At 37.1% G+C, this 62042-nt stretch overlaps 1 long non-coding RNA gene and 2 other non-coding genes across 14 annotated transcripts; all 3 read left to right on the top strand.

The window, feature by feature from the left end:
- The first annotated feature begins 10867 nt into the window (after positions 1–10867).
- Positions 10868–41575, top strand: LOC112759101 (uncharacterized). 12 transcript variants are annotated; one of them, XR_003179944.3, is made up of 13 exons: positions 10884–11365; positions 11467–11502; positions 11608–11991; positions 12084–12196; positions 12285–12363; positions 12467–12497; positions 12589–12662; positions 13497–13574; positions 13702–13753; positions 14275–14314; positions 19758–19957; positions 35574–38297; positions 40914–41575. It is a non-coding gene; the product is annotated as an uncharacterized lncRNA (long non-coding RNA). The 12 variants fall into 12 exon arrangements; XR_003179945.3 differs by lacking the exon at positions 19758–19957 and having other exon boundaries at positions 10868–11365; XR_011874206.1 differs by lacking the exon at positions 14275–14314 and having other exon boundaries at positions 12096–12196.
- Positions 41576–50556: 8981 nt separating this feature from the next.
- Positions 50557–50664, top strand: LOC112760015 (small nucleolar RNA R71). The gene has a single exon (XR_003180474.1). It is a non-coding gene; the product is annotated as a small nucleolar RNA R71 (small nucleolar RNA).
- A 6992-nt stretch (positions 50665–57656) lies between these two features.
- On the top strand, positions 57657–57760 carry LOC112761362 (small nucleolar RNA R71). Its single transcript, XR_003181760.1, has one exon. It is a non-coding gene; the product is annotated as a small nucleolar RNA R71 (small nucleolar RNA).
- The last annotated feature ends 4282 nt before the right edge of the window (positions 57761–62042 follow it).

The following is a 62042-nucleotide window of genomic DNA, read 5'->3' as shown; positions in this document are numbered from 1 at the left end:
TAGGATTCGAAGGTCAAACTAATTAGTCCCTTGACTTTCCTTTACTTTAGTAAAGGTTAACTAAGTGGAGTTTAGATTCAACTTTCATTATTGTTGAGAGAGATAATTAAGTTGGACTTCCAATTTCTCTTACCTTGCTAAAAGTTTGCTTTACAGTTTTATTTATTTTAATTGCCATTTACTTTACTTGTCATTTAAATCACTAGCTTCTCACCCTCTAAACCCTGATTACAACCTTTATAGCCAATAATAAGAACATACTTCCTTGTAGTTCCTTGAGAAGACGACCCGAGGTTTGAATACTCGGTTAACAATTTTTAAGGGGTTTGTTACTTGTGACAACCAAAACGTTTGCACGAAGGGATTTTGTTGGTTTAGAGACTATATCTACAACACAACTGTTTTTATGAAATTCTTTACTGGCAAAAATCTCGACGTCAAAATGGTGCCGTTGCCGGGGAACTGCTAACGTGTGCCTTATTTTTGGTTATTGTAAATATTTTTCTTTTACTTGTTTATTTATTTCTATTTTTCCTTTTTATTTTTCATTTGCTACCATGAATTCTCACCCCTCTCGCTTTGAGTTTGGTTCTAACTTTGTTGAAGGAAATAGAAGTTACAGCAGGAATATGTATCATGGTCAGACCAATCAAGGATGGATGGAGCCAAGAGGATCTAATCAACCCTTTAGGCAGCAACACCCTCCGAGATATCCTAGACAAAGACCATTCTACCGTGCATACCCAGCTGAAAGATATGGTGGACAACCTTGTAACTACCAACAAGCCCCACCCCGTGCATATAAACCATCCTTTCAACATAACCTCGAACCACCACACTCACAAGCTTCTCTTCACCATTCGCCACCATATGATCCTTCCTTACCCCAGTACCAATCCAATCACTCCCAATCACCACCACTTTTCTATGTATCATGTCCAAGTTCGGCAACCCGAGAAGCAGAGGTTCGCCTAAAGGAAACAGTAAATAAACTTCAAACAACCATTCGACAACTGGAGCAAGCAATAATTCAATGGGTTTCTAGGTGCTCAAATACACAAGGATCAGCCACAGCCCCATGTGAACAGTCTAACGAAGAGCGTAGCATGAAGGAGATACCAGAAACTCCAGTGGACAAGACAGAGAATGAATTCGTACTAGAACAAGTAGAAGAAGCTGTCATTGTTCAAGAAGAGGAGTTGGTTGAAGATCTAGGAGATGCTGAACCTCCATGGGAATCCAGAACTGAGGAGAACTCGGTCAAGGACGCTACACTTGATGCTAAGGAGGATATTGTACAATCTCCAAGGCAAGTTGTTTATGAAGAATCAGACGGAATAACCCAGGACACAAATTCCTTTGATGATAATAGTCACAAGTCAAATTCTCTTAGTAATGAACTGGCATCCGTAAATGAATTCTCTGAGGTCGAAGAATCTTCCCCAAGTGAATATGAAGACGATGCGGAGGTAGATTTCTCTCAACCTCTAATCTATAACTCAAGTGATGAGGAAGACATAGAAGACTTTGACCAGGACACAGGTATAATTGTAGAACCTTGCAAGGAAGTGGAGGGATTCACAGAAGAGCACAAGGGAGTAGAACTTACAGAACCACCGGAAACACCTACCCCAAGGCCATTACCACCTAATACAAGCTTCAAGTGGGTACAATCCTTAACCTATAACTTTACTTATTCACTTGAATATGGTTTGCTTGAAACAGATGGCCAGCTTAGAGCTCTTTGCGGCTTTAAGAGTAAGAGAGAAATGGCTCGTACTCAGAGTTGGTGCACAAGGTTCAATAAGGTTCCACGCTTCACTTCGAAGTACACGGATTGGTATCTTGCTCAATTGCATGGATCACGGAGAACGTTTGGTCACCATGGTGAGATTCTACTTTTTAAACTGCCCGGATGGAAACATGTAGATCAAGACGGAGGCGGATTTAAAAACAAAGCTTGGGATCATGGATTCTGTTCTGACATTCGTCATCCCGGGAGCCTGAAAATCTGCTTGAAGCTGATCAGAAGCTTCACATGCCTAGTTTGGGACCCCGGAGGCTATTGGCATTCCAAGCATTGGTGGAGATTTCTGGATGAATTTAAACACAAGCCACCATAGCAGGAAGCTCTTCCAATGACCAACTTAAGGACTTTAACTAAAAGTGCTAGGTGGGAGACAACCCACCATGGTATGATCGTTCCTTTTGCAATTTTAATTTTATTTAGTTTTGTTTGTTTTTGAATTTTATTTCATTTTATTGAACCTGGAATCATGCATAGCATTCACATTAAGCATTGCATTCTGCATTCATTAAAAAAAAACCGCCACGCGACGCGACCGCATCAGCGACACGTTCGCATCGCAAGGAGAGGGGAGAAAATAAAAAAAACGAACAGAGAGTCACGCTGGAGCGTGGATGGAGGCGTGCCCATGGCACAAATTGTCCCACGCGACCGCGTCGCTGACGCGTCTGCGTCGAGTGGGAATACTGGCCTCCCACGCGACCGTGTGCCCCACGCGACCGCGTGCCCCACGCGACCGCGTGCCCCACGCGGCCGCGTGATCAGGATTTCGACGTACTAATGGTGCACAGCCGAAAGTTGTGCTAGAGTGGTGCTGGACTGGCGCTGGACGCACAGTCCATCTCACGCGACCGCGTGCTCCACGCGGCCGCGTCACATCCTACTAAGTGCCCACTCACACGATCGCGTGCCCCACGCGATTGCGTCACCCAATATTTGGCAATTAATAATTTTTGAACAGAGAGTTGTGCGAGAGCGAGGCTGTCCTCGCGCCAGTAGCATAAAATGGGTCACGCGATCGCGTGACCGACACGACCACGTCAATCATTTTAAGCGCAAGCCGCGCGACCGCGTGCCTCACGCGACCGCGTCGCTTGCGCCGCACAGCTTATCCTAATTTACCAAATATCTTATCTTTTCTTCTCCAATCCTAATTTTTCCTCCCTCCTTTCTTACTTACTTCTTCTTCCGTTCTTTCCCTTCTCATTCTTCTTATCTTTCATTTTATTTTACTTAATTTATTTGAATATTTCATTCATTGTATTTTAATTTTGTGCATATTTTTCTTTTCTTTTCTAAATTTATTATTTTACCATTGGTGTTCAAATGTTCTTATTCAACTGTTATATCTTTTATGGTATTATCTTGGTGCTTGTGACTTATTTTATTCTGGTTAGGTAATATTATTTAAATCAATACCAACCTTTTATACCTGTATTACTTTTTGCATTGACATGAATTTATATTATCTCTCTTTCTCCACTCTCTTCCCCATTGTTGCAATTTTGCACCACTGGTATGCCATAGGTTCTATTGTTTTCTCACTTACATGTTGAAGCTTCCATGAGACCCTTATCATTTGGCATTAACCCACCCATACTTCTTTTATTTTCTTATCTCTATTTCTGGGTTACTCTTCTTCCCTTTTTCTTTCAGGATGGCCACCCGGAAGGGAACCGGAAGACGTTTACATGGGGAGACAAACAAGTCAATCAGCACAATCCTTGAAGAAAAGCATCAGTTGGAACAGCCCGTCCACCTGCACATCTCAGCGTGCACCAAGGACGGTGCAATCTTTAAGTGTGGGGAGGTCGATACCGACTTCCATGGGTTAGTCACTTCATATTTTTGCACCAATGTTTAATTTTCTTTATTAAATTAGTTGCTGCATTTGAATATTTGTTTGATTTTATGCATCTAGTTACTACTTGGTTAAAGTAATAAAATTCTTCTAAAGACCCTATTTTTGAAAAATTTCACTAATTTAAATTGAAAAATTTTTTGTTAAATTTGTTTGAAGTTGTATTTGGAACATGGTTTTTGAGCCAAAGAACACACAACCTGTGAGATTTTGAGCTTATTTACATGGTTACATTATTTAACCATAAATATTTTATTCTTGTATGTTTACTTCTCTATAATTGTGATCTTTACTTTGTTTCAGTCTATATGTCCAATATTTAGTGTATTTACATGCTTGCATATGATTGAGGCCATTATTTGATTTTAGCTCACTTATCCCAAATAAGCCTACCCTTTAAATCACCCTTGTCAGCCACTTTGAGCCTTGAAATCTCCATTTGTTCTATATCTTACCACATCACTAGCCTTAAGCGGAAAACAAATTAATTATCCCAATTGAATCTTTGGTTAGCTTAAGATAGTGTGTTAATTAAGTGTGGGGAAACTGTGGGAACATGGGTTAATAAAGGAAAAGTATAATGTTTCTAATTTATTTGAATATCAGGAATTTGGGAACCTACTCATGAAAAACCAAAATAGAAAAATAATAGAAAATCCATGTGCATTGATAAGTTATGTTTGTTTCTCTAAAAAAGAGAGAGAGAGAGAGAAAAAAGAGAAAAATAAAAAAAATACTTAATAAATAAGTAAATAAGGGGACAAAATTACCCCAATATTAAGTTTAATAAAAGATCAATGCACATGTGATAAAAAAATTAAAGAAAATTTGGTACATGAGTATGGAAATTATACAAAAGTGGGAAATATGGGTAGCTAGGCATGAATTTAAAAGTATATAGAGTATATGTATATTAGGTGAGAGCTTAGGTTAATTAAAGATTCAATTTATAAAGCTCACTTAGCCATATATATATATATCTTTATCCTTACCTTAGCCCCATTACAACCTTGAAAAAGACCTCATGATGTTTGCATTGGTATATTAAATATTGTTGATTGGTTAGATGAAGAACAAGGTTTAGAAAGCATGACTAGAGAAGAGTAGAGTGATTGACTCTAGACACCTTAGAGTAAGAGTGATATACACTATCAGTGAGGGTTCAATGCTTGATTCTATGTTCCCTGCTTTCATTAGCTATCTTCTTACAAGTTTACTTGTCTTTTATTGTATAATTTGAATTAGTGAAATTTGATTTATGTTTGTCTTGAAAAGCTTATTTACTTTTAACCAAGTAGGTAGAAACATTTTGCATTTAGTTGCATTCATATACATAGGATTGCATTTCATACTTTCTACCATTCCTCTTCATCTTTATAGCTTCTCTTGAGCTTAGCATGAGGACATGCTAGTGTTTAAGTGTGGGGAGGTTGATAAATCACTATTTTATGGTTTATCTTGTGCTCAATTGAGTGGATTTCATCAACTCTTTACACACTTATTCATAATATTTGCATGGTTTTATATTTCCTTCCTGATTTTGTGCTATGATTGAAAACATGCTTCTTTGATCTTATATTTACTTATTATTAATCCTCTCCTATTACCATTAGATGCCTTGATATGTGTGTTAAGTGTTTTCAGAGATTACAGGGCAGGAATGGTTCAGAGGATGGAAAGGAAGCGTGCAAAAGTGGAAGGAATACAATAAGTTGGAGAGATTGCTAAGCTGTCTAGCCTGACCTCTTCGCACTCAAATGGCTATAACTTTAGCTACAGAGGTCCAAATGACGCGGTTTCAGTTGCATTGGAAAGCTAACGTCCGGGGCTTCGATTATATATATAATACACTATAGTTGCCCTAACGCTAGGTGATGCGAACGCGTGATCCACGCGAATGCGTTGCATTTGCGAACTTCAATCCGCGCGGCCGTGTGGATGACGCCTCCGCGTCACTTGTCCGCGACCTGAACGTACCAGAATACGCAGGGGGCGATTTCTGGGCTGTTTTTGACCCAGTTTGCGGCCCATAAAATACAGATTAGAGGCTATAAAGTGGGGGAATGCATCCATTCAAAGGGAGCTCGCCAATTTTCACTCTCCATGATTTAGATTTAGTTTGAGAGAGGTTCTCTCCTCTCTCTCTTAGGATTTAGGGCTTCTCTTAGTTTTTAAGAGTAACTCTCGATCCAGGTTTAATATTTACTTTAATTTATGTTTCTATGCTACTTTAATGCTTTTATTCGTATCTACAGATGTTGCCCAATTGGCTTATGAATTATTCCATGTTACAGATTATTATTTGAATTAATGATTATTTGAGGTATTTCAGTTTATTATTGTTCTCTTTAATTTAAGTTAGGGAAAGTATGAGGAGCCAATGGAATATTTATACAATGTGTACAATGGAGGTTTAGGAAGTATTAGAGATATAATCATTAGTGTTACCTTTTCCCATCAGCTGAAGCTTTTGGGATGAGTGGTATCATGACATAGTATTAGAGCGCTAGATCTGAAAGGTCAAGAGTTCAATTCTTGGTGAACCCCAAAATTTGTTTAAGCTTTTGGGAAGATGTTTATTATCGCTAGTACTCGGATGGTTATTCTAGATAGTATGGGGATGTTCATTTTGTAACTCAATAACCCATTGTACACATTGTACAAATAGTCCATTGTCTCCCTTGCGGGATCCTTTAAGTTATTATTGCTTCCCATCTAAGGACATTTTTATTCCAACAATTTTACTTTTTCCCTTTTTGGTCTTGGTTAAGAAATCAGTAACTCAACATTATTAAACTCAGCATAATTGATAATCATTATCTTGCTAATTGAACTGAACTTCAATAATTCCAACTTTTTCTTAGGAAATAAATAGGATTCGAAGGTCAAACTAATTAGTCCCTTGACTTTCCTTTACTTTAGTAAAGGTTAACTAAGTGGAGTTTAGATTCAATTTTCATTATTGTTGAGAGAGATAATTAAGTTGGACTTCCAATTTCTCTTACCTTGCCAAAAGTTTGCTTTACAGTTTTATTTATTATAATTGCCATTTACTTTACTTGTCATTTAAATCACTAGCTTCTCACCCTCTAAACCCCTATTACAACCTTTATAGCCAATAATAAGAACATACTTCCTTGCAGTTCCTTGAGAAGACGACCCGAGGTTTGAATACTCGGTTAATAATTTTTAAGGGGTTTGTTACTTGTGACAACCAAAACGTTTGCACGAAGGGATTTTTGTTGGTTTAGAGACTATATCTACAACGCAACTGTTTTTATGAAATTCTTTACTGGCAAAAATCTCGACGTCAACAACATTGCAAAAGTGTTGTCTCAAACACACCTTTGAAGTGTTTGTTTTTCAACCAAAGGCAACACTTAGCGTTGCTTTTGAAACAAAAAAGTGTTGCCTTGATCTAAGGCAACGGCTGCATATGCAACGCTGCCCAAAAACGTTGCCTTAGGTCAAAAGTGTTACTATAGATCAAAAGCAACCTTTTGTTAACCTTTAGGCAACACTTTTTAAATGTTGTCTCAACCTGAAAATGTTGTAATGCAAAAAATACTATGAAAGAGGAGTATTGATAGACTTTATAAATATAGAATATATTAGTATATACATACATAAATACATTTTAATATAGAATATTTTAAAAATAGCAAGTACAATCTTTTACTTTAAAATAAATAAATATAAAATATATAAATACATATAAAAATATTTTTTATTTATTATGACTAATTATTATACAGTATTATTTTTAATTACATTACTTAAAAATAATTAAATTATTTTATATCATTTAAAAATAATTAGATTATTCATTAAAAAATATTTATTAATAGTTAATTTTATTAAAAATATATTATTATATAATGTAATTTTTTATTCAAATATTTGTAAACATACTTTTTATTTAAAATAGTATATATAATATGATTTTAAAAAATAATTATTATATAATAATATATTTTTTAATGTTAGTGGATAGTTTTAAAGCAAAAAAGAGAAAAAATAGAAAGGCCATTTTCTGCACGATTTATGCCAAATTACTTTACCACACCACAATTTTATATACTTCTGAAATCATTAGCTCCTTCAACAATTGGCACCTTCAAAATTAGAGTCTGGTCTACTCTCTTTGCTCCATGTTTTTGTAATAATTGACACCACAACCACTACAATGTTGTTAGAAAATGACTATATCCTTTGATATTAATATATTTTTTAAAATATTATATATAATATATAAAAATGTTGATTTTTTAATTTTTTACACTTTGAAACAAATATTTTTTAATTTTTATTTATATTCTTAAAAATAAAAATAAAAAATAAACATTATTTTTTTAAATATAAGTAAAAGTTTATTTTTAAATATTACATATATAATGTACTTATGGCTAAGAACTTTTATATATGTATATACACTAATTTATGATTTTCATAAGTTTGTGTATAATAATTTTATGTATCTGTTAAATCTCAAATGAGTCATAATAAATAATATTTATAACAAATTAAAAAAAAAAGGTGAACACATTTTTAATTATATAAACATGTTAATTATAATTATATAATTATCATGTCATTCTATAGATTTTGTTTATTGTGTAGAAATAAATTTGTATCTTTATTTAAAAAAATAAAAATTATGTTTATTTTCTATTTCTATTTTTTAAGAGTTTAAATAAAGAAATTCAAAAACGTTTGCTTAAAAGTGTGAAAAAAAAAACATTTTATATATTATATATAATATTTTAAATAAAATACATATTTACAAATATTTGGATAAAAAAATTGTATTATACAATAATATGTTTTTAACAAAATTAACCATTATATTACCGTGTTTTTTAATTTTTTATGAATAAACTAATTATTTTTTAGTAATATAAAATAAATTATTTTATATTATGTAATTAAAAATAGTATTGTATAATAATTAATCTTAATAAATAAAAAATATTTTTGTATATATTTATATTTTTTATATTTATTTATTTTAAAGTAAAAGATTGTACTTGTCATTTTTAAAATATTCTGTATTAAAATATATTTATGTATGTATATATTAATATATTTTATATTTGGAAAGTTTATCAATACTCCTCTGTTATAATATCCTTTGATTTTCATTTAATAAAATCTAATGGTTCATAAAAAGTAGTGTATCTAATACGTATAAAATGGTTGGGCTGATTTTAAACATACCTTGTTTGCAAAAAATTGCATTAAAATTTTATCTCTAAAATCTTTTTTAGAATATATATTTACTTTCTAGATATCTTTGTCGCATTTTTAAATGCTTTACAGATTTGTTTGTCGTATATATCTTTTAGAGTTAGTTTTGTCAGTGATATAAACTTTCGAGTACAATTTTAATAGTTTATCCTAAATTTTTATTTCGACTACAATTTATAGCCAAATCTTATTATAAATGCATAAATCACAACTATTAAGTGGCTTTTTTATATAATTTTTTAAATAAAAATATTTGTGAGACAATAAAAATTAATCAAAAGTCGCCTAAAGTGATCTTAGTTTAAATCTATCTATTATATATTACTAATTTTACAACTAAAATTTGTCACGTGTCATTCTGTTATTGTAATTGAAATAAATTTTTTTTCAATAAAATTAAAAAATTCTCTCATCTTCTCTTTCTTTTTCTCTATCTATGTCATTTTTTCACCCACTCTATCTCTCTTATATATCATTATCAATGACTAATTATAAATTTAACAATTAAAATATACAACATAATATTCTTTAATTGTAAGTAAAATTAAATTAAAATTGAAACTAAAATATTAAAATTGAAATATAGTTATATTATATTACTAATTTAATAACCAAAATGTGTCACATGATACTCTCGTTAAAATTGAGATGAGATATTTCTCTCCAAAATTAATAAACTTCCTTCTTATCTATCTCTTATCCCTTCTCTATTTCTCTCTATAACTTCCCACTCTATATATAACTTATAATTTATATTTTATATTACTAATTTAACAAATCAAAATATGTCACATACAAGATATTTTATATTACAATTAAATAAATTTTTTTCTCTAAAATTAACAAACACACACTCTCTCTCCTTTTTTTCTCTCTCTTTTCTCTCTCATTCTCTATTTCTCTCTAACAAAAATTTATTATTTTCCTTAAACATATTACCAAACATAAAAAAATTACAGTAAATCAAAAGCTAATACACACAGTTTATAACATATAATTTCAAAAATTACTCTAACGATTATACTAATGAAATCATACTTATATTATTACAATTAAAAAACTTAGTCTAAAAATTATACTAATTATTCATACATATTATTAAATTTAATAAAAACATTTTATAAAAAATATTAATTATAATTTTTAATATTTTACTCCTATTAATCAATTGAACCTACGAAAATTCACATTTTTCAACCAAAATTATACTTTAAATATCAAACTTGCACCAAACACAATTATTAATTTTTTCTAAACATATAACTAAATATAACAAAAACTTTACGGTAAATTTAAAACTAATAATCACATATATTTCATTATATATATTACTAAATTCAACTATAGATTTTATTATAAATATAAAACTAACCTTAAACAAAATTATTTATTTTTTCTAAATATATTATTAAATATGTTAAAAATAATTACAGTAATATATAAATTTGTTGGGCCAATAATACCTTACTCTGATGACCTTCTAAGCTAACGATTTTTCATCTATATGATATCCACAACATCCTTCATTAGTTTTCTGCAACACATACATTATTTGTTGAGGTTTTAAACATTTAAGCAAAGGCTGCGATCCCTAAATCACTCATTTATAATGGTATATTAAATTTCTTTTAATGGAAACTTCTTAGCCTCCTTTGGATCTTCAGGTAAGAGTCCATGTTCTAAATACATGTAAATGAGATCCATCCAAGTATCAACAATGCTAAAATGGAAAATCGTTACCTTGGACATATTTACACTACAAAAAAAAAGGTTTAAAATGGCATTTATATACGATGATTTTAAAAAATTGCCATAATATTCAGGTATTATGACATTTTATGGTGCTGCCATAATTAATGTATATAAAATGGTTCTTTGGTGATTTTGGCGGTTTTAAACCGCCATTATTCGAAACCCATCATTTAAAAAAAAGCCCAAATAAAATCCACCGCAACCAAGGAAAACCCTAACCCGAAAACCCATTACTGCTGAAATTAATGCACGCTGCCATCAAACCCAAAAACAAAGATCTGTGCTCTGCTCTAGCGACGGCTCCAGCGACGATCTTCTCAGTGGCATTATCCTCCGACGAGATTGTGTGCTCTCTCCAGCGACGATATCTTCTGGCAGGTTTTTTTCCGGCGATGCGTTCTCCTCCGGCTACAATTTCTGTGTGAGAGCAAGGTTGATCTTCTTTCTCTCTCTCAATTTTCTACTATTGTCGAAAATACCTGAAAGCTTGAAATGGAAAATCAAGTTGCAAAAACTTCACAAAACTATGATATCTATTGCGTAAGTGTTTCCTCAAACTATCTTCTTCGGCGGCGATCTTCTCCATCAACGCTTCTCTTCCATTGATGAGATCTGTTGTGCAAGTATTTCCTGCAGCATCGAGTTGTGTTCTGCGACTTCTCCATCTCCATCTCCATCGAGCTTCATTGATCATCTAGGTTAGTATACAAATTTGCATTATCTTCTTCTGTTTACTCATGATTTGTAAATATGCCATGTTCTATGCTAACAATGACTACATTTTTTTCTTTAATTCTAGGTTTTCGATTTTCTTCCTTGTCAGAAGAAATTGAAGGTTAGGCATTCGCTAAATTTTCTTCTAATTTTGTTTGTATGTATGTTAGTTGATTATGGATTATGATGATAATAATTTTCTTCATTAAAAAATAAATTTGCACAGTTTTTGTTATAATATCAAGTACGTGAAGCAGCTATAAGAGCAAGTGAAGGTTCTAGAAACTGAAAGCAAAAGGAAAAGCGTGGAGTCTGTTGTGTATGTTGAGAAATCTGAGGTGTGCGGAGAGGAAGATGTGTCAAACACTTGGTCAAATTCAAGGGATGAAAACTTGTACGAAGTCTCAAAAGCACTGAGTAGGTTGGTGTTGCCTGAAGTGGAGGCAAGTGTGATTGAGAAGAACGTCCTCATTCGGATCCACTGCGAGAAACACATAGGAGTGTTGATGCACATTCTCAAGCTCATTGACAAACTCCATCTCTCTGTTCTTAGCACCACTTCCTTGCCTTTTGGACCCTCCATCGTATCGATATAACCATCACTGCCGAGGTACATTAACTAAATTAAACTCATCACGTTTACATTATTGAATAATTTATTATGGTTATTACATTATTGAATAATTAAACTCATCAATGCAGCTTCTGTTTCAGAATTTGTGAAAGCTGAGTTGTTACAATGAATTAGATCATTTCTTTTATCAACTGCTATATGATCATGAAAGCATTATATCAGTGTGTGCATTCTCTGAATGGTAAGAGGCATGAACTCCATAACTATCTATCCTGTCAACTGTTGTTTCATGTAATATTATCTAAGAAGTTTGGATAAGCTTTTCATAGGTTACATCATGCTTGAAAAAGAGAAAAGAGAAAATAAGGGGTGGGTTTTCCGAGTTCTGTCCAGGCATGTAAACTTCAGGTTGAGTATTCTTCGAATATGCAATTTACGCCCTTTCTAGTTGTAGCTTTGTAATCAATGGCCTTTCTAAGACTTCCTTTTTTTTCTCTCTGATTGTATGAAGGCGGGGAGCTTCTTGACAGAATTTTGTCAAGGTTAGTTTTCTATTAGTTATGTTTGTTGCAACTTTCAAGCTGATATAATCTCTCTTTCAATTTTATTGAATCATGTAAATTCCAAAATTAGGGGAGGAAAGTATCTGGAGGAGGATGCCAAAGCTATAGTTTTGCAGATTCTAAGCGTAGCTGCTTTTTGTCATGGTACTCATTTTTCCCTCTCTTCTCTCCTTTTATTTTTTTTTTTGCTTTTTGCTTTTTTTTTTTTAATTTCTAGCTATAGAAGTTGAAATTCAAGTAGCTGAAAACTATTTTTCTTTTTTCTTTGAAATTTTGAATTTTTTGATGATGAATTGACAGTAATGGTGATGGTGATTAAGGTAATGCAGTTATTAGAACGTGGAAATTGAACTGTTCACTCTATTTTCAAAGTCTTCATGAATTGGCCTTTTTATTCTTTAACCATCTGTTAACTGTGAACGTGTACCTCATGTTTCTCTCTCTACATTTGATTGATTAGATTCTTGATATCTGAAATTATGAAACATTACCACACAGGTTGTTGTAACCATTTGGTATCGTGCTCCTGAGTTGCTTCTTGGAGCAAAACATTATACTAGTGTTGTTGGTATCCTTTTATTTTACTTCCTTTTTATGCATAAGTTAATCATGTGTAGGTGTATGTTTTTATATTCTATGCTTTTGCAATATTTTATATTCAAGTGACTATACATTTGTACTCATGTATCTATTGTTGACTTCAGGCTTATACTTTCTTTACAGCTTAATTCTTATGGTATTTCTCGTTAATATTAATTTCGTTACATTCTTGGTACTTTTTGCTATCTCTATTTTGACTTGAGGTTGTTGCTTTTTATTAAATCTCAGATGCTAAAGTATGGGTCTAGGGTCTACAAGAATGGTTGACATGTCATAAATAAGTTATTTGAAAATTTTTCATTTGGGATGCTGTGGAATATACATAATCCAAGGATATGCTCATGAAATTAATGGGTTTGTCTTCATTTTTGCTCACAGTGATAACAACAGTCTCTATAATGTGGTTCACATATCTCTAAAAAGTTCTGCATTTGACCTTTTGTCAAAGATGCTTGAGTGAGTTTTCCTTTAAAGCTTTTAAGAAATTGTTTACTATGTCTACATTAATATATTCTGAACTTATTTTTCCTTATTTTCCCTCTGCTCTTGCTTAACAATAATATGCTTATGTTTTTATGTACAGATATATATGATCCTCGAAAGCGTATTACAGTAGCACAAGCTTTGGAACATGAGTAAGACTTCTTTTATTCTCTTTTATTCTTGTACAATTTCTACATACTTTATAAGATTTAACATTCTGTTGGTCATTGGTGGTTGTTCTGTAGAAATTTTCATATAAGATTCCACATTCTTTTATAGTTTCCTGCATCTTTTTCCCCTCATGCTTTGACCTACTTATGCAGCTATGCAAGTATAATTAAATGATGTAGTTGCCATATTCTTCTTGAATTCAATATATTTTTATTAGAACTTGTAATAATGATTGAAGATGAGCAAGTAGATTGTCGTAGTTATCCACAAAACTAGTTCAGAAGCTTCCCCTAAACTAATATAGTGCTGGAGTTTGATATTGATACATATTTTCTATATCAATTTGTGACTCCAATGGGGTAGAGAAAAAATAATATACTAGTTGCTTTGTTGCGTTTGATGCAAATGTTGTTTATTTATATTAGGGAACATTGCATTGCTACTTTGGTGGAAATAAACCTTGTTATAAGTCACTGTTCAATTGGTTTTGATATTTTGCAAGATTACATGCGTGATTTGTTCTCCATGTCCACAATATACAGGTGACAATTATAGTGATTCTCAATTCTTTTTCTTCGTTTTAGTTGCAAAGAAATCTCTTATTCCATTATTATATTAGATAGGCAACTTGCTACTAAATGCACTATTTATTAATGCTGTTTACATTTGCATAATGTTCCTGTTGTGATGTGCATTAAATGCTTTTAAAAATTTGTCAAAGACTAATAACCAAAATTTAAGTGTCATCAACTCTGTATATGAAACCAGAGGTACTTCACATATCATATAGTGTGGAAGCAGATATATGAAACCAGAGGTATTCTAGAGCGAGCAACAAAGAATGTAATCTTTTTCTGTTCAGCATGTTGTTGGAACAATTTGTCGAATGATTCTTGAGAGTGACTAGATTGTTCCCCTTGCTGCTCCAGAATTCTTGCTTGGAATTCTCTCTGCTAGTCCATCATCCTCAACTGCCAGTTTTCTTGTTGCTCCATCATTTTTAGCTGCCAGTTCTCTTGTTGCTCCTGAGCTCTTAAATATTGCTCTTGCTGCCTCAAGTATTGCCCTTGCTGTTGCTCTTGTGCTCGCATATATTGCTGAGACATTTCTTCAATGGCTCTTTGCATCTGGCTTAAGTCCATTGCACCAGAAGCTTGTTCCTCCTCCATCTGTGGCCTCCTTCTTCTTCGTTGAGTTCTTCTCTCCTCCTTGGTGTCAGTGACACCTTCCATCCTTTGCTTAGTGATTCCTCTGTCTCCCTTTACCCAATATGTATCTGCATCCTCAAAGAGTACCCCTGCTCTGTTGCATAGCCTCAATATAGTACTTGGGTGACCAAGTCTGCTTGATTTGCTGCTGTCCTCAGCCATCTCTTGGATGCTGTCTGCTATGATTTGTGGGATATTAATTTCTCCTCCTTTGAGTATGCAGTATGTTAGAATGGCTCTCTTTATTGTGACCTTTGATGTATTTCTAGTAGGGAGTATGGATCTTCTCACTATCTCATACCAACCTTTGGCCTCAGGTATGAGATTAATTCTCTTCAAGTAGCTTGGATCCCCATCTGAATTCCTTTCCCAGTCTTTGCCTTCCAAGCATAAACCATTTAGTAGCTCATCAGGATCATTCTCACTCTTCATTCTTTCATCAAAGCTAGGTTCTCCAAAGGGTATCACTCTTATCTGCAAGACCCTCATGATGGATGATGGGCTGAAATCCACATCAACCCCCCTAACATAGCTCTTGTAGGGAGGGCTGGTTTTGCTTGGTCTTACAGTATTTGCATAAAACTCCCGTACCATGGTTGCACTTATGTCCGTGAGAGGTTCACACAAGAGTTCCCATATTCTTTGTTCGATTATCCTTCTCATGATGGGGTATTCTCCTTCTTTCAATCTGAAGCCAATCTCTGGAATGACTTCTTTTGATTCCATCAACCTATGATATCGTGACTCATGAAATTGAGACTTAAATCTTCTGTCATCATAAGTTGGTGGTTCAGTTTTAACTGGTTGCTTCCCTTTTCTTCTTCTGGAACTTGATGAAGCCATCAATTAGGGAAGGAGGAGGCCGAGTGGAGAATTGAAGAATGGTGAGGGAGAGAGGATTTGTGTGACTCTTAGGATGAGTGTTTGGCTTACTGGTAAAGTAAGAAGAAAAGATTAAGGAGACAAGATTGGTTTGGAGCTCACAGAACATGGTTATTAGGACTTTATCTTATGGAAAATGAAAGCTAAATTTTTCAATGCATGAGTGTGAAAGTTGGGTTATGAGGCATAGTCCAAGTGACTCTATTTATAGCAACTTTAATGAAGATTGGATGGCCAGGTTGTCTTTTGAAAGAGTTAGAATGGACGGTGTGCATGTAAGAGATGATGAGGACAAGGACCACATCTTCATTGGGCATGTGGTTTGGTCTCCTAGGTGCTAAACCTTGCAGATTTTTGCTCCCCAAAAAGCAATTCTCAAGCACATGTGACTCACTTTTCCCCCTTGTGACACCCGTGCTTGCATGGTGCTGTCCTTTCTTCATTTTTTCTTCATACCTATCCATTTCAATCAAAGCAACAGTAAGCTCAAAATTTGAATTTAGCACGGTGGTGGTTATCAAGTGCAAAGTATATATAAAAAAATTAAAATTTGCTATATGTTCCTTATTTATGAATAACCAACTATGCCCCTTAGGAATTGAATAAAATATTGGTGAACACCAAACTTGTTTTCTGCTAAGTAATTCAGATAGAACCCAATGAATGTCTTGTCATAATTAGTATACTCATTACAAGGAACATTTTATTTTCTACCTTAATAAAATCAATTCATAAGAATGATGCAGATATGGTTTATCTTTTCATGAACTTAACTCTCTGACTTTCCTGAAATTCATAGCATATATAGACACTAAAATTAATGTTTGACTATATACTTTAATAGAATGAATGAGTATATATCCTAAAATGGTTATATGATCAGCATGCTTGAAAAGCCATTTTAGAGTGCCTTTAGGCACACCAAACTTAGGAGTTAAACATATGCTTCAAAACAATATGTGCAGTTGTCAAATTTACCCATGAGAGTTATAATTTATGCTAGAAAGACCATTAATTATTGAAATTAAAACAAAAGCAAGAACATTAAATCATGGGCTGCCTCCCATGGAGCGCTCTTTTATTGTCACTAGCTTGACATTGGTTCCTTGTTAGGGTGGTTGATGATTATGGTGGCTCAGCTTGTCCCCTCTCACTGTGAGCCTTCTTCCTGTGATTTGATGAACCATCTATATATACTCAAGCGAGAGTATCTTATTGACAGTATAATAATCAGTAGATTGTGGGTCTGTCTCCAACTGTTGGTAGATCAGTTTCACTTTGTCTCCTTTTGAGAACCCTTCAGTTGGAATTCTTTTGTTTCTCCACCCTTTTGGAATTCTTTTCTTGCTCTTCTTTCCTTTCTTTGGTGGCCCTTCTGTCTTCACAGAAGGCTTTATATCAGGGTTTTTCTTCCTAGTGATCAACTTATCAATCTCTTCCTGCCTTCTTTTCTCAGTCTTTACATCTTCATTCCCCTTTTGTTCTTCTCCATTGTTTGTCTTTTGCTTTGAAGGTGAGCTGATGAGAGTCTCTTTGGGTTTTTCCTTCCGATGCAAGTCTTCTTCTTCAACTCTCATGTAGCTTTTCTCTTCACCAGTATACTGCATTTCCTTAAAGACATTTTTAGTGATCTTCTCATCATGTGCACTCAGAGTCATTTCTCCCTTTTCTACATCAATGATGGCTCTTGTTGTTGCTAGGAAAGGTCTTCCCAGTATGATGGAATTGCCTCCCTCTTCATCCAGGTCCAATATCACAAAATCTGCTGGAAATATGAACTTATCCACTTTGACCAAGAGGTTCTCAACCACTCCATTAGGGATCACCATTGATCTGTCAGCAAGTTTTAAGGTCATCCTTATAGGTTTCACTTCTTCTATGGATAACTTCCTCATCATAGATAAAGGCATCAGATTGATACTTGATCCTAAATCACCCAATGCCTTATCAATGACTATATTGCCAATGGTGCTAGGCAGAAAGAAGCTCCTAGGATCCTTGAGTTTTAGTGGGAGACCTTTTTGAATCATTGAACTGCTCTCTTGTGTTAAGATCACTATCTCCTTCTCGTTCCAGCTTCTTTTTTTGTTGATGAGCTCCTTGAGGAATTTTGCATACAAAGGCATCTGCTCTAATGCTTCAGCAAGTGAGATATTGATTTGCTTTATTATCCCACTTGAATATGGTTTGCTTGAGACTGATGGGCAACTTAGAGCTCTTTGTGGCTTTAAGAGCAAAAGGGAGATGGTTAGCGGTTGGAAACATCACTCTAAGCTCATGAGGGTAGCATGCTCAAAGTTGAATACCAATGGTTGGTGTAGAACCAAACTGCATGGGTCTAGGAGAATGTTTGGATGCTTAATTGAGAATTCACAAGCCTTGTTACCCAGATTTAACTATGATAGTCAACAAGACGATGGGTGCAAGAACAAGGTTTGGGACCCCAGAATTCATTTCAGCAATCAAAACTCTTGGGGCCTTGTCATTTATTTAAGCTTACTTGAAGGCCTTGTGCGCCTAATTTGGGATCCCAGAGGCTATTGGAAATGCAAGCATTGGTGGGGATTCAAGGAAAAGTTCAAGCATAAGCCACCATAGCAAAGATTCCACCAAATGTCCAACTTAAGGACTTAAAGAAAAGTGCTAGGTGAGAGGCACCCCACTATGGTAAACTCTTTCCATTCTCTTGTAGATATAATAAATGAATGAATTGAGTTGCCATTATAGATAGTTTTTCTTATTTTCTATACTCTTATACATTTTTCTTTTATTGATAGTTGTTTGTTAAATTCATGTTTTGATTAGAGTAGTTGTTGTTAAGTTGTATTTTTGCTTGAGGTGTAAGTTTTGTTTGTTTTATATTTGAAAATTTTTCAAAAACTAAAAAGACTTGTTGTTAAATTTGATTTTTGATTGTTTTAGAATGCTTGTAGATTAGTAGAGTGCCTTGTTTTTGTTCTAAGTTTAAAAAACAAAAAGGGGCAGGCACACGTACGCGTACACCACGCGTACGCGTCGATGCGTCAGTGCAGCGCCCATACTTTTTCCTGAGAGTTATGCCAACTTAGTGCCAGAATTGTGCCTCAGGCACAATTCTCATCCCACGTGTACGCGTGCATCACGCGGACGCATCGGTTTGCACTCTCTCCTTATACGCATACACGTGCATGACGCCTACGCGTCGCTTGTCTACCCTGCCACCCACGCGCACGCGTAGCGCCGCCTTTCGCGCCCTGTTTTCCCCTGTTTCTGCCCTGTTTTCTGTTCCATTCTTCTCCTGTTTTCTTTCTTCTTTCTTTCTTCTTCCTTTCTTCCTTTCTCTCTTCCTCTCTTTTCAATTTCCCACTTCTCATTTTTTTTCTTAATTTTCATTTTCTTTCATATGTTGCATTTGCATATTATCATCCATTGCATTTTAATTTTGTTCTTATAACTTGTTTTTAGTTTCTTTTCTAAATTTCTTATTTTAATAATGGTATTGAATTCTTTTACATAATTGTTGATAATTTCTTGGTAAATCTTAGTGCTTCGTGACTTGTTTGGCATTAATTATTCTCTACACATAAGATTAGTGCTTTAGTCCTTCCTTACTCATGATCCATTGTTTTTGTACATTATTGTCATTGTGTTAGGATACGGCCAAATACTCTCATGCTTATCCCTAATCTTGTTTGTGTCAATTTTCGTTTGAACTTGATGCTCAACATGCTCTTCATGCTTTGACTTTACCCTTGCATCAAGTGTAGTGATATGCCTTAGCTTATATTGCTTTCCCACTCACATGCGTAGCTAACATGAAGTGAGAACCTTACTCTTATTTGGCATTAGCCCCCGCCTATGTTCTATTTCTTTGATATCAAGTATAGTGAGAACCTTTCTTTTTCTTTTCTTTTAGGATGGCCACCAAGAGGGAAAGGAAAAGCTTCTAAATGGGGGCAACAAACAAGTCATCCGCACAACCTTTTGAAGAAGCTCAACAAGTTGTAGCAACCTGTCCACCTTGCTCTTCTTTACATGCACCGAGGACGGTGCAAATTTTTAAGGGTGGGGAGGTCGTCCGACCGATCTCCATGGGTAACTGGTGCACGAAATTGTGTATGTCAATGTCAATATTACTATTTCTTATAAATTCGCACAACTAACCAGCAAGTGCACTGGGTCGTCCAAGTAATACCTTACGTGAGAAAGGGTCGAATCCCACGGAGATTATTGGCTTGAAGCAATCTATGGTTATCTTGTAACTCTTAGTCAAGATATCAATTATATTTGTCAGTTTGAATTGTGAGAAATAAAAGAGCATGAAATAAATACTTGTTCTGCAGTAATGGAGAATATGTTGGAGTTTTGGAGATGCTTTGTCTTCTGAATCTCTGCTTTTCCCCTGTCTTCTTCTTCACGCACGCAAGGTCCTCCTATGGCAAGCTGTATGTTGGTGGATCACCTTTGTCAATGGCTACCATCCGTCCTCTCAGTGAAAATGGTCCAGGTGCGCTGTCACCGCCCGGCTAATCATCTGTCGGTTCTCACTCATGCTGGAATAGGATCCGTTGGTCCTTTTGCATCAGTCACTACGCCCAACCTTTGTGAGTTTGAAGCTCGTCACAGTCATTCAATTCCTGAATCCTACTCGGAATACCACAGACAAGGTTTATACCACAAAGATTCTGATTAAGGAATCCAAGAGATATTCATTCAATCGAAGGTAGAACGAGAGTGGTTGTCAGGCACGCGTTCATAGATTGAGAATGGTGATGAGTGTCACGGATCATCACATTCATCATATTGAAGTGCGAATGAACATCTTAGATAGAAACAAGCGTGTTTGAATGGAAAACAGAAATACTTGCATTAATTCATCGAGACACAGCAGAGCTCCTCACCCCCAACAATGAAGTTTAGAGACTCATGCCATCAAAGAGTACAAAGTTCAGATCTAAAAATGTCATGAGGTGCAAAATAAATCTCTAAAAGTTGTTTAAATACTAAACTAGTAACCTAGGTTTACAGAAAATGAATAAACTAAGATAATTGGTGCAGAAATCCACTTCTGGGGCCCACTTGGTGTGTGCTGGGGCTGAGACTTAAGCTTCTCACGTACCTAGGCTGTTTCTGGAGTTGAACGCCAGGTTGTAACCTGTTTCTGGCGTTCAACTCCAATTTGTAACCTGTTTCTGGCGTTTGACGTCAGACTGCAACATGGAACTGGTGTTGAACGCCTGTTTAAGTCGTCTATCCTTGAGCAAAGTATGGACTATTATATATTTCTGGAAAGCCCTGGATGTCTACTTTCCAACGCAATTTAGAGCGTGCCATTTGGACTATAGTAGCTCCAGAAAATTCATTTCGAGTGCAGGGAGGTCAGAATCCAACAGCATCTGCAGTCCTTTTTCAGCCTGAATCAGATTTTTGCTCAGCTCCCTCAATTTCAGCCAGAAAATACCTGAAATTACAGAAAAACACAAAAAATCATAGTAAAGTCCAGAAATATGATTTTTATTTAAAAACTAATAAAAATATAATAAAAACTAACTAAATCATACTAAAAACATACTAAAAACCATGCCAAAAAGCGTATAAATTATCCGCTCATCACAACACCAAACTTAAATTGTTGCTTGTCCCCAAGCAATTGAAAATCAAATAGGATAAAAAGAAGAGAATATACAATGAATTCCAAAAACATCTGTGAAGATCAGTATTAATTAGATGAGCGGGGCTATTAGCTTTTTGCTTCTGAACAGTTTTGGCATCTCACTTCATCCTTTGAAGTTCAGAATGATTGGCATCTATAGGAACTTAGAATTCAGATAGAGTTATTGACTTTTCTAGTTCAGTATGTTGATTCTTGAACACAGCTACTTTATGAGTCTTGGCCGTGGCCCTAAGCACTTTGTTTTCCAGTATTACCCCCGGATACATAAATGCCATAGACACATGACTGGGTGAACCTTTTCAGATTGTGACTCAGCTTTGCTAGAGTCCCCAATTAGAGGTGTCCAGGGTTCTTAAGCACACTCTTCTTTTTGCTTTGGATCTCAACTTTAACTGCTCAGTCTCAAGTTTTCACTTGACACCTTCACACCACAAGCACATGGTTAGGGACAGCTTGGTTTAGCCGCTTAGGCCAGGATTTTATTCCTTTAGGCCCTCCTATCCACTGATGCTCAAAGCCTTGGATCCTTTTTATTACCCTTACCTTTTAGTTTTAAGGGCTATTGGCTTTTTTGCTTGCTTTTTCTCTCTTTTTTTTCTTTCATTTTTGCTAGTTTTTTTCTGCAAGCTTTTGTATTCACTGCTTTTTCTTGCTTCAAGAATCATTTTTATGATTTTTCAGATTATCAAATAACATTTCTCCTTTTTCATCATTCTTCAAGAGCCAACAATTTTAACATTCATGAATCAACAATATCAAAATATGCACTGTTCAAGCATTCATTCAGAAAGACAGAAGTATTGCCACCACATCAAAATAATTAAACTGTTTTAAAATTTGAAATTCATGCACTTCTTTTTCTTTTTCAATTAAAAACATTTTTCATTTAAGAAAGGTGATGGATTCATATTCATAACTTTAAGGCATAGACACTTAGACACTAATGATCATGTAATCAAGACACAAACATAAACATAAAGCACAGTAAATGAAAAATAGAAAAATAAGAACAAGGAGATTAAGGAATGAGTCCACCTTAGTGAGGGTGGCGTCTTCCTCTTCTTGAAGAACCAATGGTGCTCTTGAGCTCCTCTATGTCTCTTCCTTGTCTTTGTTGCTCCTCCCTCATAGCTCTTTGATCTTCTCTAGTTTCATGGAGGATGATGGAGTACTCTTGGTGCTCCACCCTTAGTTGTCCCATGTTGGAACTTAATTCTCCTAGGGAAGTGTTGATTTGCTCCCAATAATTTTGTGGAGGGAAGTGCATCCCTTGAGGCATTAGTGGTTATAGAAAAATAAAAAAAACACTACTTTTCCACACCAAACTTAAAATGTTTGCTCGTCCTGGAGCAAAAGAAAGAAAGTAGTAGAAGAAGAAGAAAATAGATGAGATGGAGAGGTGTGAGTGGTTTGAATTTGAGTGGGTGGGTGTAGGTGGTTTGTATGATGGTTTTGGAGGAGTAATGGAGGTGATTGGTGGAGGTTAATTTGGGAAAGAGTGTTATGGAAAGGTGTAATAAGGAGAGAAGAAGAGGTGGGGATCCTGTGGGGTCCACAGATCCAGTGGGGTTAAGGACTTAACATCCCTTCTCCAATTAGGCGTGTAAAACGCCCTTGCTGTGCAATCCTGGCGTTTAACGCCAGACTGCTGCCTGTTTCTGGCGTTAAACGCCCAAACGTAGCTTGTTTCTGGCGTTTAACGTCAGGTAGATGCTTGCTTCTGGCGTTAAATGCCAGCTTGGTGCCTGTTTCTGGCGTTAAACGCCAGACAGATGTTTGTTTCTGGCGTTTAAACACCAGACTGTTTCTCCTCCAGGGTGTGCTATTTTTAATGCTGTTTTTCATTCTGTTTTTGATTTTTCAGTTGTTTTTGTGACTTCACATGATCATCAACCTAAGGAAAACATAAAATAGCAATAGAAAATAAAGAGATATAGTTAAATAACATTGGGTTGCCTCCTAATAAGCGCTTCTTTATTTTCTTTAGTTGGACCTTGCTGAGCTTTTAATCTAGCCTCAGCCTTGAGCACTCTTGCTCAACATTTCCTTCAAGATAATGCTTGATTCTCTGTCCATTAACAATGAACTTCTTATCAGAATCAATGTCTTGAAGCTCCACAGAGCCATATGGTGACACACTTGTAATCACATAGGGTCCCCTCCATCAGGATTTCAGTTTCCCAGGGAATAGCCTGAGCCTAGAGTTAAACAACAGAACTTTCTGTCCTGGTTCAAAGACTCTAGATGACAACTTTCTGTCATGCCATCTTTTTGCTTTCTCTTTGTAAAGCTTGGCATTTTCGAAAGCAGTGAATCTGAATTCCTCTAGCTCATTCAGCTGGAGCAATCTTTTTTCTCCAACTAATTTTTCATCAAAGTTTAGGAATCTGGTTGCCCAGTAGGCCTTATGTTCCAGTTCCACGGGCAGATGACAGGCCTTACCATACACAAGCTGGTATGGAGAGGTCCCTATAGGAATCTTGAATGCTGTTCTGTAAGCCCACAGAGCATCATCCAAGCTTCTTGCCCAATCCTTTCTACGGGTACTTACAGTCCGTTCCAGGATTCTTTTTAGTTCTCTGTTAGAAACTTCAGCTTGCCCATTTGTCTGTGGATGATATGGAGTCGCCACCTTGTGGCGAATCCCATACCGGACCATGGCAGAGTAAAGTTGTTTGTTGCAGAAGTGAGTGCCCCCATCACTGATTAGTACTCTAGGGACACCAAACCTGCTGAAGATATGTTTCTGGAGGAACTTCAGCACTGTTTTAGTATCATTGGTGGGTGTGGCAACGACCTCTACCCATTTTGATACATAGTCGACTGCCACCAGAATATAAGTGTTTGAGTATGATGGTGGGAAAGGTCCCATGAAGTCAATTCCCCATACATCAAACAACTCAATCTCCAAGATTCCTTGTTGAGGCATGGTGTAACCATGAGGCAGATTACCAGCTCTTTGGCAACTGTCACAGTTACGTACAAACTCCCGGGAATCCCTATAGAGTGTAGGCCAGTAGAAGCCACATTGGAGAACCTTGGTGGCTGTTCACTCACCTCCAAAATGGCCTCCATATTGTGATCCATGGCAATGCCATAAGATCCTCTGTGCTTCTTCTCTAGGCACACACCTACGGATTATTCCGTCTGTGCATCTCTTAAAGAGATAGGGTTCATCCCACAAGTAGTACTTTGCATCAGTAATTAATTTTTTCTTTTGTTGTCTGCTGTACTCTTTGGGTATGAACCTTGCAGCTTTATAGTTTGTAATGTCTGCAAACCATGGTGTTTCCTGAATGGCGAACAAATACTCATCCAGAAAGGTCTCAGAGATCTCAATAGAGGGGGGACTCCCCTTCTATTGGTTCTATCCGGGATAGATGATCAGCCACTTGGTTCTCTGTCCCTTTTCTGTCTCTTATTTCTACATCAAACTCTTGCAGAAGCAACACCCATCTTATGAGCCTGGGTTTTGAATCCTGCTTTGTGAGTAAATATTTAAGAGCAGCATGGTCAGTGTACACAATCACTTTTGATCCTACTAAGTGTGATCTAAACTTGTCAATGGCATAAACCACTGCAAGCAATTCTTTTTCTGTGATTGTGTAATTTTTCTGGGCATCATTTAAAACACAGCTAGCATAATAATTGACATGCAGAAGCTTGTCATGCCTCTGCCCCAGTACTGCACCAATGGCATGGTCACTGGCATCACACATTAGTTCAAATGGTAAAGTCCAGTCTGGTGCAGAAATAACTGGTGTTGTGATCAGCTTAGCTTTTAGAGTCTCAAACGCTTGCAGACACTCTGTGTCAAACACAAATGGCATGTTAGCAGCTAGCAGATTGCTCAGGGGTTTTGCAATTTTTGAAAAATCCTTTATAAACCTCTTGTAGAATCCTGCATGCCCCAGAAAGCTTCTGATTGCCTTAACATTAGCAGGTGATGGTAATTTTTCAATTACTTCCACTTTAGCTTGATCCATCTCTATCCCCTTGTTTGAAATTTTATGCCCAAGGGCAATTCCTTCAGTTACCATAAAGTGACATTTTTCCCAGTTTAAAACTTGGTTGGTCTCTTGGCATCTTTTCAGAACAAGTGCTAAATGGTCAAGGCAGGAGCTAAATGAGTCTCTAAAGACTGAAAAGTCATCCATGAAGACTTCCAGAAATTTCTCTACCATATCAGAGAAGATAGAGAGCATGCACCTCTGAAAGGTTGCAGGTGCATTACACAGACCAAAAGGCATTCTCCTGTAAGCAAATACTCCAGAAGGACATGTGAATATTGTTTTCTCTTGGTCCTGAGGATCTACTGCAATTTGGTTGTAACCTAAATAGCCATCCAAAAAGCAGTAATATTCATGACCTGCCAGTCTCTCTAGCATCTGGTCTATGAATGGTAAAGGAAAATGATCCTTTCTGGTGGCTATGTTGAGCCTTCTGTAGTCAATACACATGCGCCACCCTGTAACTGTTCTTGTAAGAACCAGTTCATTTTTTTCATTATGAACCACTATCATGCCTCCCTTCTTGGGAACAACTTGAACAGGGCTCACCTAGGGGCTATCAGAAATAGGGTAAATAATCCCAGCCTCTAGTAATTTGGTAACCTCTTTCTGCACCACTTCCTTCATGGCTGGATTTAGCCGCCTCTGTGGTTGAACCACTGGCTTAGCATCATCCTCCAATAGGATTTTGTGCATGCATCTATCTGGGCTTTTGCCCTTAAGGTCACTTATGGACTACCCAAGAGCTGTCTTGTGTGTCCTTAGCACTTGAATTAGTGCTTCCTCTTTTAGTGGGTTTAAAACAGAGCTTATGATCATTGGAAAAGTGTCACCTTCTCCCAGAAATGCATATTTCAGGGATGGTAGTAATAGCTTGAGCTCGGGTTCAGGAAGTTTTTCCTCTTCCTGAGGAAATCTCAGAGGCTCTTTCAGTTCCTCTGAACCCTCCAAATCAGGCTGAACATCTTTAAAGATGTCTTCCAACTCTGATTCGAGACTCTCAGCCATGTTGACCTCCTCTACCAAAGAGTCAATGAGATCAACTTTCATGCAGTCTTTTGGTGTGTCTGGATGCTGCATGGCCTTGACAGCATTCAACTTAAACTCATCCTCATTGACTCTCAGGGTTACTTCCCCCTTTTGGACATCAATGAGAGTTCGTCCAGTTGCTAGGAAAGGTCTTCCTAGAATGAGAGTAGCACTCTTGTGCTCCTCCATTTCCAGCACTACAAAGTCAGTGGAAAAGGCGAATGGCCCAACCCTGACAATCATGTCCTCAATCACGCCTGATGGGTATTTAATGGAGCCATCAGCAAGTTGGAGACATATCCGGGTTGGTTTAACTGAAGAAGTTAAACCAAGCTTTCTGATAGTGGATGCAGGTATTAAGTTGATGCTTACCCCAAGATCACATAAAGTTGTGTTGGTGCAATTACCCTCTAATGTGCATGGTATCAGAAAGCTCCCGGGATCTTTAAGCTTTTCTGGAAAGCTTTTCAGAATGACTGCACTGCATTCTTCAGTGAGGAGAACTCTTTCAATTTCTCTCCAATCCTTCTTATGACTCAAGATCTCCTTCATGAACTTGGCATAAGAAGGTATTTGCTCAAGTGCCTCTGTAAATGGAATCTTTATTTCAAGAGTCCTAAGATAATCTGCAAAGCGAGCAAATTGCTTATCATGCTCCTTTTGGCGGAGTTTTTGAGGATAAGGTATCTTAGCTTTATATTCCTCAACCTTAGTTGCTGCAGGTTTATTTCCTACAGAGGTGGTTGGGGAAGCCTTTTTAGAGGGGTTGTTATCAGCACTTATGTGTGTCTGATCCCTCACTAGCATTTGAATGCCAGGGTTAGAAGCTGGAGTGGCGTTGGACGCCCACTCCTTACTTGTTCTTGGCGTTTGAACGCCAGAACTGAGCTTCCATTGGGCATTTGACGCCAAATCCTTGCCTGTTTCTAGCGTTTGAATGCCAGAGTTATTCCTCTCTGGGCTCTTACTATCCTCAGAGAGATTTTGGATAGCAGTTTGTTCTTTTCTTGGCTTCCTGTTGCCTTGAAGTGATGTATTTAATATTTTCCCACTTCTTAATTGAACTGCTTGGCACTCTTCTGTTATTTGTTTTGATAACTGTTGTTCTGTTTGCTTCAACTGTACCTCCATATTTATATTAGCCATTCTTGTGTCTTGTAGTATCTCCTTGAATTTGGCTAGCTGTTTTGTTAGAAAGTCTAATTGCTGATTGAATTCAGTAGTTTGTTCTACAGGACTGAGTTCAGCAGTTACTGTTTTAGCCTCTTCTTTCATGGAAGATTCACTATTTAGGTACAGATGCTGATTTCTGGCAATTGTATCAATAAGCTCTTGAGCCTCTTCAATTGTCTTTCTCATGTGTATAGATCCACCAGCTGAGTGATCTAGAGAAATTTGAGCTTTCTCTGCAAGCCCAGAATAGAAGATGTCTAACTGAACCCACTCTGAAAACATTTCAGAGGGGCATTTTCTTAGCATCTCTCTGTATCTCTCCCAGGCATCATAAAGAGATTCATTATCTCCTTGTTTAAAGCCTTGGATGTCTAGCCTTAGCTGTGTCATCCGTTTTGGAGGGAAGTATTGATTCAGGAATCTTTCTGACAGCTGTTTCCATGTCCTTATGCTAGCCTTAGGTTGGTTATTTAGCCACCTCTTAGCTTGATCTTTTACAGCAAATGGAAAGAGTAATAATCTGTAGACATCCTGATCTACTTCTTTATCATGTACTGTGTCAGCAATCTGTAAAAACTGTGCCAGAAACTCTGTAGGTTCTTTCTGAGTAAGACCGAAATACTAGCAACTTTGCTGCACCATGATAATGAGCTGAGGATTCAACTCAAAGCTACTGACTCCAATGGAGGGTATACAGATACTACTCCCATATGAAGCAGTAGTGGGGTTAGCATATGACCCCAGAGTCCTTCTGGACTGTTCAATTCCACTTAGATCCATGATGGAGAAAAGGGAATTGATATGAATAGCAAATAGAATATATTTTTATTTTTATTTATTTTTTTATTTTTTTTTTGAAAACTGAAATTAAAATAAAATAAAATAAATGAAAAATTAACTATAATTTCAAAAATTTAAAGAAAAATAAATAAAAAAAATTGAAAACTAAATTAATTAATTAAAAATATTAGAAAAAGATGTGGGTGAGGATTTTCGAAAAAATGAAGAGAGAGAAATTGGTTATGAAGTTTTGAAAAAGAAATGTCTTAAATTTAAAGATACTTGTAAGAAAATAAAATAAAATAAAAAAAAGAAAAGATATGAAAAAGATTTGATTTTAAGATTTGAGATTAGAAAAGATAAGATAAGCTAGGTAAGAGAAGATAAGGAATTTAAATAAAAAAGTGTTGAAATTTAAATTTTAAATTTGAAAATTAATTTTGAAATTTAAAATTTGAAATTTGAAATTTTGAATTTTGAATTTTGAATTTTGGAAGTTGAAATTTGAAATTTGAGATAAGATGAGATAAGTTTTGAAAAAGATATGATTTTTTTTTGAAAAAGATTTGAATTTTGAAATTTTAAAACTAAAATAAAATAAAATAAAAAAATTTAAAATAAAATCTGAATTTTTAAAAGGAAAATTTGAAAAATCAATTAAAATAAAGGAAAAAGATATTTTTGAATTCAATGAGGAAAGAGAAAAACAATAAAAAGACACAAAACTTAAAATTTTTAGATCTAATGCTCCTTATTTTCGAAAATTTTGGAGGGAAACACCAAGGAACACCAAACTTAAAAATTTTAAGATCAAAACACAAGGAAGACTCAAGAACACTTTAAAGACTCACAAGAACAACAAGAACATGAAGATAGAACACCAAACTTAAAATTTTTAGAAAACCAAAATAAAATTTTCGAAAACTACAGAAAAATCAACAAGAAAAAACCAAACTTAAAGTTTGGCACAAGATTTATTCAAAGAAAAATTATTTTTGAAAAAGTTTTTTAAAAAGAAGATAGCCAATTACCAAGAACATAAGCACAACGCTCTAACTAATTGAGCTATAAATTTAACCTGTTTTAATAAGATATTTAATAAATAAAGATTTTTTTTAGATACTAATAATTCGAAAATGCACAAGAAAAACAAGAAAAATCACAAAACAAGAAAAACTAAAGATCAAACAAGGAAAATAAACAAGAACAACTTGAAGATGAAGAAAGAACAAAGAACACAAATTTCAAAAATTTAAAGGAAAATAAAAAACATGCAATTGACACCAAACTTAAAACATGAAACTAGACTCAAACAGAAAAACTCACTTATTAATTTATAAAAATTGTCAAAAAAATTAAAAAGAGAAAATAAGTATTTTTAAAATTTTAACCACAAAAACAATAATAGAAGACTCTAAACCAAAAAGAAAAATTTTTCCTAATCTAAGCAACAAAATAAACCGTTAGTTGTCCAAACTCGAACAATCCCCGGCAACGGCGCCAAAAACTTGGTGCACGAAATTGTGTATGTCAATGTCAATATTACTATTTCTCACAAATTCGCACAACTAACCAGCAAGTGCACTGGGTCGTCCAAGTAATACCTTACGTGAGTAAGGGTCGAATCCCACGGAGATTGTTGGCTTGAAGCAATCTATGGTTATCTTGTAACTCTTAGTCAGGATATCAATTATATTTATCAGTTTGAATTGCGAGAAATAAAAGAGCATGAAATAAATACTTGTTCTGCAGTAATGGAGAATATGTTGGAGTTTTGGAGATGCTTTGTCTTCTGAATCTCTGCTTTTCCCCTGTCTTCTTCTTCACGCACGCAAGGTCCTCCTATGGCAAGCTGTATGTTGGTGGATCACCGTTGTCAATGGCTACCATCCGTCCTCTCAGTGAAAATGGTCCAGGTGTGCTGTCACCGCCCGGCTAATCATCTGTCGGTTCTCACTCATGCTGGAATAGGATCCGTTGGTCCTTTTGCATCAGTCACTACGCCCAACCTTTGTGAGTTTGAAGCTCGTCACAGTCATTCAATCCCTGAATCCTACTCGAAATACCACAGACAAGGTTTAGACTTTCCGGATTCTCAAGAATGCTGCCAATGGATTCTAGCTTATACCACGAAGATTCTGATTAAGGAATCCAAGAGATATTCATTCAATCGAAGGTAGAACGGGAGTGGTTGTCAGGCACGCGTTCATAGATTGAGAATGGTGATGAGTGTCACGGATCATCACATTCATCATATTGAAGTGCGAATGAACATCTTAGATAGAAACAAGCGTGTTTGAATGGAAAATAGAAATACTTGCATTAATTCATTGAGACACAGCAGAGCTCCTCACCCCCAACAATGAAGTTTAGAGACTCATGCCATCAAAGAGTACAAAGTTCAGATCTAAAAATGTCATGAGGTGCAAAATAAATCTCTAAAAGTTGTTTAAATACTAAACTAGTAACCTAGGTTTACAGAAAATGAATAAACTAAGATAATTGGTGCAGAAATCCACTTCTGGGGCCCACTTGGTGTGTGCTGGGGCTGAGACTTAAGCTTCTCATGTGCCTAGGCTGTTTCTGGAGTTGAACGCCAGGTTGTAACCTGTTTCTGGCGTTCAACTCCAATTTGTAACCTGTTTCTGGCGTTTGACGCCAGACTGCAACATGGAACTGGCGTTGAACGCCAGTTTACGTCGTGTATCCTTGAGCAAAGTATGGACTATTAGATATTGCTGGAAAGCCCTAGATGTCTACTTTCCAACTCAATTGAGAGCGTGCCATTTGGACTCCTGTAGCTCCAGAAAATCCATTTCGAGTGTAAGGAGGTCAGAATCCAACAGCATCTGCAGTCCTTTTTCAGCCTGAATCAGATTTTTGCTCAACTCCCTCAATTTCAGCCAGAAAATACCTGAAATTACAGAAAAATACACAAACTCATAGTAAAGTCCAGAAATATGATTTTTATTTAAAAACAATAAAAATATAATAAAAACTAACTAAATCATACTAAAAACATACTAAAAACAATGCCAAAAAGCGTATAAATTATCCGCTCATCAGTAACAACTTCCTTTCTCAACACCAAATTTTTTTTCTTAATTTATTTGTTAGTTAGTTGTTGCATTTCATGATAGGTTGCATGTTAGTTATAATTTGTATATATTCTATCATTTCTTTTTATGTTAGGACCACTTGGTTAGGGTGATGATTTCTTTTCCAAGAAACTGTTTTTAGAGCACCCTACCAATTTGAAAATTTTTTGTGTTGAACTTGCTTGAAGAATATATTTTGGAACATGGTTTTTGAGCTAAGAACACAAGTATATGAGTTTTGAGCCTAATTGTGTGGTTACATCATATAACCACTTATTTTCATTCTTGTGTGCATTATTGTCTTTCTATGATTGTAATCTTTGATTTGTTTGATTCTATATGTCTATTGTTCCATGTATACATGCATTTATATGATTGAGGCCATCATTTCATTTAGCTCACTTACCCAAATAGCCTACCTTTCATCAACCATTGTTAGCCAATTTTGAGCCTATTTAATCCCTTTTGTTCTTAATTGTAGCACATCATTACCCCTAAGTGAAAAACAATAAACGCCCTTAATTTGGATCTTTGATTAGCTTAGGCTAGTGAGGGTGTGTATCATTTGGGTATAGGAAATTTGGGACATTGGTTGAGATAAAATTGTATTTTGTATTTTTGTTGAAGATTTATGGGAATTGGGTACATGCTTATGCATTAAATATGTAAAACCACATGCATTGATACGTTTGTATATACTTTTGAAAAAAAATGTGTGAAAAAAATGTAGAAAAAATAGAAAAAATAAAAGAAACAAAAATATATAGAAAAAAATGCAATAAAAAGAGGACAAAAATGCCCCAAAGTAAAGTAACAATAATAATGCATATGGAATGTGAATTAAAGAGAATGCATGAGTATGTGAAAAAAGTGGAAATCATGGGTAGTTAGGTATTGTATTAGAATTGTATAGGTTGTCATATGTGTTTGGTGAGAGCTTAGGTTAATCAAAGATTCAAATTTCAAGCTCACTTGACCATATACATGATGGGTTGGAAATGAAATTCCAACACCTAAACTCACCGGCAAGTGTACCGGGTCGCATCAAGTAGTAATTACTCACATGAGTGAGGTCGATCCCACAGGGATTGATGGATTGAGCAATTTTAGTTAGGTGATTAGTTTAGTTAAGCAAACAGTTGATGATTTGAGTGAATTGTAACCAACAGAAGCTAAATTGCATGAAACTAAAAGGGAGAGGGAGAATTGACAGAAAACTAAAGTGCAGAAGATTAAATTGCTTGAAACTTAAAGTGCAAGTAATGTAAATGACTGAAACTTAAATTGCAAGAAATGTAAATAGCTGAAGCTTAGAGTGAAAGAAATGTATATTGTTTGAATAGTAAAGGGATGTGGGGTGCTGGGATGCATAATTTAATAATAGAAAGTAAAGAAGATGAAGTAAGTGCAGTAGATCTAAATAGAAATGGAAAGTTTCTTGAAGAATAAGACAGAAAGTAAACTCAGCTCAATTGTAAAAGCTAGGAAAGAAATTCAAGATCTTAGGGGCTCAATGAGACTAGAAAATAGGTCTAGATCTCAATTCCTTTCTTGATCAAGCAGAAAACAATTTGTAGAAGAAATGTAAATGGAACAGTAAAGAAAACTTAGATCCAATTCTTAGAACAATTGAGAAGAGAGGTAAAAGATGATTCTCAAACTTAGAATCAGTGAAGCTCTTCAATCTCAATTCAAATTCCAAGAACAGATAGCAAGATTTGCAGAAGAAATGAAAATGAAGACATAAAGCTCAATCAAATTCCCAATCCTTAGAATTATGCAGAAGAAAACAAAGAGGAATTATAGATCAAAGATTGAAACAGAATTCCTTCAATCTCAATCCAAAATTCAGAAACCAAAAGTAAGTAATGCAAAAGTAAGAACAAAGAGGAGAGAACTCAGCTCTCAATCCCAATTCCAAGCTAAAATGTAAAAGTGAGCTAAAAATAACACTAAAAATAAAAGAAAGTTCAAAAGTGAAAGTAAAGGTCCTCTCTAAATCAAACTAAGTCCTATTTATACCCTTTCTATCTTTGATCTTCAGAATTTGGAGTGGACTTTTCAAGTTGGTGAAGAATTGGATCCAAATTGGCTTTTGAATTAAAATTGGAACCATTGTGCACCTCCAGGGAACCGCTCGGTTAGCTTCACCAACGGAGCACTCAATCCTTGGCCCAGGTTCGTCTCGTGCATGGCTCCAGGGAAGCGCTCAGTTAAGTAAGGTAACTGAGTGCCCCATGTCTTGTTCCAGGCTTGTTTTGTCTCGTGCCAAGCTTCTTTGTGTGCCTTCATAGCACTCAGTTAGAACTCTTAACTCAGCGCCCTTTTGTTTTGGGGAGAAACTCCCTTTTCGAATCCTTGCTAAGCCAATTTTTGGAGCAAATCTTGCAATGTATGGCACTCAGTGAAAGAAGTTAACTCAGCGCCCTTTGCTTGTGGAGAGGACTCCCACTTCGAACCCTGCTAAATCCATTTTGTGCATTTTCTTTGCAAAAAGTTGTAGTGCTCCTTCCTTGCCAGCATGGGTTCGAACCTTGGCTAGCTCCTTTTGCCAATTTCTTTTGTGGAGTAGCGCTTCCTCTTATGCCTCATGTGCTTGGTTTTGAAACTTGGTGGCATCACTCCTTGATTTTGCACCTTTTTTTCTTTTGGTTGATGCACGATAAAGTGAAATAAGTTAACTGAGCGCTCCTCATTTTGCTTGCTTCCTTGGGCGCTCAGTTAAATGCACCAACTTAGCGCTATGCTTTGCTCCCTTGGCCTTGCTTGATATGCCACGCTTTTGTTTCCTTAGGTCACGCTTTCCAAAGCGTGGCCTAAGGTCTAAAGCGTGCTTTAACTTCAAAAGCGTGCCAAAAATTCCTTTTTCCACCATTTCTTTATTTACAAGTAATCAAAACAACCAATCAAAGCATCACCAAATTCACAAGGTTTAATAAATCATTCAAAAACCAACTAATTCTAGCTTAAACCTTATGATTTAGTGTCAATTAAAGGATGGTTGATTGATTCAACAAAACCATGTAAATCCACTCCAAATTACTTACTTACAATGCAAGAAAGTGCATAAAACCTAATGAAACAAGTGAAAAATGCTTGAAAAGCTAGCATAAGATGACTTGTCATCACAACACCAAACTTAAACCTTACTTGTCCCCAAGCAAGCACTAAACATAAGAGAAAATGAAATGACATAGAGAAGTATGCATGTCCTTATTTAGCAGATAATTGAACTTGGTTCATGGAGTTTTATGCAGACAATGATAGCTCATTTATTACTTGCTGACAAATAAGAAATGTTTCCTTAAAGGTTCATTAGAGTTGCTGCTATAATGCCTTGCTTTTGATTGATCCCTTGCTAGCTTTTTCTTTCTTTATTTTGCTTTAGAAAGCTTATTTCTTAATGGAGGCTTGGTGGCAAATGTTGCAGCAGTCTTTTGGCTCAATTTTGCTCAACATTTCTTCACCAAAGATACATGGCTCACAATTTCTTTCTAGGAACATTGATGCCCAGTATCTCTTTGGATTACTAAATGCTTTGTAACTAGGTTGCTCTTGATGGTGGACTTTCAGTTGGCAATCCCAGATCAGTTGATCTAAGTGGCCAAGTTTCAAAATACTCCTCAGAACCTACTTGTCCAAGCATATTCCAGTACAAAAATACCACAGGCATATGTCCTAGGGTCCAAGCTATTGGTGTCTAGCCTTATTGTTTCTTTCTTTGCCAATTCTTGGCTTTTCTCTTTCTTTTCCTTTTTGTTTTGCTTCATTCTCAAGGGAATTTCATTAATTAACAGACTTTATAGCAGCAAACTAATTCACACTTCAAAGAACATGTTATTATGCAGCTTTTGTTATTTGAGCTAACCATTAAATCAAATAACTACCACCACTGAATTCTCATTCTAATTTCTACAACATTGGTCAATCACTTTCTTGTTTCAAACATTTCTCTTTTATTTTTGCAGAAGGGAAACAAAACAAAATTCAAGCTAGTGATGGATGACAAGCACAATATGCAGGCTAGCATTCTTAGCAAACATCTCTACTTGCACTTAATTGAATACTTCAGCAAGACATATAGGAATTTCCAAATTAAAATACTTCAAAGCAACAAGGATTAAGTGTCAATACAACCTGTTGGGAATGTCTCTCAGCTTTTTCTTCTGTCATTATTATTTCTCTTTATTGTACTTTCTTTGGACAATGATGCAGACTCCCTCCACAGGTTGAATGTTTTCCTGCATAATCCTCAAAAGTTGCTTGTTTCTCAAGCCCTTAAGCAAATGGTTAGCTAACATGACTTATTTGTGGGCATTTTGAACTTACTTTGGTGTGTGAACACCAAACTTAGTCTCTTGCCAATGTTTCTTATGTATCAAGTTAACCATATGTGAAACCCTTCTGTCTTTGCTAAAGGTAATATAACTAAAAACTAGAAAACAGACAATGGTTAAGTAGTTTCTCTGATTGCTTGGAGCTAGCAACCCTTTATGCAGAAGGTGAAAATGTGTTTTCAAATGAGATTTTGGTGGAACACCAAACTTAGCATCCTTCATTCTCCCTTAAATTGTTTTGGTGTACAACACCAAACTTAGCTCCTTACAATACATACAAAACTACTCAACCTTTCTATTGAAATAACTATGAAAAGAAAACTACCTCAGGTTGGGTTGCCTCCCAACAAGCACTTCTTTATTGTCATTAGCTTGACATTCTTCATTCCTGCTCAGCTCAGGTTCTGAACCTCTTTTTCTTTGTCCCATTGACCTCCCAAGTAAGGCTTTGCCCTGTGCCCATTTGCTGTGAAATAGCTTTTTGTTGCTTCGTCTAACAGTTCAAGGCTTCCATAAGGGAGAACCTTTGTCACCAAGTAAGGACCAGTCCATTTGGATTTGAGCTTGCCAGGGAAAACTTTGAGTCTGGAGTTATATAGGAGTACTTGCTATCCTGGTTTGAACTCCTTCTTTGAGATCTTCTTGTCATGCCACCTCTTGGCCTTTTCCTTGTATATCTTAGCATTTTTATAAGCTTCTAGCCTAAACTCATCCAACTCATTTAGTTGCAGTAGTCTCTTCTCCCCTGCTGCCTGGGAATCAAGTTTGAGGAGTTTAGTGGCCCAAAAAGCTTTATGCTCAAGCTCTACAGGGAGGTGACAAGATTTGCCATATAGCAGCTAAAAAGGGGATTTTCCAATAGGAGTTTTGAATGATGTTCTGTATGCCCAAAGTGCATCTTCTAGCTTTCTGGTCCAATCTTTTCTGGTGGCTCCCACAGTCTTCTCTAAAATCCTCTTCAATTCCCTATTTGCAAGTTCGGCCTGGCCATTGGTCTGAGGTTGGTATAGTATGGCTACTTTATGAATCACTCCATATTTGTGAAGGAGTTTCTCCATCTGCTTGTTGCAAAAATGACCACCACCATCACTGACAAGTCCCTTAGGCACTCCATATCTAGTGAAAATGTGCTTCTTTAGGAATTGAAGAACAATTTGTGCATCACATGTGGTTGTGGCTGTTGCTTCCACCCACTTTAAGACATACTCCACTGCGACCAAAATGTATTTGAAAGAGTAGAAAGGAGGAAAAGGCCCCATGAAATCAATGCCCCAAAGATCAAATAGCTCCACTTCAAGAATGAAATTTTGAGGCATCTCATTCCTTCTTGTCAATCCTCCAGCTCTTTGGCATTCATTACATTGGTGAACAAACTCTCTGGCATCCTTGAAGATGGTTGGCCAATAAAATCCACTCTGCATTATTTTAGCAGCTGTTCTCTCTGGTCCAAAGTGTCCACCATAGGCTGAACCATGACAATGCCACAATATATCTTTCATTTCATTTTCAGGCACACACCTCCTAATCATTCTATCAGAGCATCTTTTGAATAAGAAAGGTTCATCACACAAAAACTTCCTTGCTTCATTGAGTAGCTTTTTCACTTGTTGCTTGAAAAATTCTTGAGGTATCTTCCTTCCCACTTTGTAGTTTGCTATGTCAGCTAACCAAGGTGCTTGCTGAACTTGGAAAAGGTGCTCATCAGGGAATTTTTCATTCACTTGATGTGGTATATCTTGATTGGCTTCTTGTGGCACTCTTGATAAATGATCTACTACTTGATTCTCACTCCCCTTCCTATATCTCACTTCAATGTCGAATTCTTGTAGCAGCAGCACCCACCTAATAAGCCTTGGCTTTGAATCCTGTTTAGACATTAGATACTTGAGAGCAGTGATAAACCCCTATTTTATGATTCATCTTATGCTCAATTGAGTGTTTTTATCAATTCTTCACCCACTTATTCATATGAATTGCATGGTTTTACTATTCCTTCCTTATTTTATGATATATGTGAAAACATGTTTCCTATGCTTTAAAAATATTAATTTTAATTATCCTTTATTACCATTCGATGCCATGATCTGTGTGTTAAGTATTTCCAGGCTTTATAGGGTAGGAATGGCTTAGAGGACAGAAAGGAAACATGCAAAAATGGAAGGAACGCACAAAATGGAGTTTTTGAAGAAATAGCAGTGACGCGCACGCATAGACAACGCGAACGCGCGCCAAGCAAAAAGCACGAGCGACGCGTATGATGCACGGAAACTTGTCTCTCAACAAATTTCCCTTTGGCAAGTATACCGAGTTGTCATCAAGTAAAAACTCACAATAGAGTGAGGTCGAATCCCACAGGTATTGATTGGTCAAGCAACTTTAATCAGAGGAATGTTCTAGTTGAGCTAAGCAGAAATTGAGTTGAGATTTGTAGAAAAGTAAATGGCGGAAAAGTAAATAACAGAAAGTGTAATTGCTGGAAGTAAATGGCAGAATGTAAATGACGAAAAGTAAATTACAGAATCTTAAACGGGGGTTTGGAGAAATGAACATAAAAGTAAATGGCAGAAAGTAAAGAGAATGGGTAAGATCAGAAATGGGGGATTCATTGGGCTCAGGAGATGTTGTATTCTCCAGATCAAGTTCATTCTCATCTCTTCCTCAATCAATGTATTCATTGATCTCCTTGGCAATCTTAAGTGATTGGATTCCAATTCCTTGATAATTCAATCTCTCAAATCTTGATCAATAGCCAATTCCTTGGTCTAATTGCTCAGGAGAAGAGATAAAGTATGGTCACTGATTATACCACATGTATTCCCAAATCAAAGTGTTGGTAGGATTATATGTCACTATATCCATCCAAACCCCAATTTGGTCCAACATGAGAAAGCATTTCTAGCATGATCTTTTCATTCCTCTTCCAAAGTTCCGAAGAGATCCAAGTATGAATAGCTTCTTTTCCAAGACAACTACCCAATTGGATAAAGATTGAAAGCCTTCTAGTAAAATCAAGAGAAAAGAAAGAAGAAGAATAATGAAAACTATTATTGATCCATCAAATTACAACAGAGCTCCCTAACCCGATGAAAAAGGGTTTAGTTGTTCATAGCTCTGGAAATGGAAGAAGATAAAGAAGAATGCATTGTTCAATTAACTAGAAATTATAGAGAAAGTAAAATATACAGAGTGTAGTTCTCCCAAAATGCCCAAAAGCTCCCTTTGTCACTAACACTCCAAACGCCCCTCCTTCCCACGTTAGAGTTCACGTTAATTAGATTAACGTGGCCACTAACGTGGTGGTAATTGCCATCTCCAACGTTAGTGACAAAGGTGAGTGTCACTAACGTTGGCCTGTCACTCTTTGCTCCACGTTACCCTTCACATTAGTGGTCTTAACGTGACCACTAACGTGGGCAATGTTGGCCTAGTCCAACGTTAGAGACAAAAGTGAGTGTCACTAACGTTGGCAATTTCTTCCTCCTCCCACGTTAGAGTTCACGTTAATTAGATTAACGTGGCTCTTAACGTGGCTTATGTATGGCCTTTTGGAACGTTAGTGGTGTTCACTTTTACCACTAACGTTGGAGCTCCTCTTTTCTTTCCACGTTAGCTCCCACGTTAATGTAACTAACGTGGCAACTAACGTGGGCTATGATGGCTTTCGAAGGCGTTATTGGCAAACACTTTTTTCATTAACGCCATAAGCTTATGCCCATTCCACATTAGTGGTCACGTTAATTAGACTAACGTGGCTACTAACGTGGCTCTTCCTTGCTTCCTTTGTCCTGAAATCAAGCAAATAAAGTGCATCAAAGGTCTATTCCAAGTCATGAGATCATGCATTATCCAATTTTGTCATTCAATTCATGCATAATTCTCATGAAATCATGTAAAGTTCACAATGTTTGCTTGAAACAAGATGTAAGTGTATTTCTACCCAAAACTTGCTTATTTACTAAGAAAATACATGAAACTACCCTAAAACAGTAAAGAAAAGGTCAGTGAAACTGGCCAAAATGTCCTGGAATCACAACACCAAACTTAAAGCTTGCTTGTCCCTAAGCAAGTACTGAAATATCAGAATGATGAATGAAAGAACGAGAGGAACAAGTTCTTATTATAGAAGTAAAGCTCTTGGTTTATGGGGTTTCATGCATAGCAACTTAGCTTCATTCCTTTACTGGTTTCCAGGTCCTTATCATGCTCTTGAATACTTGCTTGATTGTATCCTATGAGATCCTTATTCTTTGATCCTCCCTTTTTTTTCTCAGGGTTTATTGTATCCTTAGGCTAAGTTCTTTGTGAGGGGGCAACTCTTTAAAGTAATCTTTCAGCCAACATTCCCGAACCAGTTGGTTCAAGGTGCTAGGTGTTGAAACACCCCTAAGGACTTACTCCCTCAAGTCTCTCTCCCCCATACATGCACACCACAGGCACATGGTTTGTTATTTTCTTTCTTTGAGGCCTTGGTGTCCAGCACCTCTTTGGGTTACTAAATGTTCTGTAGCAAAAGTTGCTCTTGATAGTGGACTTTCAGCTGATAATCCTGGGTTAGTTAACCCAAGTTACCAAGTGATAAGGCACCCCTGAGAGCTTAGTCATCCAAGCATATCCTTTGCACAGGAGCACCACAGACATATGCCTCAGTATTCAAACCCTTGGTGCCTAGCCTTATTTCTTATTATTTTTCTTTCTTTTTCAAACTCTTATTGTTCTTTCTCTTTTTCTTATTAGGATCTTGTTGTTTGGCTAGTCTCACAGGATGTGTTTCAAGCATGTAATTCAATACACATGAGTGCCCTCATACCTTATAGGTGATTGATGAGCGAATAATTTATACGCTTTTTGGCATTATTTTTAGTATGTTTTTAGTATGTTTTAGTTAGTTTTTATTATGTTTTTATTAGTTTTTATTTAAAAATCACATTTCTGGATATTACTATGAGTTTGTGTGTTTTTTTGTGATTTTAGGTATTTTCTGGCTGAAATTGAGGGACCTGAGCAAAAATCTGATTCAGAGGCTGAAAAAGGACTGCAGATGCTGTTGGATTCTGACCTCCCTGCACTCGAAGTGGATTTTCTAGAGCTACAGAAGCCCAATTGGCACGCTCTCAATTGCGTTGGAAAGTAGACATCCTGGGCTTTCCAGAAATATATAATAGTTCATACTTTGCCCAAGATTTGATGGCCCAAACAGGCGTTCCAAGTCAGCTTAAGAATTCTAGCATCAAAACGCCAAAACTGGCACAAAAGCTGGAGTTAAACGCCCAAACTAGCACAAAAGCTGGCGTTTAACTCCAAGAAAAGTCTCTACACATGGAAGCTTCAATGCTCAGCCCAAGCACACACTAAGTGGGCCCGGAAGAAGATTTCTGCATTAATTACTTATTTCTATAAACCCTAGGCTACTAGTTCTCTATAAATAGGACCTTTTACTATTGTATTTTCATCTTTGATAAGTCTTATACTTTGGATAGACCTTTTCACGTTTGGGGGCTGGCCTCACGGCCATGCCTAGACCTTTTTGTTCTTATGTATTTTCAACGGTGGAGTCTCTACACTCCATAGATTAAGGTGTGGAGCTCTGCTGTTCCTCATGAATTAATGCAAAGTACTATTATTTTTCTATTCAACTCAAGTCTATTTCTTTTCCAAGATATTCATTTGTGCACAAGAACATGATGAATATGATGAGTATGTGATACTCATCACCATTCTCACCTATAAACGCGTGCCTAACAACCACTTCCGTTCTACATGCAAACAAGCTTGAATGTGTATCTCTTGGGTTGCTAATCTAAGATTGGAACCTTCGTGGTATAGGCTAGAATTATTGGTGGTCATTCCTGAGATCCGGAAAGTCTAAACCTTGTCTGTGGTATTCCGAGTAGGATCTGGGAAGGGATGACTGTGACGAGCTTCAAACTCGCGAGTGTTGGGCGTGTGACAGACGCAAAAGGATTAATGGATCCTATTCCAACATGATCGAGAACCGACAGATGATTAGCCGTGCGGTGACAGCGTGCATAGAATATTTTCACTGAGAGGACAGGAAGTAGCCATTGACCACGGTGATGCCCAACATAAAGCTTGCCATGGAAAGGAGTATGAATGATTGGAAGAAGGCAATAGAAAAGCAGAGGTTCAGGAGGAACAAAGCATCTTCATACGCTTATCTGAAATTCCTACCAATGAATTACATAAGTATCTCTATCTCTATCTTTATTTTATGTTTTATTTATCTTTAATTATCAATCCTCCATAACCATTTGAATCCGCCTAACTAAGATTTACAAGATGACCATAGCTTGCTTCAAGCCGACAATGTCCGTGGGATCGACCCTTACTCACGTAAGGTATTACTTGGACGACCCAGTGCACTTGCTGGTTAGTTATGCGGAATTGTGACAAAGTGTGATTCACATTTGAGAGCTCCAAGTCTTTGGCACCATTGTTGATGATCATAATTTCGTGCACCAGTGATCCAACTTAGCTAATCTATTATCCCACCACAAACCTTGAGGACTTATTTCACCATATGAACCCTACTCTAGTTTCTTTCATAACATTCTCTTTTATTGAATTCAAAGGGCAAGCATACAAGTAAGTAGGATGAAAATAAAAATAGGTAACTTGGACCAGCACATATAGACTTAATAACTGAAAATGCTAAAGACAGAATTGAAAATTCCTAAGCTACTATGGAAGCATGTTCTATTTCATACATGATTTTCCTTATTTAGACTTGAAAACGATAAAATGAAGAGGGAACTCCACCACCTTTTACTCATAGGGCTGCCCATGCTCTCTCTCTTGTTTGTCCTCTTTGTGTCCTTCTTGAGTGCTTGAACCCCCATTTCCCTTGCACTTTCCGACTAACTTTTTCCAGAAGCCAGCATCTTCCATCTTATTTTTCAATGTTTCCTTCTGTTGTTTCACCTTTCCTTCCTCTTATTCTGTTAGATTTTTTTGGACTGAATCATACCTTGGGATTGCAGAGTGCATATTATGCATATGCCCAGATACATAGTTCAACTTGGCTTGAGTGTTTATGTTGAATTCTTCCCTATGTAGTTGCCGTCCTTCATTAAGCACGCTGAACTCGTTGAATGCTTTCATCTGAGCTAGTTGACGTTGGTTGAGTTCTTGAAGGCGTTTATCTTGACGCTCTTGCCTTTCAGTCACTTGATTGATGGCTTGAGTGAGCTGGGAGTAGTGTTCCTGTTGCTGCTCCATTTGTTGTTTCTGCCACTCTCCTTGTTGATTCATCTAGTTAGCAAGTAGTTCTTCCTGACGATCCATCCGTTGGGATTGAAAGTGTAGTTGTTGCTCTTGTCCTTCCATATATCTCCTTGCCAAGTCCTCAATGGCTCCTTGAATGTGAACCAGATTTATATTGGTTGGATCATAGTACTCTTCTTGCTGGTATTCTTCTTGATGAGGTTCTTCTTGGTGAGGTCCTTCTTGTGATGTTCTTTTCCTTATTTGAGGTCTTCTTTATTGTTGGGCGCATGCCACATAAGTTATACGCTGGAGCGTAACTAACCTCCCAGGGTTTACCCAATGTGGATTGCTGTCTTCGAAGACCACCTTGGCTTTCTTACATAGTCTCAGGATGGTACTGGGATACAAAAGCCGAGCACTCGGATCACTCTTTTCGGCTGCTTCTTAGATTCCCTCATCTATAATTTCATGTACATTGATGTCTCCACCGCTCATAATGCAATGTAGTATAGTAGCTCGAGCAATGTTGACCTCAGAATTGTTTGAGGCTGGAAGGATAGATCTTCTCACGAGCTCAAACCATCCTTTGGCTTCCGGGATGAGATCTCCTCTTCTAATGAACCGTGGCCTCTTATCCAAATACCTTTCCCAATCCGATCCTATAACACACATGTCATTCATAATTTCTTCAAGCTCATCATTGTCGGGGCCATTACTTATTCTTGCTTGATAACTTGGCTTGTCAGAGGGTTGTGATCTAAGATGAAGAGTCCTCATTATAGCATTGGGACTGAAATCTACCTCTGTTCCTCTCACATAGCTTTTAAAGGTAGGAGCCTCGGTATTGTCTTCTCTGGCTACATTGGCATAGAACTCCTTAATGAGATTTGCATTTATCTTTGTTTCTGGTGCGCAGAAATCGTGACGGTTCCATTCCTTGGTAACGGCGCTGAAAACTTTATACGCACGTTCATAATCTTAATTCTTTGTCACAACTTCGCACAACTGACCAGCAAGTGCACTGGGTCGTCCAAGTAATAAACCTTACGTGAGTAAGGGTCGATCCCACAGAGATTGTCGGCTTGAAGCAAGCTATGGTCACCTTGTAAATCTCAGTCAGGCAGATTCAAATGGTTATGGTGAATTGATAATAAAAAGATAAATAAAACGCAAAATAAAGATAGAGGTACTTATGTAATTCTTTGGTGAGAATTTCAGATAAGCGTATAGAGATGCTTTCGTTCCTCTGAACCTCTGCTTTCCTGCTGTCTTCATCCAATCATTCCTACTCCTTTCCATGGTAAGCTTTATGTAGGGCATCATCGTTGTCAATGGCTACATCCCTTCCTCTCTGTGAAAATGGTCCAATGCGCTGTCACTGCATGGCTAATCATCTGTCGGTTCTCGATCATACTGGAATAGGATTTACTATCCTTTTGCGTCTGTCACTACGCCTAGCACTCGTGAGTTTGAAGCCCGTCACAGCCATCCCTTCCCAGATCCTACTCGGAATACCACAGACAAGGTTCAGACTTTTCGGATCTCAAGAATGGAAGTTTCTAATATCTCGGACTCAGTCCTCTATATTAAATATCTAAGAGATATTCATTCTAGTTTGTTTGCATGTAGAATGGAAGTGTTTGTCAGGCACGCGTTCATAAGTGAGAATGATGATGAGCGTCACATAATCATCACATTCATCATGTTCTTGGGTGCGAATAGATATCTTAGAATAGGAATAAGCTTGAATTGAATAGAAAACCATTAGTACTTTATATTAATTCATGAGGAGCAGCAGAGCTCCACACCTTAATCTATGGTGTGTAGAAACTCTACTGTTTGAAAATACATAAGTGATAATGGTCCAGGCATGGCCGAATGGCCAGCCCCCATGAAATTCTAAAGATGAAGCTAAAGATGTTCCAAATATGTAAATACAATAGTAAAAAGTCCTATTTATACTAAACTAGTTACTAGGGTTTACAGAAATGAGTAAATGATGCAGAAATCCACTTCCGGGGCCCACTTGGTGTGTGCTTGGGCTGAGCATTGAGCTTTATACGTGTAGAGGTCTTTCGTGTAGTTGAACGCCAGTTTGTAACCTGTTTCTGGCGTTTAACTCCACTTTGCAACCTGTTTCTGGAGTTTGACTCCAGAATGCAGCATGGAACTGCCGTTCAACGCCAGTTTACGTCATCTAAACTCGGGAAAAGTATGAACTATTATATATTGCAGGAAAGCCCTGGATGTCTACTTTCCAACGCAATTGAGAGCGTACCATTTGGAGTTCTTTTGTTCCAGAAAATCCACTTTGAGTGCAGGGAGGTCAGAATCCAACAGCATCTGTAGTCCTTCTTCAACCTCTGAATCTGATTTTTGCTCAAGTCCCTCAATTTTAGCCAGAAAATACCTGAAATCATAGAAAAACACACAAACTCATAGTAAAGTCCAGAAATGTGATTTTTATTTAAAAACTAATAAAAATATACTAAAAACTAACTAAATCATACTGAAAACTATGTAAAAACAATGCCAAAAAGCGTATCAATTATCCGCTCATCACAACACCAAACTTACATTGTTGCTTGTCCCAAAGCAACTGAAAATCAAATTGGATAAAAAGAAGAGAATATACTATAAATTCCAAAATATCAATGAAACTTAGCTCCAATCAGATGAGCGGGACTTGTAGCTTTTTGTCTCTTGAATAGTTTTGGCATCTCACTTTATCCACTGAGGTTCAGAATGATTGGCATCTATAGGAACTTAGAATTCAGATAGTGTTATTGATTCTCCTAGTTCAGTATGTTGATTCTTTAACACAGCTACTTTATGAGTCTTGGCCGTGGCCCTAAGCACTTTGTTTTCCAGTATTACCACCGGATACATAAATGCCACAGACACATAACTGGGTGAACCTTTTCAGATTGTGACTCAGCTTTGCTAAAGTCCCTAATTAGAGGTGTCCAGGGTTCTTAAGCACACTCTCTCTTTTTTTGCTTTGGACCTTGACTTTAACCGCTCAGTCTCAAGTTTTCACTTGACACCTTCACGCCACAAGCACATGGTTAGGGACAACTTGGTTTAGCCGCTTAGGTCAGGATTTTATTCCTTTAGGCCCTCCTATCCACTGATGCTCAAAGCCTTGTATCCTTTTTATTTACCCTTGCCTTTTAGTTTTAAGGGCTATTGGCTTTTTGCTCTTGCCTTTTGGTTTTAAGAGCTTTTGGCTTTTTCTGCTTGCTTTTTCTTTTTCTTCTTTTTTTCGCCATTTTTTTTTCTTTTCTCTCTTTTTTTTCTGCAAGCTTTTGTATTCACTGCTTTTTCTTGCTTCAAGAATTATTTTTATGATTTTTCAAATTATCAAATAACATGTCTCCTTTTCATCATTCTTTCAAGAGCCAACATATTTAACATTCATAAACAACAACTTTAAAAGACATATGCACTGTTCAAGCATTCATTCAGAAAACAAAAAGTGTTGCCACCACATCAAAATAATTAAACTAGTTTCAAGGATGAATTCGAAACCATGTACTTCTTATTCTTTTGTAATTAAAATATTTTTCATTCAAGAGAGGTGATGGATTCATATTCATAACTTTAAGGCATAGACACTTAAACACTAATGATCATGTAATAAGACACAAATATAAATAATCATAATGCTTAAAAATCGAAAAATAGGAAAATAAATAAACAAGGAGATTAAGGAATGAGTCCACCTTAGTGAGGGTGGCGTCTTCCTCTTCTTGAAGAACCAATGGTGCTCTTGAGCTCCTCTATGTCTCTTCCTTGTCTTTCTTGCTCCTCCCTCATAGCTCTTTGATCTTCTCTAATTTCATGGAGGATGATGGAGTACTCTTGATGCTCCACCCTTAGTTGTCCCATGTTGGAACTTAATTTTCCTAGGGAAGTGTTGATTTATTCCCAATAGTTTTGTGGAGGGAAGTGCATCCCTTGAAGCATCTCAGGGATTTCATGGTGAGGAATCTCCTCATGCTCATGTTGCGGTCCATGATCTCTTGTTTGCTCCATCCTTTTCTTAGTGATGGGCTTATCCTCTTCAATAAGGATATCTCCCTCTATGTCAATTCTAGCTGAATTGCAGAGGTGGCATATGAGGTGAGGAAAGGCTAACCTTACCCAAGTGGAGGACTTGTCAGCCACCTTGTAAAGTTCTTGAGGTATAATCTCATGAACTTCCACCTCCTCTCCAATCATGATACTATGGATCATGATGGCCCGGTCTATAGTAACTTCAGACCGGTTACTAGTAGGAATGATTGAGCGTTGAATGAACTCTAGCCATCCCCTAGCCACTGGTTTGAGGTCATGCCTTCTTAGTTGAACCAGCTTGCCTCTTGAGTCAATTTTCCATTGAACTCCTTCCTCACATATGTCTATGAGGACTTGGTCCAACCTTTGATCAAAGTTGACCCTTCTTGTGTAGGGGCGTGCGTTCTCTTCCATCATTGGCATGTTGAATGCCAGCCTTACATTTTTCAGACTGAAATCTAAGTATTTCCCCCGAACCATGGTAAGCCAATGCTTTGGATTCGGGTTCACACTTTGAACATGGTTCCTTGTGATCCATGTGTTTGCATAGAACTCTTGAACCATTAGGATCCCGAGTTGTTGAATGGGGTTGGTGAGAACTTCCCAACCTCTTCTTTAAATCTCAAGTCGGATCTTCGGATACTCATTCCCTTTGGACCTTTGAGATGAATCTTTCCATCTCCCATAACTTAGAGGTGAAAGCAATTGCCTTCTCTTTCCTCTTTCTAGAGGTTTCTCTGGCCTTAGGTGCCATAAATGGTTATGGAAAAACAAAAAGCAATGCTTTTACCACACCAAACTTAAAATGTTTGCTCGTCCCCGAGCAAAAGAAGAAAGAAAGAAGTAGAAGAAGAAGAAAAATGGAGGAGAGGGAGAGAGAGTAGGTTTCGGCCAAGTGGAAGAAGAGAGGGTTGTGTTATGTGAAATAGAAGAAGGAATGAGGGGTTTATATAGAAGTGGGGAGGGGTTTAGGGTTTGGCCATTTAGGGTTGGGTTTGGGAGGGAAAATATTTTGAATTTGAAAGTAGGTGGGGTTTATGGGGAAGAGAAGATGGATGTGAGTGGTGAGGGGGTGATGGGAAAGAGTGATTGAAGTGATTGGTGAAGGGCATTTGGGGAAGAGAGTTATGAAAAGGTGTGAAGAGGAGAGAATAGGGTTAGGTGGGGATCCTGTGGGGTCCACAGATCCTGAGGTGTCAAGGATTTTTTATCCATGTACCCTTTAGACGTGTAAAACGCCCTATACATGCAATCCTAGCGTTTAACGCCAGACTGCTGCCTGTTTCTGGCATTAAACGCCACTTCCATGCTCTGTTCTGGCGTTTAACGCCAGGTAGATGCTTGTTTCTGGCGTTAAACGCCAGCTTGGTGCCTGTTTCTGGCGTTAAACGCCAGACAGATGCTTGTTTCTGGCGTTTAAACGCCAGACTGTTCTCCTCCAGGGTGTGCTGTTTTTCATTCTATTTTTCACTCTGTTTTTGATTTTTTAGTAGTTTTTGTGACTTCACATGATCATCAACCTAATAAAACATGAAATAAAAAAGAGACAATAAAATAGATATGATTAAATAACATTGGGTTGCCTCCCAACAAGCGCTTCTTTAATGTCAATAGCTTGACAGTGAGCTCCCGTGGAGCCTCACAGATAATCAGAGCAAGGTTGGAACCTCCCAACACCAAACTTAGAGTTTGAATGTGGGGGTTCAATACCAAACTTAGAGTTTGGTTGTGGCCTCCCAACACCAAACATACAGTTTGACTGTGGGGGCTTTGATTGACTCTGCAGTGAGAGAAGCTTTTCATGCTTCCTTTCCATGGTTACAGAAGGAGATCCTTGAGTTTGAAACACAAGGTTGTCCTCATTCAGTTGAAGGACTAACTCTTCTCTGTCCACATCAATCACAGCTCTTGCTGTGGCTAGGAAGGGTCTTCCAAGGATGATGGATTCATCCTCTTCCTTCCCAGTGTCTAGGATTATAAAATCAGCAGGGATGTAAAGGCCTTCAACCTTTACTAGCACGTCCTCTACTTGTCCATAAGCCTATTTTCTGGAGTTGTCTGCCATCTCTAATGAGATTCTGGCAGCTTGCACCTCAAAGATTCCCAGTTTCTCCATTACAGAGAGTGGCATGAGGTTTATCCCTGATCCAAGGTCACATAGAGCCTTTGCAAAGGTCATGGTACCTATGGTACAAGGTATTAAGAACTTTCCAGGATCCTGTTTCTTCTGAGGCAATCTCAGTTGATCCATATCACTTAGTTCATTGATGAGCAAGGGAGGTTCATCTTCCCAAGTCTCATTACCAAATAATTTGGCATTCAGCTTCATGATTGCACCAAGGTACTTGGCAACTTGCTCTTCAGTAACATCTTCATTCTCTTTAGAAGAAGAATACTCATCAGAGCTCATGAATGGCATAAGGAGGTTCAATGGAATCTCTATGGTCTCTAGATGAGTCTTAGATTCCTTTGGTTCCTCAGAGGGAAACTCCTTGTTGATCACTGGACGTCCTAGGAGGTCTTCCTCACTGGGATTCACGTCCTCTCCCTCCCTTGTAGGTTCAGCTATGATGGTTAATTCAATGACCTTGCACTCTCTTTTTGGATTCTCTTTTGTATTGCTTGGGAGAGTACTAGGAGGGGTTTCAGTGACCCTTTTACTCAGCTGGCCCACTTATGCCTCCAGATTTCTAATGGAGGACCTTGTTTTATTCATGAAACTTAAAGTGGCCTTAGATAGATCAGAGACTATATTTGCTAAGCTAGATGGATCCTGCTTAGGACTCTCTGTCTTTTGCTGAGTGGATGATGGAAAAGACTTGCTATTGCTAAACCTGTTTCTTCCACCATTGTTAAAGCCTTGTTGAGGCTTTTGTTGATCCTTCCATGTGAAATTTGGATGATTTCTCCATGAGGGATTATAGGTGTTTTCATAGGGTTCACCCATGTAATTCACTTCTGCTATTGCAGGGTTCTCAGGATCATAAGCTTCTTCTTCAGAAGATGCCTCTTTAGTACTGTTGGATGATTCCTTCAATCCATTCAGACTCTGAGAGATCATATTGACTTGCTGAGTCAATATTTTATTCTGAGCCAATATGGCATTCAGAGTATCAATTTCAAGAACTCCCTTCCTCATAGGCGTCCCATTACTCACAGGATTCCTTTCAGAAGTGTACATAAACTGGTTATTTGCAACCATGTCAATAAGTTCTTGAGCTTCTACAGGTGTTTTCTTTAGATGGATGGATCCACCTACAGAATGGTCCAGTGACATCTTTGATAACTCAGACAGGCCATCATAGAATATATCCAGGATGGTCCATTCTGAAAGCATGTCAGAAGGACATTTTTTGGTCAGTTCTTTGTATCTCTCCCAAGCTTCATAGAGGGATTCACCTTCTTTCTGTCTGAAGGTTTGAACATCCACTCTAAGCTTGCTAAGCTTTTGAGGAGGAAAGAACTTGGCTAAGAAAGCCGTGACCAGCTTATCCCAAGAGTTCAGGCTATCTTTAGGTTGAGAGTCCAACCATACTCTAGCTCTGTCTCTTACAGCAAACGGGAAAAGCATAAGCCTGTAGACCTCAGGATCAACCCCATTGGTCCTAAGAGTATCACAGATCTGCAAGAATTCAGTTAAGAACTGAAAAGGATCTTCAGATGGAAGCCCATGAAACTTGCAGTTCTGTTGCATCAGAGAAACTAATTGAGGTTTAAGCTCAAAATTGTTTGCTCCAATGGCAGGGATTGAGATGCTTCTTCCATGTAAATTGGAATTTGGTGCAGTAAAGTCACCAAGCATCTTCTTTGCATTGTTATTATTTTTGGCCATGTTTTCTTCTTTTTCAAAAATTTCTGTCAGATTTTCTCCAGAGAGTTGTGCTTTGGCTTCCCTTAGCTTCCTCTTCAGAGTCCTTTCAGGTTCAAGATCAGCTTCAACAAGAATGTTCTTATCCCTGTTCCTGCTCATATGAAGAAGAAGAAAACAGAAAAGAAAATATGGAATCCTCTATGTCACAGTATAGAGATTCCTGTATGTGAGTATAAGAATAGAAGAATAGAAGAAGAGAAATTCGAACACCAAGAGGAAGAGAGGGTTCGAATTTTGAGATGAAGAGAAGTGTTAGTAAATAAATAAATAATTAGAAGGAGATGAGAGAGAGGGAATTTCGAAAATTAATTAAATTAAAATAAAATTTAAAAATTAGAAAAAAAATAAAATTAAAATTAAAAATTAAAATAATTAGTTAATTAAAAAAGAATTTTGAAAAAGAGGAAGGTGATTTTCGAAAATTAGAGAGAGAGAATTAGTTAGGTAGTTTTGAAAAAGATATGATTAAAGCAAAAAGATAGGATTGATTAAAAAAATTTGAAAATCAATTTTAAAAAGGTAAGAAGTTAGAAAAGATTTTGAAATTGATTTTGAAAAAGATGTGATTGAAACTTAATTTGAAAAAGATTTGGAAAAGAAATTTAAAAAGATTTGATTTTGAAAATTAAAGTTGATTACTTGACTAACAAGAAACTAAAAAGATATGATTCTAGAGTTTAAAGATTGAACCTTTCTTTTTAGGCAAGTAACAAACTTAATATTTTTTTGAATCAATCACATTAATTGTTAGTAAAGATTCGAAATTATGAAACAAAATAAGAAAAAGATTTTTTGAAAATCATTTTGGAATTTTCGAAAATTATGAAAGAAAAATGAAAAAGATTTGAAAAAGATAAGATTTTTAAATTGAAAATTTGATTTGACTCATAAGAAACAACTAAAATTTAAAAAGTTTTGAAAAAGTCAACTCAAATTTTCGAAAATTTATGAGTGAAAATGGGAAAGATATTTTTTTTATTTTTGAATTTTAATAAAGAAAGAGAAAAACATCAAAAAGACTCAATGCATGAAAATTTTGGATCAAAACATGTGATGCATGCAAGAACACTATGAATGTCAAGATGAGCACCAAGAACACTTTGAATGTCAAGATGAACACCAAGAACTTATTTTTGAAAATTTTTCAAGAAAAGAAAACATGCAAGACACCAAACTTAAAATTTTTTATTCTTTAGACATTAACAAATTGAAAATGCATATGAAAAACAAGAAAAGACACAAAACAAGAAAAAAGATCAAACAAGAAGACTGGCCAAGAACAACTTGAAGATCATGAAGAATGCAATGCATGAAATTTTCGAAAATAATTTTTTAGAAAATTAAAAAGATGCAATTGACACCAAACTTAAAACTTGACTCTAGACTCAAACAAGAAACACAAAATATTTTTGGTTTTATTATTTTATTAAACTTTTTTTTTGAAAATTTTTTTTTCGAAATTTAATTGGGAAAAACAAAAAAGAAGAAAATATTTTTTTTATATTTTTCGAAAATAAGAAATAAAAAGCTTAAAATTAAAATAAAATTACCTAATCTGAGTAACAAGATGAACCGTCAGTTGTCCAAACTCGAACAATCCCTGGCAACGGCGCCAAAAATTTGGTGCGCAGAAATCGTGACGGTTCCATTCCTTGGTAACGGCGCTGAAAACTTTATACACACGTTCATAATCTTAATTATTTGTCACAACTTCGCACAACTGACCAGCAAGTGCATTGGGTCGTCCAAGTAATAAACCTTACGTGAGTAAGGGTCGATCCCACGTAGATTGTCGGCTTGAAGCAAGCTATGGTCACCTTGTAAATCTCAGACAGGCAGATTCAAATGGTTATGGTGAATTGATAATAAAAAGATAAATAAAACGCAAAATAAAGATAGAGGTACTTATGTAATTCTTTGGTGAGAATTTCAGATAAGCGTATAGAGATGCTTTCGTTCCTCTGAACCTCTGCTTTCCTGCTGTCTTCATCCAATCATTCCTACTCCTTTCCATGGTAAGCTTTATGTAGGGCATCATCGTTGTCAATGGCTACATCCCTTCCTCTCTATGAAAATGGTCCAATGCGCTGTCACTGCATGGCTAATCATCTGTCGGTTCTCGATCATACTGGAATAGGATTTACTATCCTTTTGCGTCTGTCACTACGCCCAGCACTCGCGAGTTTGAAGCCCGTCACAGCCATCCCTTCCCAGATCCTACTCGGAATACCACAGACAAGGTTCAGACTTTCCGGATCTCAAGAATGGCCATCCATGGGTTCTAACTTATACCACGAAGATTCTAATATCTAGGACTCGGTCCTCTGTATTAAATATCTAAGAGATATTCATTCTAGCTTGTTTGCATGTAGAATGGAAGTGTTTGTCAGGCACGCGTTCATAAGTGAGAATGATGATGAACGTCACATAATCATCACATTCATCATGTTCTTGGGTGCGAATGGATATCTTAGAATAGGAATAAGCTTGAATTGAATAGAAAAATAGTAGTACTTTGTATTAATTCATGAGGAACAGCAGAGCTCCACACCTTAATCTATGGTGTGTAGAAACTCTACCGTTTGAAAATACATAAGTGATAATGGTCCAGGCATGGCCGAATGGCCATCCCCCATGAAAGTCTAAAGATGAAACTAGAGATGTTCCAAAGATGTAAATACAATAGTAAAAAGTCCTATTTATACTAAACTAGTTACTAGGGTTTACAGAAATGAGTAAATGATGCAGAAATCCACTTATGGGGCCCACTTGGTGTGTGCTTGGGCTAAGCATTGAGCTTTATACGTGTAGAGGTCTTTCTTGGATTTGAATGCCAGTTTGTAACCTGTTTCTGGCGTTTAACTCCACTTTGTAACCTGTTTCTGGCGTTTGACTCCAGAATGCAGCATAGAACTGGCGTTCAACGCCAGTTTACATCGTCTAAACTCAAGCAAAGTATGGACTATTATATATGGATGGAAAGCCCTGGATGTCTACTTTCCAACTCAATTCAGAGCGCGCCATTTGGAATTCTGTAGCTCCAGAAAATCCACTTTGAGTGCAGGGAGGTCAGAATCCAACAGCATCTGCAGTCCTTCTTCAACCTCTGAATCTGATTTTTGCTCAAGTCCCTCAATTTCGGCCAGAAAATACCTGAAATCACAGAAAAACACACAAACTCATAGTAAAGTCCAGAAATGTGATTTTTATTTAAAAACTAATAAAAATATACTAAAAACTAACTAAATCATACTGAAAACTATGTAAAAACAATGCCAAAAAGCGTATAAAATTATCCGCTCATCAGTTTCTGGGTTCGTGAGCTCTTGCCAACCCCTCTGTTCAATCTTTTCTCTAATCTACAGGCACTCATCATCGTTGAATTGGAATATCAGCTCTGGAAATACTTTCTTGTGTTTTATACATTCGAATTGAAGCTCATGAAAGGCGGTCTTGAACCTTCCTTCATCAAAAGGAATGCTCTCCACCGGTGTCTTTCCCTTTCACCTTTTGGAGCTTGATGATGGCATAAGTGACTTTTGATATGTGAAGGTGTTGAACGGTGTGGATCGATGATGGAATTCGGCCGGGTTAGGATAGGGTGTAGTTAAGGGAGTGGGTGAGAATGCTTTCGATGGGGTAAGAGGTGTTGAGTTCCGAAAGTGAGAAGTACAAAGAAAGGGTAATTGGAATGTAAAGAGGTACGGACTAGGAACCACTTATATAGAAAAGTGGTGAGTAAATGAAAGGTGTGGATTGATGGTGTAGGCTTATGATGAACGGATGGGGTTCAGCATGGGATGGGCACAAGGATCATCACTTTTATGATGGGGTTGGTTCGGTTTCCAAGCGTGTTATTCTTCCAATGTTGCATGGTAACATTTCCCAATGTATTCCCCTTGAAGACATGTGTATAGTCCCCATTTTTGAAGTGGCCAAACCCTTCTTCTTCACTTGTCCCATCAATTTCTCTTTAATCATTCCTTTAATTCCTATACAAGACAAAGGAATAAAATTAATAACGTTGAAAGTTGGCGGCAAAATTAGAAAATGGGATAACTACTTTTTAAAATTTTTGTTTTTAAGTAACTAAGTGCTATTCATGAATGCAAACCAACTGACTATTTAACTGTCCATGTATGCAACATTGGTGACACCAAACTTAGTTTGTGGCCATGTAGTGTAAAAAGATTTGTTCAAGGTTCTAAGAGTGACATGATATGAATTGCATTTATGTTCTCTTAGTGTGCCTTGAACACCAAACTTGTTCTTCACTATATGTTGCATACAAGGATTCATTTAAGTGTATGTCAAAGTTGATTTGGAATTCATGAACATTGCTTTATTAACTACTTTAAAAGCATATAAAACATGGGTTGCCTCCCATGAAGCGCTTCTTTGCGTCACTAGCTTGACGTTCTGCCTTTGTCAGGGTGGTTGGTAATGCTTCAAATCTTCTCCCTTCGCAGTGAATCTATCTCCATTGGCTTCATTAAGGATCTCCACATGTTCTAAGGAGAGAATTTGCTGATGGTGAAAACTTTAGGCAGCTGAGATGGTATGGTGGGGAGATGAGGTAGAATAGCTGGGAGATGAGCTAAGATCACTTTATCCCCTGGAGAGAAATCTTCTGTAGGGATCTTTTTGTTCCTCCATCCCCTTGGTGCCTTCTTCCTTATTTCTTTTAATGTTACCCTGCTCTTTGTGGCCTCCTTCCCCAGGAAAATTTTGTTGCTGGTCTCATACGACTCTGGTGGGTTTGGCTCCTCTTGGGTTTCCTTTAGCTGTTGCACCTTCTGACTGTTTTATTTACCAACCAAAGGGATTCCAGGGTGTACTGTTTGTGCTTCGGTGCTTGTTTCTTTCACCAGTGCATCATTGTGATCTTCCCTTGATTCCTTGTTTTCTTGATCTGCTTCTTGTGAGGGTTTGAAGACATTGAATGCGAGTTGTTCATCATGTATCCTCAGTATTAGCTCTCGTCGCTCCACATCTATAAGTGCTCTGGCTGTGGCTAGGAATGGTCTTCCCAATATGATTGGGTGGAGGTGACTCTCTTCTATTTCCAATATGACAAAGTCTGTGGGAAAGAAGTAGTTCCCAACCTTTACCAACACGTTTTCAACCACTCCTACTGCTTGTTTTTTAGTTTTGTCAGCCAGCTTGATGACTACGTCTGTGGGCGTTAGCTCATTGATCTACAGCTTCTTCATGAGGGATAAAGGCATTAAGTTGATGCTTACTCCCAGGTCACAGAGTCCTTTATCAAACCTTATTTCTCCTATGGCACAGGAGATGTGAAAACTCCCTAGATCCTTCCTTTTTGTAGGTAACTCTGGTTGAATGAGAGCACTGCACTCCTTATTCATCACTATTGTTTGCCCTCCTTTGAGTGAGCTTTTCCTGGTCAGTAGCTCCTTCATACACTTAATGTATGAGGGCATTTATTGGAGAGCCTTGATAAATGGTATGTTTACTTGAAGGGATGAAAACATGTCGAGGAACTTTGAGTATATTCTCTTTTCTACACCACCTTTGAATCTTTGGGGAAAAGGTGCATAGAGTTTCAGAATCTCCTTTTGTGTAGTTTTGGTTTCTTGATTACCCTCTTCCTGCTTCTCTGCTGAAGTATCTCCAGAGTGTTCTAAGAGTTTGTTCAGCTCTTTCTCAGTCCCGTTATCACTTATAGTGACCATCTTGCATTCTTTCCATCTCACTTTCTTTGCTTCACCTCTCGGGTTTTTCTCTATGTCACTTGGGAAACTGTCAGTAGGTTTGGGAATCTTCTCAGAGAGGTATCCCACTTGAAATTTTAGCCTCTTGATGGTGTCTCCCTGGTTTTTGATATTGGCTCACACCTCCTCCTTGAACACCTTGTTATCTTGGATTTCCTTACATATGCCTTCTAGTAGGGTCTCAATTCTGGAGAGTCTATCTTCGGATGATGGTGAGTTGAGATTGGAGGGATGAGAAGGGCTATTTTGGTTTTGATATGGATGTTGAGAGGTATTGTTAAGTGGGTGCTGATATGATCTCTGTGTGGAATGTTGGTGAGCTGCATTGTTGTTGGGGTTGTGACGTCTCTGATCTTGGCCTTGATCTTGTTGATTTCCCCACCCAAAGTTTGGGTGGTTCCTCCAACCAAGATTATAAGTTTTGGAGTATGGATCATGGGTCTGCCTAGGTGAGTTCCCAATGTAGTTGGCTTGTTCCTGATCACTCTCATCCTCTGTATTCACTCCTTCTTGAGCTGCTGATGAGGTGGTGACTGCTGCCAACTGGTTCCTTTCCATCTTCTTGGTAAGGTCAGCCAGCTGCTTGGTGATCATCTTGTTTTGAGCCAACAGTGCATCCACGTTGTTCAGCTCCATCACTCCTCTAGTATTGCCCTTTTCAGAAGCATAGAAGTAATCATTCTCAGCTACAGTCTCAATGACTTCTATGGCTTCTTCAATGGTCTTCTTCTTGTTCAGAGATCCCCGTATGAGTGGTCTACTGCCTTCTTTGATTCATAAGAAAGACCCTCATAGAAAATATATAACTGCACCCATTCATTGAACATGTCTGATGGGCACCTTCTTGTCAAGTCCTTAAACCTCTCCCATGCTTCATAGAGAGTTTCACCATCTTGTTGCCTGAAGGTTTGTACTTCAGCTCTCAACCTGTTAATTCTCTGAGGAGGGTAGAATCTCGCCAAGAATTTGTTCACCACATCTTCCCATGTTGTTAAACTTTCCTTCGGAAAAGATTCCAGCCATTTAGATGCTTTGTCCTTGAGTGAAAAGGGGAACAAAAGCAATCTATAGGTGTCAGGATGAACACCATTCGACTTCACAGTATCACATATCCTTAGGAAGGTGGTGAGATGTTGATTGGGGTCTTCTTGGACACTTCCTCCGAATGAACAGTTGTTCTGAACAAGGGTGATGAGCTGTGGCTTTAGTTCAAAGTTATTGGCATGTATGGTTGGCTTTTGGATGCTACTTCCACAATTTCCTGGGTTTGGATTGATATAAGAGCCTAGAACTCTTCTCTCTTGCCCAGCATGATTTGCTGGTCCTTCTCTGGCATGGTTGTGAGCCTCTTCTTCATGGTGGTTTCTCCATATTCTCCTCCATGTTTGGTTCAAAATACTCCTCCTCTTCCTCAGCACCAACGACTCTCTTTCCTCTTGCTTCCTTCCTTAATCTAAGGAAGGTCTTCTCAGGTTCAGAATCAAAGGAAGTTGAAGCCCCGCTTCTTCTACCTGTCATACAACCAACAGAGCAAAAAACAGGAAAGGGAATTGATGGAGCAGTTACTCCTATTAGGGGTGCTGTTAGTGTTGAGTGATGCAATATATTAAACAGTTAGTGGGTTAGTGAACTGAATTGTAAAAAAAATGAAGATAACACCACAAACGGGTAAGGGGTAAAGGGAAGAAAATAGCTAAAACTGAAAGTAAATCACTCAAATGAAATTAAATCAGACAAAGAAAAATGCTCAATCTAGTTATCCACCAATTTAATCATTGTTGATACAAAATCAATCCCTGGCAACGGCGCCATAAACTTGATGCACGGAAACTTGTCTCTCAACAAATTTTTCTTCGGCAAGTATACCGAATTGTCGTCAAGTAAAAACTCACAATAGAGTAAGGTCGAATCCCACAGGGATTGATTGGTCAAGCAACTTTAATCAGAGGAATGTTCTAGTTGAGCTAAGCAGAAATTGAGTTGAGATTTGCAGAAAAGTAAATGGCGGGAAGTAAATAACAGAAAGTGTAATTGCTGGAAGTAAATGGCAGAATGTAAATGACGGAAAGTAAATTGCAGAATCTTAAACGGGGGTTTGGGGAAATGAACATAAAAGTAATTGGCAGAAAGTAAAGAGAATGGGTAAGATCAGAAATGGGGGATTCATTGGGCTCAGGAGATGTTGTATTCTCCGGATCAAGTTCATTCTCATCTCTTCCTCAATCAATGTATTCATTGATCTCCTTGCCAATCTTAAGTCATTGGATTCCAATTCCTTGGTAATTCAATCTCTCAAATCTTGATCAATAGCCAATTCCTTGGTCTAATTGCTCATGAGAAGAGATGAAGTATGGTCACTGATTATACCACATGTATTCCCAAATCAAAGTGTTGGTAGGATTATATGTCACTATATCCATCCAAACCCCAATTTGGTCCAACATGAGAAAGCATTTCTAGCATGATCTCTTCATTCCTCTTCCAAGGTTCCGAAGAGATCCAAGTATGAATAGCTTCTTTTCCAAGACAACTACCCAATTGGATAAAGATTGAAAGCCTTCTAGTAAAATCAAGAGAAAAGAAAGAAGAAGAATAATGAAAACTATTATTGATCCATCAAACTATAACAGAGCTCCCTAACCCGATGAAAAGGAGTTTAGTTGTTCATAGCTCTGGAAATGGAAGAAGATAAAGAAGAATGCATTGTTCAATTAACTAGAAATTATAGAGAAAGTAAAATATACAGAGTGTAGTTCTCCCAAAATGCCCAAAAGCTCCCTTACTAGTTCAAAACTACTCCTATATATACTACTCTTCTGATCTTCTAGTTGGCTCTTCAAGTCCTGGATATGGGCCTTCGGTCTTTAGTTGAAGCAGTTACAATCTTCAATGGGCTCAGCTTTGCTTGCAGAAAAAGTGTGAGTTAGGCATGGACGTTAGTTAGGACGTTAGTTGTGTTAACGTTAAGTGAAAATGTGGGTTCGAGAACGTTAGTGACGATCACCTTTTTTACTAACGTTCCAAACCAAAAACGATCCACGTTAACTTTAACATTAGTGGCACTAACGTGACCACTAACATTGCCTCTTGGTCCTTTGCAAACGTTATTGGCATTCACCTTTTCCAATAACGTTGCTAATTGCCTCTTTTCCCCGCGTTAAAGTTCACGTTAGTATAACTAACGTGACCCTTAACGTAGGCATGCCTAAGATTCGAGAGCGTTAGTGACACTTACCTTTGTCACTAATGCTCCAAACGCCCCTCCTTCCCACGTTAGAGTTCACGTTAATTAGATTAACGTGGCCACTAACATGGTGGTAATTGCCATCTCCAACGTTAGTGACAAAGGTGAGTGTCACTAACGTTGGCCTATCACTCCTTGATCCACGTTACCCTTCACATTAGTGGTCTTAACGTGACCACTAACGTGGGCAACGTTGGCCTAGTCCAACGTTAGTGACAAAGGTGAGTGTCACTAACGTTGGCAATTTCTTCCTCCTCCCACGTTAGAGTTCACGTTAATTAGATTAACGTGGCTCTTAATGTGGCTTATGTATGGCCTTTTGGAACGTTAGTGGTGTTCACTTTTACCACTAACGTTGGAGCTCCTCTTTTCTTTCCACGTTAGCTCCCACGTTAATGTAACTAACGTGGCAACTAACGTGGGCTATGATGGCTTTTGAAGGCGTTATTGGCGATCACTTTTCTCATTAACGCCACAAGCTTATGCCCATTCCACGTTGGTGGTCACGTTAATTAGACTAACGTGGCTACTAACGTGGCTCTTCCTTGCTTCCTTTGTCCTGAAATCAAGCAAATAAAGTGCATCAAAGCTCTATTCCAAGTCATGAGATCATGCATTATCCAATTTTTCATTCAATTCATGCATAATTCTCATGAAATCATGTAAAGTTCACAATGTTTGCTTGAAACAAGATGTAAGTGTATTTCTACCCAAAACTTGCTTATTTACTAAGAAAATGCATGAAACTACCCTAAAACAGTAAACAAAAGGTCAGTGAAACTGGTCAAAATGCCCTGGCATCAGCGTACGCGTGACTGACACGTACGCGTGACACGGAAAAACTCCAAATGACGCGAACACGTGACCCACGCGCACGCGTGTCGGACACCACATGCAGAAAATTGCAGAAGTCTCCCCCAACGATTTCTGGGTCCTTTTTCAGCCCAAATCCAAGCCCAAAAACACATAATAGAAGCCAGAGAATGGGGGAATCCATGTGGACAATTCATACAAGATTCATTATTCATAATTTTAAGTTTTAGATGTATTTCTCTAGAGAGAGAGGTTCTCTCCTCTCTCTTAGGTTTTAGAATTAGGATTTCTCTTAGTTTATGGTTATTTCTTCAATCCAGGTTCAATGTTCCCAACTTTAATTTTATGTTTCTCTTTTACTTTTAGTTACTCTAATGCTTTTACTTGTTAATTACTTATGTTGCCAAATTGGCTTATGAATCTTTCCATGTTAGATTTGAATATTCTATTTAATATAATTTGAGGTATTTCAGATTTATGATTGTTTTATTCTATTTATGATGCTTTCAATTTAATTTAGATTTTTCTCCCTTTGGTTTTGGTTAAGTAATTGGTAACACTTGAGTTATCAGACTCAGCAGTTGATTGAAAATTGGAATTCTCGCTGATTGATTTGGATCACTCTAAAGCTAGTCTTTCCACAGAAGTTGACTAGGACTTAAGGATCAAATTGATTGGTCCACTTGACTTTCCTTTATTTAGTAAGGGTTAACTAAGTGGGAGCGATAAACAATTCTCATCACACCTGATAAGGATAACTAGGATAGGATTTCCAGTTCTTATACCTTGCCAATAGTTTTCTTTATGATTATTAATTTATTTTTCTTGCCATTTAAATTATTTGTTCTCTATTTCAAAAACCCAAAAACGTACCTTTTTCCATAACCAATAATAAATCATACTTCCCTGCAATTCCTTGAGATACGACCCGAGGTTTAAATACTTCGGTTATAAATTTTATTGGGTTTTGTTACTTGTGACAACCAAAACTTTTGTACGAAAGGATTCTCTGTTGGTTTAGAAACTATACTTACAACGCGATTATTTTTATAAAATTCTTTACCGATAGAAAATTAGTTCGTCAAGCAGCATGGTCAGTATATACTGTAACCTTTTAACCAATCAAGTATTGTCTAAACTTATCAAATGCATAT

Source organism: Arachis hypogaea, chromosome 16 (assembly GCF_003086295.3).
Source record: "Arachis hypogaea cultivar Tifrunner chromosome 16, arahy.Tifrunner.gnm2.J5K5, whole genome shotgun sequence".
Lineage (NCBI taxonomy): Eukaryota > Viridiplantae > Streptophyta > Magnoliopsida > Fabales > Fabaceae > Arachis > Arachis hypogaea.
The sequence above is the reverse complement of the archived record's forward strand: the minus strand, read 5'-3'. Positions and strand labels throughout refer to the sequence as shown.